Here is a 68,977-nt window from a genome sequence, read left to right as displayed (position 1 = left end):
GAAGAGCAGTCCACATGGAGGAGACAGCTAGAGCAAAGGCCCTGAGGCAGAACCAAACTTAGCCTGTTAGAGAAACAGGAAGAAGTCATCCAGATGGCTAAAGAGAGCGGAGTGCAGGTGGGGAGTGGGTGGCGTGGGAATAAAGAAGGGGTGGGCCGGGGCCACATCACACAGATTAGTCTCCCTGTGCTGTGAAGCCGCTGAGGTGCTCTGAGCTGGGTGGAGGAGGGTGGCACAAATCTGCTCATGGAAGCATTTTGAGAACACCTCATGATCAACCTGCATCAAAACTATCCAGAGTTTGTGAGGAAAACTCACTGGGTAGGGGACCCAGACATAAGCATGTTCAAGAACTGTACGAAGGATTCTCATGTGTACTGACATTGAGGACCACATAGCTGGACTTAATCTTCTGCCTTGAAAGGTCATATCTTTTCCAATTTTATTCTTCAACTTGAATTTGTAACTTTTTAGGATAGGGAGAAAGAATGATATAGAACAAAGCCTGCAGTTTTCTTGAATCTTCCCATTTGAAGTCACCGGTACTTGGGTTGAGTGAGGAACTCCTACATTATGAAGGCTTAAGAGAGAAAGAGTGTATTGCTAACATCACAGGAGTTATTTTGAATGAGAGAAGGGCATGCCTCTCAGTGGCTCCTGGCTGAACCGATCCAACCTACTACTTACACTTACAGTCTAAACAGACTTTAGGCAACCCAGGAGATCTGACAGTAAGATCCAGGGCCTGTCAAGTAGAGGAAAATAAAAATCACCCCTTTGCTTTGGGCCAAGACACTGAAGAGCTGCACCCCAGGAAGTAGGACGGCAAGAGGGAGGTATGCCTGGCAGGGGCTATAGCTCATCTGAATCTTGGAGTGCTTTGGAGCTCACCCTGGCTTCCTGGGATGCTTTGTGATCTGGCAAAAGCAAACATAATTCCTCTCTAGAACTATAACTGCATCTTAGTCCTCTAACTATTTCTATAAAAAAATTTGTAAATAGAATGTTCAACACAGGATTAAAAATAACCAGATGCACTCAAAGATGTGACCACATGAGAGAAAATTAAGAAAAACAACAGAAGGAAGAAATAAACCCACATGGGCTTCAGATGTTAAAATTACAACAGACTTTAAAGTAACCATGCTATTTACATAGAGATAAGAGATAAGCTTGAGAATTTTGGTCAGAGAACTATAAGTTATAAAAAGAACCAAATGTAAGTTTTGGAAATTAAAAATACAATAACTGAAATTAAGAACTCACGAGATGTGTTTAATAGTAGAGCAGAGATAACCCAAGAGAAATTTGGTAAGACTGGATAGAATATTATGCTTATACTATGATTTGTGGACCAGCAGCACTGACATAACTTGGGGATGTTTATTATAAGTAGATTTTTAATTTTTAAAATAATTTTAGATTTCAGAAAAATTGCAAATATAGTACAGAAAAGTTCTCATATAACTCACACCCAATTCCTGCAATCAGTAATATCTTATATTGATATGGTATATTTGTCACAATGAGTGAATCAATACTCATAAGTTATAACTAACTGAAGTTCAACTTTATTCATATCTCCTTAGTTTTGTTTTTTTTTTAAGTTCTCTTTATGTCTGGGAGCCTTTTAGAAATGCAGCATCTTCGGCATGACTACAGGCCAAGTGAGTCAGACCTATATTTTAATGAGATCCCTATGTGATTTTAAGGACATTAAAACTTGGAGAAGCATTAGTCAGAAAACGGAAAATTTTCAGAATGAAGCATAGGAAAAAAACATTGAAAAAACACAGAAGAGAATGTAAGAGGCACCGTGAAGATGATGAGACTCTGGTCTTACAAAAGTGAAGTTGCAATCTCCAAAAAAGATTACACAGAGACTGGAAAAAGCAGTGTTTTAAGAGACAGTGGCTGAGGGCTTTCTAAAACTGATACAAGATATCAAGCCACAGGTTCTAGAAGCTCTAGGAACCCTAACAGGAATAAAGGGAGAGCCACACTAGGAACACCCCAGCAATTCTGTTGAAAACCACAGACAAAAATAAGCAACTATCAAGAATTGTAAAAGCAGCCAAAATAAACAAAACCAGATTACCCTGGATGGAATAACCATTGGACAGACAGCTGACTTCTACAAAGAAATAATGGGACACACAAAACATTGAAACAGTACCTTCAGAGTGCTGCAAAATATAACTGCTAACCTAGAATGCTATATTCACCAAAAAAATTCTTCAGAGATGGTGACATGAGAGAATTCAGACAAATAAAAAATGAGAGAATTTTTCTCCAGCAGGCTTGCACTGAAGTAAATACTCAAAAGTATCTTGGGTAGAAGCAAAATGATCCTAGACAGAAGTCTGAAGAAGCAGAAAGAAACAAAGAACAATGGAAATGGAAAATATGTGGGTAAGTCTAAATGACATTCAATGGTTTAAAAAATAATGTATTATGGGTTTAAAAGATATAGCACTGCTAGGGATTTACCCAAAGGATACAGAAGTGCTGATGCATAGGAACACATGTACCCCAATGTTCATAGCAGCTCTGTCAACAATAGCCAAATCATTGAAAGAGCCTAAATGTCCATCACCTGATGAATGCATCAAGAAGATGTGTTGTATATATACAATGGAGTATTACATGGCAATGAGGAAGAATGAAATATGGCCATTTGTAGCAAGGTGGATGGACCTCAAGGGTGTCATGCTAAGTGAAATTAGTCTGGTGGAGAAGGACAGATACCATATGTTTGCACTCATAGGTCTAACAGGAGAAACCTAACAGAGGACCATAGGGAGGGGAAGGGGGAAAGAGAGTTGGGGAGAGAGAGGGACACAAATCATGAGAGACTATTGAATACTGAAAAACGAACCGAGGGCTGAAGGGGGAGGGGGAGGGAGGAAGAGGGTGATGGTCATGGAGAGGGGCACTTGTGGGGAGAAGCACTGGTATTATATGGAAACCAATTTGACAATAAACTACTATAAAAATGAATAAAAATAAATAAAAGATATAAAAAATGAAAATACAACCAAAAGCAGAGAGTTAAAGTACTAAATAAAATCATGACATTGTCCAGAAAGAAAGAGAAATGCCAATTCATACTGGATTTTGATAAGTCATAATGTGTACTAAAACCTCTAAAATAAATATTAAAAGAATGACTAATAACCTACAGATTCAATACAATCTCTATCAAAATACCAATAATAATCTTCACAGAGCTTGAACAAATGATCCTAAAATCTGTCTGGAACCATAAAAGACCACAACTGGCCAAAGCAATCTTATGAAAGACGAAACTGGAGTATCACAGTCTCAGGTTTCAAGATCTACTACAAATTTGTAGTAATCCAAACAGTATGATACTGGCAAGAAACAGATCATTAGAACAGAATAGAGACTCCAGAAATAAACCCACAATTATGTGGTCAATTAATCTTCAACAAAGGAGGCAAGAATATGTAGTTGCAAAAAGACAGTCTCTTCAACAAAGGGTGTTAGGAAAACTGGACAGCTACATGCAAAAGAATAAAGTGGACTACTCTCCTACACCATGCACAAAAATAAACTAAAAATGAATAAAGACCTAAATGTGAGACATGACACCATAAAACTCCTAAAAGAAAAATGCAGGTAATAATCCCTTGATCATTGACCTCAGGAATATTTTTCTGGATCTGTCTCCTGAGGCAAGGGAAACAAAAGCAAAAATAAACTATTGGGACTTCATCAAAATAAAAACCTTCTGCACATCAAAGGAAACCATTCACAAAATGAAAAGTCAACATACTGAATGGGAGAAGATATTTGCAAATGATCTATCCAATAAGGAGTTAATATCTGAAATATCCAATGAACTCATACAACTCAACAGCAAAAAACCTCTAATAACCTAATTAAAAATGGGCAGAGGATCTGAATAGACATTTTCCCAAAGAAGATGTAGAGATGGCCAGCAGACACATGAAAAGATGCTCAATAACACGTCATTAGGGAAATGCAAGTCAAAACCACTATGAAATTATCACCTCACACCTGTCAAAACAGCTAAAATCAAAAGCACAAGAAATAAGTACTGCTGAGGATTTGTGTCCTGCTGGGTAGAAATACAAATTGGTGCAACCACTGTGGAAGACAGTATGGAGGTTCCTCAAAAAAATTAAAAACAGAAACACCATGTAGTGCACTAATTCCACTACTGAGTATTTACCCAAAGGAAAAAAAAATACCAGTTTGAAAAATGTATGCATCCCTATGTTGACTGCAGTATTATTTACAAGAGGCAAGAGATGGATGCGACCTAGGTGCCCATTAATGGATGAAGGAATAAAGAAGATGTGGTGCACATGTGCAATGGAATACCACTCAGCCATTTTTAAAAAGGATGAAATCTTGCAATTAGTGACAATAAGGATGGACCTAGAAGATATTATGCTAGGTGAAATGGTCAGGCAAAGAAAAACACCATATGGTTTCACTTATATGGGGACACTGAAAAGCAAAACAAATGAACCAGCAGAATCAGACTCATGAATACAGAGAACAAAATGGAGACTGCCAGAGGAGAGAGGGGTGGGGGAAAGGGCAAAATATGGGAAAGGGATTAAGAGATGCACACTTGCAGTTATATAATAAATAAGCCATAGAGATGAGAAATATAGCGCAGGGAACACAGCCCACAATATCATAATAATGCTGTGTGGCGGCAGATGGCGACCCCATCAGCCGCGTAAGCCCTGCCTAATGGACAGATCTGTCGTGTCACTACGTTGTACACTTGGAACAAATAGAACATTGGAGTCAACTGTACTTCAATAAAAAAGAGGAAAACAGAATGACTAAACATACATAATGCTTGTGTTATCAGAGGGATGAATGCAAGTATAAAAATAGTCAAAAGGAAGGTGAGAGTGGGCAGAGGAGGTAATGTGGAATAGGCAAGAAAAATGGAAAGGGGCTAAGATGATGGATTTAAATGAAAGTATCAGTGTTTTACAGTAAACAAATGGGTCTAAGTAATAAAGACACTCTGCCTCCATTTTTGGAAATTTCACTGCTGACTGTGCTTAAGTCTCACCCATCCCTCTTGACCGCCCTCCCCCGCCACGCCAATCCAGGAAAACGGATAAGCTGGTGCTCCCTCCCTTGGCACCACTAGGAGATTCAAACCACATAAGCCCCCAACCCAATATCCCAACCACAGTCTTCCTTCCTTGCTCTCTCAAGCCGTTTCAGATCTGCACGGGGAGCCTGACACGTTCCCCCAGACAACTTCAATGATATAAGTAATAAACCTTTTCATGTCCTCTGGCATGAATGTACGGTGCCCTCAGCATCCACATCCAACACATTTGGGACAGGGGCCCATCATGCTTCTTCAGTGTGGCTAAGGCGGTTTACATGGTCTAATGAAAAGACCAAGATTATGACACCTGATTTAAAGATACAAACCCTAACTATCTACCATTAAGAGATGTATCTAAAACTAGGGATCCAGGCAGGTTGAAAGTGAAGGACTGAAAAAAGATTAACATGGAAATCTCTAAATATATTTGACTTTACCAGATTAATATTCAAAGATAAAGAAGACTTTAAGGTCAAGATAAACACTTTTTTAAAAAATAAAAATTCATTTCACTATTATACAATGAAATACTACTCAGTGACCAAAAAAAATGAAATCTTGCCATTTGCAACAACGTGGATGGAACTAGAATGTATTATGCTACATGAAATAAGTTAGTCAGAGAAAGACAGATCTCACATGATTTTATTCCTATGTGTCATTTAAGAACCACAACAGATGAACATAAGGGAAGGGAAAGAAAAATAAGATTAAAGACAGAGAGGGAGGCATTCCATAAGAGACACTTAAATACAGAGAACAAACAGGGTTGTTGGAGGGGTGCTGGGTGGGGGGATGGGCTAAGCAGGTGATGGGCATGGAGGAGGGCACTTGTTGGGATGAGCACTGTCATGGGTAAGGGATGAATCACTGGGTGCTACTCCTGAAGCCAATGCTACACTGTATGTTAACTGACATGAATTTAAATAAATTTTAAAAATGATTTTAAATAGTTCAATTCGGATGATGATATAGGTCTCCTAATACTGTATGCATCTAATAAAATAGCCTCAAAATACAAATGTGTGAATAAAGTATCAGGGACAATCATGGCAAGAGATTGTTGTGCACCTATTTCAATAACTAAAAGAACAAGCAGACAGCCCACAGAAATACAGTAAATGTAGACAGCATGACCTGCAAACTAACGCAATGGACACATCTTGTACACTTCCACACACAAAGATCCTTTTTTTTTCAAGTCTACATGGAATATGTATAAAAATTGACCAAGTGGTAGTTGCATGGAGTTTTCTTGTTGATAAATCATTGTGCTGTATATTTTTATTTTATTTACATTATTGTTTTTATTTTATTTTTATTTTATTCTGATTTATTAAAAGAATTTTTTTTCTCAATGTTTATTTATTTTTGAGAGACAGAGAGACAGAGCATGAGTAGAAAAGAGACAGACAAAGAGGGAGACACAGAATCGGAAACAGGCTCCAGGCTCTGAGCTGTCAGCACAGAGCCTGACACCAGGTTCGAACTCATGAACTGTGAGATCATGACCTGAGCTGAAGTCAAGTACTTAACTGACTGAGGCACCCAGGCGCCTACATTACTGTTCTTATGCTATTTTTTCCACATTAATCTGGAAATTCTCTGCCTATGATTATCAAGAGTCTCTACTGTGTTGGAGACTGAGGCTCCATTTCATGTCTTCACAACATATATATATATATATATCATTCATTTTCAAAACCAGTCCTGGTCCAAAATGACTATGGAAACTCTAGCTGTTGGAACCACATTCCAAAACAGGAAGAAGATAAGAAAAGGGATTTAACAAGCTCGTTTTATTTATTTATTTATTTATTTATTTATTTACTTACTTACTTATTTAGAGAGAATATGCAAGGTGGGGGAGAGGGGCAACAAGAGAGAGAGAGAGAGAGAGAGAGAGAGAGAGAGAGAGAGAGAGAGAGGGAGGGAGACATTATTAAGCAGGCTCCATGCCCAGCATGGAGCCCAACATGGGGCTCATGACCGTGAGATCATGACTTGAGCAAAATCAGAAGTTGGATACTTAACCAACTATGCTATCCAAACACCCCTCAGAAGCTCATTTAAAAAAACAACAACATTTTCAAGAATTTGCAAGTCCTATTTCTGCTTATATCTCCTTGGCCAGAACTTGTTACTTTCACATCTAGCTTCACAGAAATCTGGCAATGCAATCTTCATTTTGGTTGGCCATGAAGCCAGCAAAAAAAGAAGGGGGGGGGCTTATTGCTACACAGGGAAGTCTAAAATGATATCCAGAAACTGAAATGGAAAGAGAGAAACAAAAGATTCCTGTTTTGATCTTATCTTATTAAGCAAACTTTTTTTTCCCCATCCCCAGCCTATCACCTCCACCGCTATCAAACAAAGACAAACTTTGCTCCCTAGGGTCCTCTTTGGCTGTATTCTTTCAGGGTGGTAAAAGGTGGGTATTAGATGCTCCAGGGAGGAATGCATGAGCCCGTAGTTATTAGGTCAAATAGAGAGCTTTGCATCCATGCCCTAAACATAGTAGGTTTAACAAATAGCTATGGAAGTTGTGCTTTCCAACTTAAAATGAGTGAACTGCACGGAAACTGAAGTCATGAATAAATACAGTCTCTATTTCACGTAGGATGTCCAAGGCTAAATCAAATGCAACTGTTGAAAGGCCAGATGTTATTCCCATTGCTACATTTCAGTGTTTTCCTGGAAGTGATCTCACCGTGATGGCAACGCTGTTGTCCAACTGTTCATACTATTTATATCTAGAACCCCAGCTTTCAGGTTTATAATGTAACAAAATGAAAACAGCTATTGCTGTGAATGCTGAGCCTGTCAAGAGAATTGAAGCAGAATCCTCGGACTGTGGTGTATTAACTTAATTCTGATGGCTGTCCAGAAGGCAAGAACTTATGTAACTTGTAAACACGTGGGGTTACTGTTAATGGGGCTCTGATGCACGGCTCAGACAACGCTACTGCATTAACTGATGTGGGGAATCAAAGTGTCCACAGTCCTTCACTGACCTCTTCTGTGAAGAAACAAGTTAGCCACAATGATCTTCTGCACATTACAAAGTATAAAATACCAAGGCCGAAAGGGACTTTGGGTCAGACCCATAAACAGAGTTCCAATCCTTAAAAGAAAAAAAACAAAGACAGGGGTGCCTGGGTGGCTCAGTCAGTTAAGCATCCGACTCTTGATTTTGGCTCAGGTCATGATCTTGCAGTTTGTGGGATTGAGCCTTGCGTTGGGCTCCATGCCAACAGTGTGGAGCCTGCTTTGAATCCTTTTTCTCCCTCTCTCTCTGCCCCTCCCTTGCTTGTGCTCTCTCTCTCTCTCTCTCTCAAAATGAAATAAACTTAAAAAAAAAAACCCAGAGACTACCAGGAAGAAATGTGATAATGCCTTTGATATGGAGTGTTTTCTTATATTTGATTTGATCTTTTTAAATGTGAGGCTGAAGAGACGCATCATGAGAAAATAAACTGTTTTTGAAGACTAGCATAGATTTAAGGCTAATTATATCACTTCGGTTTTATTTGTTCATTGCACAAGAACATTATTTGTATGAAGGAGAAATGAGAGAGTTATTAACATATTGATAGCTAAATATACTCTTAATACTTTGTTTACATTATAAACGGGAACATAGAGAGTTCTTGTGTTGAATATCAATATGAAGGAAACTAATGCCTAAGAACGATAAAAACAGTAGCTAACATTTTTGGGGTGCTTCCCATGGGCCAGGTTCTCTGCTCAGCAACCTGTATGGAAGGAGGTTCTAGGATCATCCCCAGACCCAGTACGGGAAAATGAGGCAGGGGAGGGTGTATCGCTTGCCCCAGCCCACACAGCTCTGGAGAAGTAGAGCTGGGGCTTGAGCCCAGGTTGCTGGCTCCAAAGACCTTCCTTAGGAGGCTAGACTGCGCGGCCTGGGATTAAATGAGACAATGGATTTGGGGAGTTTAGCCCAGCACTTGGCATACAATGAGGGGCCAATAAAGGCAAACTGAAGGACATTTATTCAAAAACAGACTAATGCAAGCTACAACTCACATACCTTCCTCATCATTGAGGATGCCAGAGAGGGCAGTTAAGGTAATGAAACGTAAGAGGAACCTTGAGTTGAGGGTCACTTTCTGGCTCAACTTCTGCCTCACAATTATTCCTGAGCTCAAGTCCTGCCTTTCTGAGGGGCTAGGTGTTTTCAATCACTTAATCCTCTCCAGATTTTTCTTCTGTAAAACAGGGGGATTTGACTAGAATGACTCCCAAGCTTTCACTTGGCTCTGAACTTCTACAACTTAAGTCATCTCTAAGATTTTGCCTGTGAAAATTAGTCCAGGAGCCCAGGGAGGGCGATTCTTCATTCTTCAAAATGTAGAAAGAGATTAATTGGCTATTAAGAAAGAGAGCTGAGCAATATAAGGGTCAGCATTTTCCACAAAGGATGAACTGTTTCGATGGCAACAGGCTGTGGTGGCAAAACTGCAAGCCTCCAGTGTGGGCATGACTCAAAACCAGAGGGCCAACGAAGACCTTCAGAATAGCTGATGGAGTTGAATTATGCCAATGACTTTCATAACCCTGCACCATTCCAGACCCAAATGCATCAGTCAGGATGGGAAATGCTGGAGGGCAGAGGCAGGGTCTCTGAAGTCTGCTCAATGGCACCCACTAGTGGGAAGCCACGACATGGCCATGCAGACTAGCTAGTGGTAGTCCACACCTACATCTCATGGTGGTGGGGGGCAGTGGGGAGGAGAAGGGACTGATGGAGAAAGAGGGAGTGTTTTGTCCAAGGTCACCAGCTAATTAGAGGTAGAGTTGGCCTGTTGACAGCCATTTTGGTCCATGCCGAAAAGTCATCTTCAGTACAATCCATGAATCCTTCATAATTCAATATTTAATTGTTGCTAGATACTAGTCCCTATGTTAAAATAGAGTGCAGGGGCACCTGGGTGGCTCAGTCACTTAAGTATCCAACTTTGGCTCAGATCATGATCTCTCTGTTCGTGGGTTCGAGCCCCCCATTGGGCTCTGTGCTGACAGCTCAGAGCCTGAAGCCTGCTTCAGATTCTGTGTCACCCTCTCTCTCTGCCCTCCCCCTCTCATGCTCTGTCTCTCAAAAATTAATAAACATTAAAAAAATAAAAAAATAAAAGAGAGTGTAAAGCTCTACACTTACTTGAAGGAAATATAAAATATCTGGGAGAGTCTTAGTTCTTTTGATTCTATGATAATCTAATAACTGAAAATAAATGCTTGGGAGCCCCTCTCCCATGAATATTTTATTAGAATCAAGTGGTTCATAGACATAAATAATATTGGAAATAAGAATTATTTGACAGATATTCTGAACTCCTCATGAGTGACTAGGACAACATACTGAAAATACTCTAATATAAAAAATCTGACAAAATCCACCAGCCTCAAAATAAGCATATGGTAGTCATGCCATTTACTAGATAATCAACCAATACTTTTTATTTTATTTCATTTTTAATGTTTATTCTTTTTTTTGAGAGAGAAACAGAGCATGAGTTGGGGAGGGGCAAACAGAGAGGGAGACACAGAATGTGAAGCAGGCTCCAGGCTCTGAGATGGACCCCATGATCTGTGAGATCATGACTTGAGCTGAAGTCAGACGCTTAACTGACTGAGCCACCCAGGCACCCCTCAACCAATACTTTTTAAATTAAGCATAGTGTGTTCAAAAGCATTAACCATGTTAGAGAAAGAAAAGTACACCAGGACAGGTTGCAAATCTTCACAAGGAAATAAGATATATATACAATGGATATAATATATGACGATAATTTTGAAGTAATTTAAGGGGCTCAGAAAAAAGTTCTGAGGGAGTTTTGAGAAAGGGTGCTGACAAATCTAGAAATAGTTAGGAGTACTTTCTGGACCAGTTAGGACTTTACCTAAACTTTGAAGATAAGAAGGACATTCAAGTAGAAGGGAAGGAAGACAAAGTGTTCAAGGAAGGCAAATTCACAAGGAGGATTCACGGTGATAGCTAAAGCAGGAAGGAGCTCCACGGATAGAAAAAGAGTATTCAGACTAATCCTGTCACGGCTCATCTCATGACTTAAGCTTCTCCAACCTCTTCCAAGTTTCCAGCTGCCCTCTTTCTTGCCTGTCTGACCTAGAACTCACGGTCAGCACTTCCTCTCAAGCTTGTCAGTCCTGGGCTTTAGCTACCTCTCGACTTCCCTCTGCTCATCACATCCTCTGTTCCCACTCCTGGGCAGTCAGACACTGCTGGAGACTTGGTGCCTGGCTTCCTGGGCCCCAGCTGCTTGACAATCCTTTTCTTCATTTCTCATTTCTCAGCTGCAATGGCCAGTTTCATCTCAAGCTCATGGTCATTTGCTTATTTCACCATCTTCACATTGTCTAGTTATCCCATCTTAGAAGACTGCGAAGCTATTCTACATGGTCTTCCCAACATACCTTGTCACCACTTTAAAAGATTTCTCTATTGTCCCTTATTCTCCATCCACATTCCAGACCACTCCTCACCTCTGACGTCACTGCCTCAGGTAGCACGGTGTCATCACGTTCCCTGACTCTTATGTTTTCAGTCTCCAACAGAAGAGAGCACCATTTTTGCTTCTGGGTGTTCTGTGCGTTAGGTGAATGTGAGGCATTCATGGGAAAATCTCTTTCCTACACATTCAGACCCACAGTGCCTATGGTTCCAAGAGACCAGGAATTAACACCCATCCCAGAAAGAACATCCTTAGAGGGCCATGGGTATAGAAGAGAGCATCCCAGGAACCAAGAGCAGAGAATTATCACTTAATTCATCTAAGCTGCAGTTTTGGCAGGACCACGAACAAATGAGTTAGTAAAGGAAAACACACAAAAAAGTGCTTTGTTCTTGTAAAAAGGAACACACCAAGGAATGAAGTCCTCTGAATTGTTAAATGAAGGAATTTTGTGTAACATTTTCTTTTCCTTTTCTGTTCTTACAACAAGATTTAGGAAAGAAAGGGACAAACTGTAATTTCTGATAATGAAAAGATGTTTCAAAATATTTGACAATGATCAACAAATGCACTAAGTCACTGACCAGGTGATTTCTGTTTCAAAACCCATGGCCAGAAAGAAATCCCTCTTCCAATTGACATTGCTCTTACATGATGAGTCCGAACAGCCTGTTACTTGCTATCAAAAATGTGGGGGCCTCGGGCTAACCCGAATGCCTACTCCCTTGTGGGATTCTCCGTGTGCTCTAGCACACCACCCACTGTCTGCTCTTCTCTGATAGCCCTTCTGCGTCTGTATGGTTTGGCACTGGTAAAATACAGAGACGTGCAGAGTGTTCACAAAATGCAAAACATGCTAATGAAATGTGGGAATTAGGGACGTTTCCCTGGCGCAATTGTTTTCATTATGTCTTATTTCTCCTCTAACTCCTCATCAAAAGTTTTAAATTGGACAGACCATAAGGAAAGTTTTCAGTGACAATGTAATTAGGTACATAAAGCTTCCATAAATTAAACTAGCACCATGAAATTTCCTTTAGCCCTGTGAAGGCTCCCACAGCTGCAGGTTCCCACCGCATGTCAAGTTTTGCCTCTGTTCTAGTTCAACTCTTAAAGTCAAAGCACATAGTTAAATTCTTATTTCCAAAGCAAGGTGCTGGGATGGTTAATTTTATGGATCCACTTGGCTAGGCCATGGTACCCAGATATTTTGGATTAACATTTAAATTAGTACACTTTGAGTAAAGTAAATTACTCTCTACAATGTGGATGAGCGTCATTCAGGCAGTTGAAGTCGTAAAAGAAAAAAGATGGAGGTTCATCCAAGGAAGAGGGAATTCTGCCACCAGACTGCCTTTGGACTCCAAGCTCCAACATCAACTCTTTTCGGGGTTTTCACCTGCCTGCCTGCCCTGTAGACTTTGGACTTGCCAGCCTCTACGATTATATGAGCCGATTTCTTAAAGTAATTCTTCCCTCACTTTTTCTCTTTCTCTCTTTAGTATATATTCTACAGAGGGTTATTTTGGTATATATGGGTAATATATACAAATATATAACATAAATAGAAAGTGTTATTTTGTATGCACACACAGGCAAATACACACACACAAACACACACACACACACACACACACACATCCTATTGGTTCTGTTTCTGAGAAGAACCCTGATTAATACAAATGGGCACTTTTTTGTGAACAACAAAATGAAAACATCTCCAGCAGAAAGAAATTACAATTGATCCTGGAACCACATAGCTGTTAGGGGCACTGATCCCCTGGGCAGTCGTGTATAATTTTTGACTCCCCTAAAACCTAAATATGAATGGCCTATTTGATCAGAAGCCTGTTTATCAAAATAACCAACTGACTGCAACACATTTTGCATATTCTTTATATGTTGTATTCTTTAATAAAGTAAGCTAAAGAAAATCTTATTAAGAAAGTCAAGGAAAATACATTTACAGTACTGTACTGTATTGACAAAAAAACCCAACCCAAATTTGCATATAAGTAGACCCAAAGAGTTCAAATCCCTATTGTTCAAGAGTCAAACACACCTGAATTTGGAATTACAAAAGATACTTCCATCCCAGAGCTATTCTGTTCTCCGGGAACACTTCTGTTTACTCTGTTGTCTGGCTCAGGTTCGATTTAGGTAGGGTGATCGACTCTGAAGGTCACATTCTCTGTCTTTTATGTCCAACAGGCCCAACTACATTTCTTTTCCTGATGGTTTCTATTTAGCAACCACAAAAAAATTGTTTTATTATCTCTGGTATCACTTCTCATAAAACACTTTAAAAGTAAACTTTGAAGACAGAGAAACACAAATGCACCACATCCTTGCACAAATGTATTTACATATCCAACAATTCCTTCTCTATCCTCTTTCATAGCATCCAACGCAAATAGTCCTGGAGCAGTTCCAGATCTCCCTAGAGTCAAATAAAACCCAAAAAATCCCATCTCTACTGTTGGAAACAAGCAGACAGTAGGATTAGGCCTGATTTCTAAGGCACTCTGATATCTTTCATGGGCTCAGGCAGCTATAGGACAACCGACACTCGCTTTATCTGTGTCAAACATCCTGACCCATTGTCACCCTCATTCTCATGTCCAGGATTGACCCCTCCCAGGTTCTCAGTCTTTCCTGGCTTACTTGCCTTTCAACTCATCTCCCATTCTCAAAGTGCTACACTTGGTGCCTTGAACACACACTGCCCACCAAATGTGGGCTGGCTTGAGCCGTGGGACAGTGACGTAATACTGTAACTTTGGAAGTCGTTCATATAGGCAGCTTCTTTTTTAGGAGGTATCAGTAGCTAGAGAGACACTTTAATCCCTGAACAGAAGAGCATCATTTCTTCCATTGTTGTAATTAATTTATGATTCAGCTTAAGAAGTTCAGCTGGTCTGAGTCAATCTGAACAATGGTGCCAAGAATGCGTGTGTTGTAACCTCTGGCAATGCTCGGACCGTGTCTGTGTGTGGTGCAACTTCAGGGTTCAAAGCTCAATGGGCCCATTACATCTGTTTACCATGGTTTGAGGTAACCTAAGTCTGTTTCCCTAGGTGGCCCGGGCTGTTTGCTCTCTGTTGGTCAAAGTACTAGCAGATGGTGAAACTGGGTGAGGAAATATGCCCACTGTGGATCTGTAAGTATTTGATGGAGTGAGGGTTGTCTATTGACTGGGGCTTAGTACATTCTGGAATCTTATAATCAAATGGACAGTTAGTTGTGTGACAAAATTCTCATGCAGGATTTTAAAACCAAGAGACTCCCCATTTGGAGGAAAAAAGTAGATTTAAATGAAGAGCAGGTATAGTCTTTCCTGATTATATATTTGTACCCAATGAGATAAAGAAAGCTTTTATTGGAAAAAATTAATGTATAATTTAAATCTGGCAGGCTAGAGTGGTCTTGTTTTATTTTATATCTTGTGGCTAGAAAGGTTTGCCAGAGATGGAGAGTCAATCAGTTCACAAGAGTTCTTGAAAGCAACCTCAGGTAAAATGTTAGTGGCTGTAAGCTGTGACGGCAGCAAGTGTAAATGTGATGAGTTGTAAGGAATAATCTCCTCACTTTTGATGCCTTGTCCTTAGCACACAGTAGAAGGAAAGAGAGAGGACATTTACATTTTATACACATACAAGCACTTCCCAATCAGATAAAGCCACACCATTTTATATAAGGGGTCAGCACAGAGAGCAACCAACAGATGCTGTCATTAGGAAAGGCAGATGTTACACGTGCTAGACAAAGATTATTAAGTCAGCTACTTCAAATATGTTCAAAGAACTGAAAGAAATCATTATAAAGATGGACAGTTTGAAAACAATGTCTCACCAAATAGAGAATTTCAATAAAGTGATAGAAATTGTATATACATATATAAGATGTATGTGTATATAAAATATATACATATATAAAATGAATTCTATGGCTGGAAAATACAGCACCTGAAATTAAAAAATCTCTAGAAAGGCTCAACATCAGAGGTTCAACATCAGAAGGGAGAAGAAAGAATCAGCAAACTTGAAGACATGTCTATTAAGATTACCTAGTATCAGAAACAGGAAAAAAAAAATGAACAGAGGCTCACAGACCTGTGGGGCATTCTCAAGAACACCAATATATGCATAACAGAGTCCCAGAAAGATAGGTGAGAGAAAGAGAAAGGCAGAAAGAATATTTAAAGAAGTAACAGCTGAAAACTTCTCAAACCTGATGAGAAACATTAATGTACACAACTAAGAAACTCAACAAAATCTAGGTAAGGTAAACTCAAAAACTCAAAGACTAGACACATCATAATCAAACAATCAAAAGACAAAGGCAAAAACAGAGTCGTGAAAGCAACCATCACATACAAGGAATTCTTGATGAGGCTAACAGTTGATTTACCATCAGAAACTCTGGAGGCCAAAAGGCACTGGGAGGACATAGTACAGAAAACAAAACAAAACAAAAAACCTGAATGTACTGAAAGGAAAACACCAGCCAAATAAGAATTCTACAACCAACAAAACTATCCTTCAAAACGAAGAAGTTAAGACATTTGCAGATAACCAAAACTGGAGAGAACAGGTTGCTAAGAGATCTGCTCTATAGGAAATGCTAAGAAAGTCCTTCAGGCAGAAGTGACAGGATGCTAAATAATAAATTGAACCCCTACCAAAAAAAAAAAAAAAAAGTGCCAGTGAAGGTAATGACATAGGTGAATAAAGCAAGAATTCTAAATCTGGGTGTTGATGAGCACACAATATATACAGGTATAATTTGTATGACAAAGCACAGAAAAGGAGTGACAGAATAGAGCTATGTGGGGGAAACTTTTTGTATATTATTGCAACTAAGTTTGTATTAAACTGAATTAGATTGTTATAAATTAACTTTTAATCACCAGGGTAACCACTAAGAAGAGAACTAAAAAACATCTGGTACAAGAAATGACTTGAAAATAAAAGGCACACTAGAAAATATCTACTGAACCAAAAGAAGGTAGTAAGAGGAACAGGGGGAGAGAAAAGCCTATCTACAGATGATCTGAGCTTGTATATAAAAATTTCTAAGGAATCCATCAAAAAATGAAAACTCTTAGAACTAATAAATTAATTTGGCAAAACTATAGGATATAGGATATATATATATATATATATATATATACACACATATATATGTGTGTGTGTGAGATATAAGCTATATACATAAAGCAAGTGCATTTCTATGTACTAGGAAGGAACAATATGAAAATGCAATTAAGAAAATAATTCCACTTGGGGCACTGGGGTGGCTCAGTCAGTTGAGCATCTGACCTCAGCTCAGGTCATAATCTCATGGTTCCTGAGTTTGAGCCCCACATAGGGCTCTGTCCTAAGAGCACAGAGCCTGGAGCCTGCTTTAGATTCTGTCTCCCCCTCTTTCTGTGCCTCCTCCACTGGAGCTCTGTCTCTCAAAAATGAATAAATGTTAAAAAAAAGTTAAAAAAATTTCCATTTATAAGAGCAGCAAAAACAATAAAATACTTAGTAATACAGTTAACAAACGAAGTGCAAGATGTTACCTTGAAAACTACAAAACTTACTGAAATAAATTAAAGAGGACCTAAATAAATGAAATAAATAAGTTTGATGCTCAAAAACTTAGGAAGTTAATATCATTAAGATAATACTCCCCAGACAGACCTACAGATTCAACTCAATCTCTATCAAAATTTCAGCTACCTTTCAGTTATCTTCCAGAAACTGACGAGCTGATTCTAATATTCATATGAGAATGCATAGAATCCAGAATAACCAAAACAATTTTGGAAAATAAGAAGTTGCAAGACTCATACTTCCTGATTTCCAAATTTACTAGAAAGCAAAGTCAAGTCTGTGCAGTATTGACATGGAGCACACATAAAAATCAATGAAAACAGAATCGAGAGTACAGAATTTCAACAAAGGTACAAAAATAAAATTACATGAGGGGTGCCTTCGTGGCTCAGTTGGTTAAGTGTCTGATTTCGGCTCAGGTCATAATCTCACAGTTCGTGGGTTTGAGCCTCACGTCAGGCTCTGTGCTGACAGTCTGGAGCCCCTGAAGCCTCCTTCAGATTCCGTGTCTCCCTCTATCTCCTCCCCTCCCCTGCTTGAGTTCTGTGTCTCTCTGTCTCCCCCAAATGAATAAACGTTAAGAAATTAAAAAACAAAACAAAATAAATAAAAATAAAATAAAATTACATGAAAGATAAGTCTTTTTAAAGAATGGTGCTGGACAAACCAGATAGCTATGTACAAAATGATAAATTTGGAACCCCTGCTTCACACCAAAGATAAAAAGTAACTCAAGATGGATCAAACCTAAATGCAAAATTATAACACCCTTAGAACAAAACAAAGGTATAAATCTTCATGACCTTGGATCAGACGATGATTTTTTTTAGATATGACACCTACAACACCAGCAGCCAAAGGAAAAAAATATAGTAAACTTCATTAAAATTAAAAACTTCTGAGCTTCAAAGAGCACTATCAAGAAAGTGAAAGACAACACCGATGGTGAAACCAAATATTTGGAAACCATATATCTGGCAAACACTAGTACCTAGAAAAGAGAAACTAACTCTTACAAGTCAACAAAGAAGGTTAAATGACTCAGTTAAAAGCTTGGCAAAAGATTTAAATTAGACACTTCTCCAAAGAAGTGCTTACAGCAGTAAGTACGTATAAAGGTGTTCAACCTCACTGGTTCTGAGAGAAATTCAAATCTAAAGGACACTGAGACTCCACTTTGTATCCCTTAGGATAGCTATAATGAAAGAGAGATAATTAGGGGCATCTGGGTGGCTCAGTCAGCTGAGCGACCGACTCAAGCTCAGGTCATGATCTCATGGTTCATGAGTTCAAGCTCTGCATCCGGCTCTGTGCTGACAGCCCAGAGCCGGGAGCCTGCTTCAGACACTGTGTCTCTCGCTCCTCCCCTTCCCCCTCCCCCTCCCCCTTCTCCTCTCCCCCCCCTTCTCCTCTCCCCCCCCCTCCTCCTCCTCCTCCTTCTTCTTCTTCTCTCTCTCTCTCTCTCTCTCTCTCTCTCTCTCTCACAAAAATAAATAAACATTAAAAAAAAACAAAGAGAGAAAATAACGAGCACTGGTAAAGACATGGAGAAAATGGAACTTTCATGCATTGTTGGTGCAAATGTAAACTGATGCACCTGCTTTGGAAAACAGGTTAACAGTTCCTCAAAAAGTTACACACACAGCAATTCCACTCCTAGGGATAGACCCAAGGGAACTGAAAATACAGGGTCACACATAAGCCTGTAGCTGACTGTTTTATAACGGCATTATTCACAATAACCAAAAGTGGACACCTTCCAAATATCCATCAAGAAAATGTAGTATATTCATGCACTGGGCTATTATCTAATCATAAAAAGGAATAAAATACTGATACATATTGCAACATGGATGAACCTTGAAAACATTATGCTAAGTGAAAGAAACCAGACAGAAAAGACCACATATTGTTTGATTTCATTTCTATGAAATGTCCAGAATACATAAATTCAAAAAGAGAAAAAGTAGATTAAGAGGTGCCAGGAGCTGGGAATAGTAGGAATGGGGTGTGATGACAAATGTGTATGGTTTTTCATTTGGGGGTGATAAAAGTGTTCTGGAATTAGACAGTGGTAATATTTGCATGATTTATAAAGAGACTAAACAGGGTTTTATTTAATTTAAAATAATTTTTACAAAATTTAAAAGAATAAATTTTATAATATGTGAATTAGATATTAATTTTTAAAGGTTTAATATGCTAGATATATAAAAAAACCACACACACTATAGTAAATAAATAGTGGTTCTTCCTCTTCCTCTTGCCCCACTCCTAAATCCTAAAAAAACACTGATACCAAGTGTCACCACTTTTGTGTCACCTGGCCTGCCTCCAGGTACTCCCAGTTGAAAAACACGGGCCTAGGGTGCCATAAAGGGAATCAAAGAGACAGAGGTCCATGGGTGCATTTGGTGTCACTCGAGGGACACGTTTTGTAGTCCATTTTATCAAGAGGAAAAAATTAAAAAGAGATTCCACATAGTTGTTTGGAAAAGCCTTTAAAATTCTTTCTCTCTTATTGTTCTCACTCCAAATTGATCAAACCACTTTTCCAAGGGTTCAACATCAAGAAGGGAGCACATCCCCTCAGTAGAGGGGAATCACCTCCACTGACAATCATACCCACTTATCTATCTACCTACCTCTGTGTTCATTGACTTGTCTTCCAGTAACTTGAAGAACTGGAATCACTCTCTTTGCCTGTGTCTGAGTTTGGGACACTGAAATTAAACAAAGAAATGAATGAATAAACAAACAAACAAGAGCCAGTCTCTGGATTAAGACAAATTCATCTCAATCAAAAATTACAAGTAGATTTTATTTTTTTATTTTTAATTATTTTTTGAGTTTGTTTATTTTTGAGGGAGAGAGAGAGACACAGTGCGAGCACAGGAGAGGTAGACAGAGACAGAATCCGAAGCAGACTCCAGGTTCTGAGCTGTCAGTACAGAGCCCGATGCAGGCTTGAACTCATGAACCACCAGATCATGAACTGAGACAAAGTTGGATGCTTAACTGCCCAGGTGCCCTGACAAGTAGATTTTAATCCAGATGCTTTCCCAGTTAGGAAAGAGTCTATGAGGAGAAAGATCATGAGGACATGTCAGAGTAGAGTTTGACAGATGATCATGCTTGATAAGTAATGTCTGCCTTGGACAGAGTCAGGAAAGTAATGGTATCTGCACTGCACAGTTGCCACTCTGACTCAGATAATGTTCCCTCAGGGGCAAACCAGCCAACCTCCTGGCCACATGCCTGTAACCTTGAAATACTGCATTAGACATGACACAAAGTTGTGTTATATGTCTATATTTCATAAAGAGAGCTTTCCTTTTTCAGTAGTTTACAACTTAATTTAAAGCAAATAAAATCTAATGCTCCACTGTAAGGATCACAATCTATCCCCCATTATCCTATCAGTGAAAAAGTAAACAACATAGTAGAAAATGATTCAAGTTCATGTTTTCTAGGATAAGTCAACTGTCTCACACATTAGAAAACTTAGGAACAATTCTCCATATTAAAATTATCTTGGGGGGCACCTGGGTGGCTCAGTGGGTTAAGTGTCCAACTTTGGCTCAGGTCATGATCATACGGCTTGTGGATTCAAGCCCCATGTCAAGCTCTGTGTTGACAGCTCAGAGCCTGGAGCCTGCTTTGGAATCTGTGTCTCCCTCTCTCTCTGCCCCTTCTCCACTAGTGCTGTCTCTCTCTCTTTCTCTCTCTCTAATATAAATATTAAAAACAAAATTAAAAATAAAAATAAAAAAATAAAATAATTTTCATAATCAAACCCCTCCCCCTTGCTAACTGCACCTCTCAAAGCTATAGTGACTAATGTCTCATACTTGGAATTGTTACTGTTCTCTGTGTGCACAGAGGATTTGTCAGAGATGTGGGGGACGGTGGGAGTGGGGGGAAGGGAGTGGGAGAAGGTAGAATGGATTTAAATGTTCATTGGCATTCTTAAACCAGAAATGGAAGATGACAGACGGGGCATCACCATGAGGCTAAGGCTCCTACTAGCAAAACTTGTATTCAGTGCCTTCTTCATTCTAATCATGACTAGGGCAGATTTCAGTAGAGCAGTTTTGGACTTATTTCAGATTTCTGAATGCCTCTGTTTAATTAATCAGTAGCTTAAACGCTGTTTCTAGGTAGGTTCATTCTAGTGAAACATAGAAAGAAAGAGCCAGTGTGTTTGGTTGGGTCACCCAGGCCAACAACCTTTTGCAAAGCACGCTGGCCTCCTCTCTTTCACAAAGGCCTCCACACTACAGGTCAAATCAAAGATCAAAGCTACCGAAGAAATTATATCCTCATCCTCTTGCCCAGTATTCCCACAGTTAAGGAAAACCAAAAAGGTTTCAGGTAAATTGTCCCCAAATGGAAGCACTCAGACATACCCAAAACTTCAACTCTTCTGTGATTGAGTGTTCTGTAATACAGCTACTTCTTAAAAATCAATTAAGAAATTATCAACAAAAGGATACAATTAGTCCTAAGAAAAGAAAATCAAGTGCTTTCTTTGGCTAATCAGAGAAAAGTATATGATTCAGTGGTTTTTATCATAACCAATTTGTTCGACTCCTGGAATACAGCCAACCTTCTCTCTCTGGTATTTAACTACCTACCTCGGAGGAAGCAGGAGACAGTTACAGAGAAGCAGGGGCAAGAGGAGAAAACAATCTGAGTCTTGGAACTGCATGAGCTCTCAGGTTATTTTACCTCAAACTCTTCTAACTAGAGAGGAGAACGATGCAGTGAAAGAGGCAAGTAACTTTTAGTTAGTCTCGATGCAGGAAGTAGACTTTAGCACCACTGCCCTCAAACCTAAATTACAGCCAGTTTGAATTTCTCCTCTTCCTCCAGGCCCCCTCTAACTTTGGTGAAAGTGCTGAGAAAAATAAAATGACCAAAGCATGGGGGAGAAATGAGGTGAGCTTCTCAGTAACTGTAGCCCAACAAGTCACAGTCCGTCTACACGCATGTCCTCCTGAGGAAGTAGAGCTCAGAGAAGATAAAGGTCTTATTCAAAGCTATGAATACGTCAGAGGTTTTTTTTTTTTTTTAAGGTTTATTCATGTTTGAGAGACAAAACAGAGCACGAGCAGGAGAGGGGCAGAGAGGGAGGGAGAGAGAATCTGAAGCAGGCTCCAGGTTCTGAGCTGTCAGCACAGAGCCCCACGTGGGACTCCAACTCACTGACCGTGAGATCATGACCTGAGCCGACGTCAGACACTCAACTGACTGAGCCACCCAGACATCCCAACAGGTCAGAGTTTCTAATCAAAAGACCTCTAACACGTGGCAACCACCTCAACATCCCCTACAATCACAGATAATACACAAGAAACAATGACCGTGTCTTCCACCACTTCAAAATGGACATCAGCCTTTCAAACAACTGTTGGGTTAGCTAACTTATGTTTGCTTCAACTCCTGTAATATTTCTTTAAACATAATGGCATTTATTCTGTTCAATGATTCTGAGAGGTGATGATTTTCTACTATAGATTAAAGGGTGTGCGAGGCTGGCTTCAGTTAGGGTGGCTTGGCTAGGGTGACTCTGTTCCTTGTGACTTTCACTCTCTTCCTGGGGCCAGCATGTTACTCTGGGAATGCTCTCTGCAGAGCCATGGCCGAACACGGGAAGGTGAAAGACACAATGCCCCGTAGGACTCAGGCTCTACTCATGAATTGTCACTTATGTCATTTGAGTGGTCAAAGCATGTCATATAGCTGAAACATATACCAAAGGTTTGAAAGCTCCTCTGCCTCCTAGAGTCCTGGGAAGGGTGTGGATGTAGGGAAGGATGAAAAGAACTGGAGCCCCAGTCTCAGACTCCCACAGCTACTGAAAAATTACTTAAATGGGGATGTTTCTATAGAAAATCTCAGGGCCTCATATAATATTAAGCATAACAAGAAAGAGATGTTAATATTCAGAAATCTTGTATATTGGTTGAAATATACAGAAAAGCACAGAGATTAATGTAACAAATAGCCATGGATCTACCTCCAATAACTAACAAATTTATTTTACACATTTCCTTCTCACATTTTTAACTAAGTATTTTAGAGTTTAGCACCCTGTATTCCCCTCCACAATTCTATTTCCCTCCTTGAGAAGTACCTATTATCTTAAAATAAATCTGTGCATATTTTTGTATTCTTCCTATGTACGAGCCATTCATGAAGTCACAGCCCAGGAGACAGTCACCTACCTTATCATTTTCGTTAATATTTAGTCAGCATGTCCAATAAAATTAACTCCTTCTTCAGATCAAACACTTTCACATATGCCCTACATGTGAGCCAAATAGCTACCCAGGGAATATTTGACTTTGAATTGCTTCATTCTTGTATTTTGTGTGTGAGTCTTACAGTAAACTCAAGAAGTGAATGATGCAGAATTCCAAGGCTACATAATTCAACCTTGGCTATTCTTCAAAGAGTGTGGGGGCAATTCAAATACTCAGAGAAAGAACCATCACAAGGAAAGCAAAAACCAAATGTTTTCCACAGGAGTCCTCCTTTCTGCTGTTTTCATTTCGACTGGTAAGTCAGAAAACAATTTTAGAATCTTGTCTGATTTTAAAAAACAAATTTCAAAAATAGATTTGAAAGTCAGGAATATCACAATCACAAGATAAACTTGTGTGTTTGATGACTGAAAATGGACTAGGAAGAATGCATGGGAGGGGAGTTCTCCAAGCTTTCCACCTGAACGTTGTCATTCTTGAACAAGGGAATCATCAAAGTGGAATGGAGGATTTTAAGAAAAGTCTGTCAATCGTGGTCTAGGATTTAATTGGAAAATAATTAGAAAATAAAAAGACTGTATAAGAATTTGATTTGGACAATTCCCGATAAGTGACTGCTGTGGATTAGGGCAAAGGGAACGCTCCCTTAACCATCACAGCAGGAGAGGAAGAATGAATACACTAATAAATTGTCTAATATCTGCCTCAATTCCCCAGGATAAATTCTAGTTGCCAAAGTGATGGTATTATATCTCGATCAAGATGTCGACTTGAGCTTGGCTCAAAGGTATAAGACATGTGAAGCCCATCTTCTAAAAAAATATATTAAAGAATATGCTTAAACGGCCATATAAACTTAAATGGCCATATTCTGTAGCTCATCTCAAACCACATATATTAATGAATAGTAAAATATCTTTAAAGAAAATCAACAAATTAGCTGGTTCTTGCTTTTGCTTCTGTTTTGTTACTTTATTTCGAGACAAAAGGATGAGTTTGCTAACTGCACCTCTCTGTGGATGTTAACGTTGGAAATCCAGGAAATTTAATTCAGTTGTGCATTTATCTCAATTTAGCATATACTAGAGAGAAGATGCACCTAAAACAAATGTGCACAAAATACAAGAAGAGAGTCAGCCCTTCCTCCGTGTTTTACTACTTCACAATTTTTCATATAATTATTTCCACTCCCGTCCTTCCCTTGTCTTCTCCCTCCGCTCTAGGCTAAATTGGTTTGACATGTTTTCATTTCTAAGAACCTCTCTCTTCCATGTTTGCACACAGGAAAGAGATCTTTTAGTGCAGAGTCTGCTTTGCTGGTTCAGAATTTGCTTCTCCTTTAATTCAAACATTTCCTTAGATTTGATTTTTTGGACTAACAATAGAAGAACATTTCCAAGTTACTTTACAATTTCTTGAATTATTTCTTTGCACCATGCTGTTTGATTATTTCTGCTTAACCTAAACACAGTGGTCCCAAGTAATAAGCAAAGAAAGTCTGAGAAGCATGACTTAATGCCATTTGTTAGTTGATAATCTGAAACAAACTGTAATGATGGAGATTAATGCTTATAAATAAACACTTTTACAAATACTTTGCATGTTATAAAACAGAATTTTACAATACGGGAAAAAGCTACCTTTACACCTGAATCAGGAAGAGCTGACCATAAAGTATAGAAAGTTAGAGAAAAACTACCGTGAAAACAAAAGTGTTGAATCTACTGTGAGACTTACAAGGTAAATAGAGACTGGAAAAATGTGAGGTCAGGAAATCTGCTTCTTATGTTTCTCCTTTTTAGCTCTGGCTGGACCATGGGCTAGTATCTGTGCTGGCAAGCCTTCCAACGAGATCAGGACATGTGACAGCCATGGCTGTGGCCAGTATACTGGTCAAAGGTATGGGGTTTCACAAATAACCATAAATCCTTTTGGCTCTTAACCTCTTTGCTTAGTGTCCTTGCCTCAAATGCTCACAGCCACCTCCCTGACAGCGGGGCACAGCAATGAAATCAGCTGTGCTACTGTCCCCAGAGCAGCTTCCGGGACCTCGGCTTCAAGTATGGCCTCTGGATTGGGGATAAAGCACATAATAAAGAGAGAGGGGAGCAAATAAAAACCAGGGGGCACAATGTTACCCACCTTGGCTTTACCAAGGTGAAAATCAACATTACTATCCCATTTTATTTATGAGGGACTTGAACCTCAGTACACAGGGTTAAGGGACCTGCCAACCACAGTTGGAGGGGGCAAAGTTTGCACAAGGATTCAGGCTTTTGGTTCCTCTTCCCATCAAACCATGGTGTTACTGACCCAGGATGGGGAAGGTCACCATCAGCCAGGCTGGCCCTCAACAGGCCATTTCTTCTAAACAATAAGGGACACATTAGTGAACTTTCAATAAAGCACAGCACTGCCCTAGGGGTGCCACTCTGATGAAACAGCCCTGTGTCTGATTGCATCCAGTGATCCCCATCCTAATCATAGTGGAGCTCTCACTTAAACAAATACTACGTGCAAAGCAACCTCAAATACCTGGAGTGGCAGGGTTCAGATGGGAAATATGGAAAAACGGCCTCTGAATTGCCAGAATTAAGACTTAATCTGTTCATACCCCAAAGTGTATGAACTTGACTTCTACAATAACGTACTGGTTCTCCACCTAAAATCTTCTCAGTGTTGCTTTAAACATAATTCTAACAATCCTCACGGATCGGATTTTTCAGGTACTAGCCTAGTAGAAGGGAGAGGAAGCTGCAAAGAGTGAGCACAGAGACAACAGTGAGGATTTTCAGAGACAACTTCAAGAAATCTCACAATCTGGGATCATTTTGTGTTTGTGCTTGATCCACTTTAATAAACTCAGGGGGTATCACTCACTGTATTAAAATGCCATATACAATAAATGTTGCTTATGACAACTTCTGGGTCACTGGGACAAAAATAAGATGCGGGTAACATATGATTCGTTCATGATAGGCTCCCATAAAAAGACAACTCTTACAAGTAGTCTTGAAGCGGTCAAGATTCATGTGTCTATAGAATTTACTTACATAGGGTCCCTGGGTGGCTCAGTCAGGTACGTGTCTGACTCTTGATTTCGGCTGAGGTCATATCTCCAGTTTGTGGGATCGGGTCCCACATCAGGCTCTGTACTGACAGCATGGACCCTGCCTGGGATTCTCTCTCTCCCTCTCTCTCTGGCCCTCTCCTGCTCGCTCTCTCTCTCAAAAAAAAAAAACAAACAAACAAAAAAAAAAACAACACCTTACTTCAAAAAAATAAGTAAATTTAAAAAATTTACTTATAAAGATTCTTATTTCCCCAAAATGCCATAACAAAAGTCAATAAATTCTTAAAGGCTCTCCACATACCAAATACTATCTTAAAGATTTTAATGTTTACAATATGGTTATTACTACCTACAGGGAGGTAAGGAGAGTGAGGAAAACTGGGCCCTCCTAACATTGTTGTAGCAGTTTCAGGGTTTGATATCCTGGTCTGGGAATGTTGTACCCAAGTTTATAAAATCACCCCAAAACAAGCACCAGAGACTGCTAGGGAGACCGAGTCACACCTGCAAAAGCAAAGGGCTTTATTACGGGCTTAAGCTCAGGCTCACAGACTCCACCGACCAGCTGGGTACATGGAGAGAGAGCCCCGAACAGGGCCTTTTATGCGTTTGGGAAGGGGAGCTTCAGGAAATGATGACAGGAGTACAGTGATCCAATCCCTACCCCTCTCATCAATACTGGCAGTTGTGGGAGCCAATCACAATATTTGGAGTATTGACCAATCAGAGTGGGCCCAGGACCCCCATGTGGGGCGTGACTAGGCCCGCCTCTAGAAAAGTCAAAGGTATCGGCAGGCCTCTCCCGATTGGGCACCGCAGGAGTTGTCCCTCCTTAAGGTGCGCCCTTTCAGGAGGAGCCGGCGCCTTCCCCTTTAAGTACAGGGGAAGGCTGGATCCGACCTGCGGCAGGTGGGGGACCGCTCCCCCCCACCCAGGTGAGGGGCTGTCGCCAGGGGCATTTCCACCAGTGGCGGTGCGCTGCGACTGGCTCCAGGATGGCTGGGGGGGAAGGCCGGATGGGACCTGCGCCCTTACTGGAACAGTAGGCTAACACCACTTTTCTGGGCAATAAAGTTCCTAGGGCGGTTTCCTCAGTCTGTTCATTCTTATTTACATCTTAGAAATCACAGGCCTCACCAGGGTGTGGACGTCTTATGCTCCGATGGATCTACTGTGTATGCGCCTTTCACCGGAACGATTGTGGGTCAGGAGAAGCCTTATAAGAACAAAAATGCCATTAATAACGGTGTTCGGATATCTGGAAGAGGTGAGAGGCGACTATACAGCTGGGGTGCGTGCTGGAAATGTTTGACGCTTATTTATTTCATGCATATGCCATACGCTGACGTGTGATACGTCCTTCAAAATGGTAACGTCTGGAATAGAAAGGTACCAAACACAGGGTACCAAACTAAAACAGCTAAATGCATTTTCAAAGATGTTCTGCCTCTTTCTCTGAAATCATTTTCTTTATGCACACACTCTACCTAACCCCACAGTCGACTGAAGGGCTTTCTTCTTGTGGCCCACGTGGTTTCCCCTAATAGTCTACAAACAAGATCGCTTTCAACAGTATCTACTATAATAAATAAAGCCTTTCATTTATCAGAATCCCACGAATCAAAATGTTGGCATTTCTGCAAAACATGACTAGGAAATACTTTCAAAGGCTTCTATGTCCTAGGTAACGCTGGGTCACCCAGTACTCCAGGTACTGGGGTTACTGTTTATTTGTGTGTGTGTGTTTTAATCCATGAGGTATAACATTCACACAGAGAAGTGTACAAAGCATACATGTATAGCTCCTAAACTTTCACAAAGTGAACACCCCTGTGTAACCAGCACCCTAATGAAGAGGAAAAAAGTTGGGGTGTCTGGATGGCTCAGTCAGTTAAGTGTCCAACTTTGCCTCAGGTCATCATCTCGCGGTTTGTGGGTTTGGGCCCCACATCAGGTGCTGTGCTGACAGCTCAGAGCCAGGAGTCTGCTTTGGATTCTGTCTCTCTGTCCCTCTTCTGTTTTGTGCTCTCTCTCATAAATAAATTATTAAACATTTTTAAAATGTCAAAAAAAATTAAAACAATAAAGAGAAAAAAACAGCCACAGCGTCCCAGAGACCCGCCTGTGCTACCTGCACTCATTATTTTCGGCAGGCATAACCATTACCCCACCATACGCTAGTTTTGCCTGTTGTGGAAAAGGATATAAAAAGAATTAAACAGTATGCAGTCTTTTTTGGTGGGGCCTCTTTCATTCCACATCGTGTTTGTAAGATTTATTCTGCATGTCGTTCTAGTTCCTTTACTCTCGTTGATGTACACTGCTCCATTCTATGCATAGATTTCATCTATGTAATCATTCTTTCCTAGATGGACATTTGGGTAGTATCGAGTTTCAGACAGTTTTGAAAACACTATGAACTTTCCTGCATGTGCCTTTTAATGAACACAAATGTGCATTCCTGTTGGGAGCAGGCCCTGAGGACACTCTCCTCACCATGGCCACAGGAAACACTTTGTGAGAAAGCTCACATCCTCAAGGACTCTATGGTGGTTATTCTCTATATGCCCCAAATGACAAAAGAAACTGCTGCCACTGGATGGGGTCCAGTTAGTAGGCAAGGCCAAGGTTGGCATAGTTACCTAACAGGCTGCAGAACAGAAGAGGCAATCTGATTCACCTGAAGGAAAGAGATCTGTGGCACTGTCTAGTTAATCATGGTGACCAAGAACTGAACAAACGGGCAGCCTACTAAGGCATTATTTGATTTGTATAAATGGACACACTCTAGGTCTGATGAACAAAATCATGACTTAAGTCATCACCATACTGGGTCACAAAACCGCCTCCCACCCCCAGACTTGAGCCAGGTCACAAGCCCAGGGCCCCTTGAAAGAAACCAAGGCCGAGTCCCATTAAGGAAGGATTCTGTTACACAGCCAAAAATTTCTTACTTTTAGCTCTCCTCAGAGGGAACTGCCACCATTAAGCAGGATGGCTGTATACTGGGGACGAAGAAAGAATAGGATTTCTCAGAGACTACTGGACACTCACTCCAAAACTGAGGCTAAAACCTGGACACCTAAAAGGCCACTGTGGTCAGAATAGAGGCTTCTAGGGTCAGGTGATCTACACAGATTCTCATTAGGGTTCATGTGACAGTGGTCCCAGTGTGTCCGCAAATCCACTCTCAGGCAACTCCTCCAGTTTCAGAATACTGAACTGGAACCAACACACTCAGTGATGGCAGGATGCTGTGTGAGTGGAAGGGCTGGATGCTTGGGACATGTGCACCTTCAGCTCTAGCAGTTTCCCAGAGCAGTAGTTACAATTTACACTCCTGTGAGGAGTGTGTAACAGCTCCAATTGCTCCTTACACAATACTTGGTGCTATCTATCTACTTTTCTACTTCAATTCTTTTTTTCTTTTTAAGTTTACTTATTTTGCAAATGGGGAATGGGCAGAGAGAGGGAGAGAGAGAATCCTAAGCAGGCTCCTCAATGTCAGCACAGAGCCCAATGCGGTGCTCAGATTCCATGAGTTGGAGATCATGATCTGAGCCTAGATCAAGAGTTGGACACTTAACCAACTGAGCCACCCAAGTGCCCCTCAAGTTCAACCATTCCAATGAGTATGCAGTGCCATCTCATTGGTTTTATTTTTATTTAGATCCAAGTTAACTAGCATATAGTGTAGTACTGGTTTCGGGAGTAGAATTCAGTGACTCAACACTTATATAAAACACTTAGTGCTCATCACAAGGGTGCTCTTTAATACTCACCTCCTTCTGTCAACCCTGTTTGTTCTCTATGGTTAAGAACATCTTATGGTTTGCCTTCCTCTATGTTTTTATCCTATTTTACTTTTCCTGCCCTTCCCCTATATTCACCTGTTTTGTTTCTTAAATTCCACATATAAGTGAAACATATGGTATTTGTCTTTCTCTGATGGACTTATTTCACTTAGCATAATACACTCTAGTTCCATCCACATCATTGCAAATGTCAAGATTTCACTTTTTCTGATGGCTGAATAATATTCCATTGTGTGTATGTACCACATCTTCTTTATCAATTCATTAGTCAATAGACATTTGGGCTCTTTCCATAATTTTGGCTATTGTTAATAGCACTGTTATGATCATTGGGGTGGATGTGCCCCTTTGAATCTGCATTTTTGTATCCTTTGGATAGATGTCTAATAGTGCAATTGCCAGGTCATAGGCTGGTTCTGTTTTTAATTTTTTGAGGAACCTCCATTCTGTTTTCCAGAATTGACTACACCTGTTTGCATTACCCTCAACAGTGCAAAAGGGTTCCCCTTTCTGTACATCTTCTCCAACATCTGTTGTTTCCTGAGTTGTTAATTTTAACCATTCTGACAAGTGTGAGGAGGTATCTCATTGTGGTGTTGATTTGTATTTCCTTGATGATGAGTGATGTTGGACATCTTCTCACAAGTCTGTTAGCCATCTAATATCTTCTTTGGAAAAGTGTCTCTGCCCATTTCTTCACTGGATTGTTTTTTGGATGTTGAATTTGATAGGTTCTTTATAGATTTTGGATACTAATCCTTTACCTGACATGTCATTATTGGCTTTAATTCTTATTTTCCTGATGGCTAATTCAACTGAGCTTCTTTCCATATTTATTGATAACATGGATATTATCTTTTGTGAGTTGCCTATTCAAATATTTTGTCCTGTGTTTTCTTTTTCTTATTGGCATGTAGGAGCTTTTTGTATACTGTAGATAGGAGTCCTTTGTCAAATCTATGTATTCTAAGTACCTTCTCCCACCTCATCGGTTACTTTTCCACTTTCTTTATGCTGTCTTTTAATAAACATAAATTCTTATTTTATTGTAGTCCAATTTGGTAGTATTTTCCTTTATCGACAACATGTTTTTACCTGCTTAAGATGCATTTGCTTATCCTAAAGTCATAAAAATAGTTTTCATCTATAAGTTTTATTGTTTTATCTTTCATCTTTTGATTTATAATCCACTTGGAATTGGGTTCTGCAGTATACAGTCTTTTGTCATTAAGTCATGGTCTGAATAAACATGGTCTCTTTCCGGTCTATTATATTTCATTGGTCATGGGTTGATCTTGCAGGAGTATCACACCGTCTTAATTACTGTAACTTTAAAATACATCTTGGGGGCGCCTGGGTGGCCCAGTCAGCTAAGTGTTCTACTCTCAATTTCAGCTCACGTCATGACCTCACAGTTCGTGAGACTGAACCCCACGTGGGGCTCTGCACTGACGGTGCAGAGCCTTCTTGGGATTTTCTCTTTCTCTCTCTCTGCTCCTACCATGCTTGCACTCCTCTCAAAATATATATCAAAAGCCAAAAATACATCTTGATATATAGCATAAATCTTTCAAATTTGTTCTTTCAGATTGTCTTGACAATTCTTCGTGATTTGCATTTCCACATACATTATAAAATCAGTTTACCAGGGGCACCCAGGTGGCTTAGTCAGTTAGGCATCCAACTCTTGATCTCAACTCAGGTCATAATCTCATGGTTCATGACTTTGAGCTCTGCCATTGGGCTCTGTGCTGACAGAGTAGGGCCTGCTTAGGATTCTCTCTCTCTCTCTCTCTCTCTCTCTCTCTCTCTGCCCCTCCTCCACTTGCACACATGCTCTCTCTCAAAATAAATAATTTTTTTAAAACATGTATTTTAAAAAAATCAGTTTATCATTTTCCACCCAAAATTCTGCTGGGACTCCGACTGGGTTTACACTGACTATATAGATGAAATCAAGAATCTTAATGAGTCTTCTAATTAATTAACACGTTATATTCTCCATTTATCTAGGTCTTCCTCTTCTGTTATATTAGTAGTTGTCATATTGGCTTGCAGGGTTGAAATTGTGCACGTTGTTTAACATGCATATAAGACATACTGGATTGATTTTGTTTCGTTCTAAACCAGTACTGTACAAGAGAAATACAGGCCACATATATAATTTAAGATTCTCTAGTAGTTTCATTAAGAAAGTTAAAAAATAGGTAACAATTTTAATAGATTTTATTTAATTCATTTCTATATTTTTTCAAAATGCAACACACAAATTACTAATATTTTACTTTTTTGGTACTGTCTTCAAAATCTAGCATGCATCTTAAAGTGCATCTAATTCAGATTAGCTACATTTCAAGTACAAACTGGACACTTGTGGCTAGTGCCTACCATGTTGGACAGCACAATTCTAAGGCATTTATGTTTTCTATCCACTTGGCTGTTTTCACTGATACGTGGATTAAGATATTCCAGTGGGTTTCTATTTCTCCCTGTGTCTCTGGCAGTGTCTGCCTTATGTAGATGGTTTGTGTTATTTAGTGCCCAGATAGTTGTAACTGCTGTATCTTCATTGGATTTAGCATTATAAATTGTCCTTTGTTTTGCTTCAATGCTTTTTGGGCTGAACTATACTCTCTGATTACAGAATCGTAACTCTTGCTTTCCTTTTTGTTTCCATTTGCTTGACAATCTTGATCCTGCCCTTAATTGTTTGCCTTTTTCAACTGTTGTGTTTTACTGTATATAGAACTCATTTTTGCTTTTTAACAACATTATCATATTACATTATAATGATAGTATCACTTTAACTCTACTTATCTGTTTGGTGGGTCTTGGTCTTTAAAAATACTTTCTTTGGGTCTTTACTAAAGATTTGCATTCTTGTGCCAATTATGTCTTTTTCTTTCCCTTTAAAGTCTAATCATTTTATTAGAATATCTTGGAGCTAAAATTGTTCTGGGTGAGAACAAGAAAGTATGTTAATAGCCTCAATTCTCTCAGCTAGTGTTTTTCTGTTATTCCTCAACGTCTTTATTAAATTTTCACACGAATCTATTTTCCCATGAGCATCTTGTAATTTTAGTCATTTCCGGTATGATTTTCTCATCTTCCTCAATTCCCTCACGGAGTTCAATCAACTCTCATTTTTTGGTCTTTTCTTCCATTTCTGTAATTTTTTGAATTTCTGATGTAAGGTTACTAAAACCCAGATAATAACTAATTTAACTTCTTTTCTTTTAGGTTTCTGTATAAAAATGTTCCACATTAAGGCAATTAAATATAAAGGTTCCATCAAGAAGGGAGAGAAACTGGGAACCGTGCTGCCCTTGCAGAAGGTGCATCCCGGCATACAATCCCACATCCACATTGAAAACTGTGACTTGAGCGATCCTACTGTGTTCCTCTGAGCAGATGACAAATGACCACGTCTTCTAAGCAGAAAACCATCTTCTTAAAAACGTGCATGCATACCCTACTTTTCAAGAAACTTGTGTCCAAATAAAAACATAATGAGTGCAAGAAAGAAAATAGCGTTTTTATTTCAACTCACTGCCAATTTGATATTTGATTGTGAACTAATTTCTGAGAGTTCTCTGATTTTTCTGTCACATATGGGATCTGAGGGGTTTTGCTTTTGTTTTTTTAAAATTCCTCAGTCCTGAATACATAGGCTGAACAAACAATATGACTTCCAGCTGTACTTCTAAAACTACCTATCTTTCTGCTTGAAAATAAGAAAAAGCCTGCAGTTATTTTCCTGATACAAGAAAAAGAATGTTGCGTGCGCACGCACACACACACACACACCCCTAAATATTAAGTGAATACACTAGAGTTAAACTTTGAGTTAAGGTATTGAAGAGTCTCAGCAATGCCTTCAGGTGTGTCAGCTCGTGGGGCAGGACAGACTTTGCTGGTCTGCACAGCCACACCTCCCCACACTACGAACAGAAGATTTTCTAAATCATAACAGGTGGCATTCCAAGAAAATACACTTGGAGTCTCAATTTCAGCTAAGAGTGCATTAGAGGAAGCACTAGAATGAGAAAGAGGTCTGTCTTAACCTGAAGTATCTCCTGGGATCAAGTCAGTCAGCCTCATCTAGCAATATGGATACCACAGCCACTTATTTCTACACATCTTTTTTTTTTTAAGTAGGCTTCAGGCCCAGCACAGTGCCCAACGCAACACTTGAACTCACAACCCTGGGAACACAACCTGAGCTGAGATCCAGGGTCGCATGTTTAACCCACTGAGGCACCCAGGTTCCCCTCTACACCTCACTTTAAATCTAGATTGTTCTTAGATTATTAATTATTATTACTAACCTTAGATCATTCTAGTTATGTTGACAACAGGTAGTAAGGGGAAATAAATAAGACCACACAAGTATTCAAAGGACCAGCAATATCTGGCTCCGTAGATTTTAGTAAGTGAGACAGGAGTAGGTTGAATTTATCATTCTGGAAACTTTTCATGAATTTTTGCTTAAATCCTTTTGGAATGTACAAAATTCCAGTGGGAAGATTCCATTCCTAGTACAGATGTACCAAAGGAAAATGTGATTAACTGAACTTTACCAATGGAGAAGTAGCTGCATTTGTATGCTTGAACATATACAAATGTTCATAATGTCACTATTTGTCATGGGAAAACCTGAACAAATCACATCCCCATGGACAGCTGATACAAACAAATGAACTGTGTGCGATTTAGTCACAGAATGTGATAGTGTAAAGAGTCATTAACAAATGAGCCTCAGCTAACCATGACAAAATGGATGATGAATCAGAACAACATAATTTTGAGCAAAAAAAAAGTACTCAGATGGTATATAATATGGTACTCTTCTTAGAAAGTAAAAATAATTAACACCAAGATATAACTTTTAGGAACACATACAAGTGTGATAAGAATATATGAAAAGGAAATCAAGCAAATAATGAACACTATCTCAGGACCGAATAAGGGAAACCACACAGAAAAGTTTACGCTACTGTTCTGTCATCGCTGCCATTTTAGAGCTGGGAGGTGATCTCACGAGTAGTTACTACAATCCGTTACAGTGGTAACAAGACTTGCAGGTGGACGGTGGATGGACGGTGGAGAGGAACAAGTTAACGAGGACTCTCAGTTCAGAGACTCTACCAGCCGCTGGTTTAGCCTCACATGCAGGGAGGTATTATTTTCCACTGTATACTAACATTTCACACAAGGCTAGCAAATTAATAAGAGTTTGATTTTTAGAGAAAAAAACGATAACCAATACTGTCTGGTTTGACCATCTACCTTATTAATCTCCTTACTGTCAAAGAATTTTAGGTTGTTTCCAAAAATTAAATTTGCTTTCGAAGGACAAAGGCTGTGTTCCACTGAGAACACAAAGTAGGAAAGAGCACAGAGACTTCAAAGACAGCTTTTAAAGGAGACCTAAAATGTTTGAACAATAAATAATCAGCCTTCTAAGGGGCTGTTTCACAGTCCAGACTCACTACCTGGAGCGGAGAGCCTCCCCAGGTAGAGCCAGAAGGCTGCCTTCTGCCTAGCACTCGATATGCACTCCCATATCTGCTGAATGGAAACGCAGACTTTAGATTCAAAGATTGCTCTCTAAGGAAGAGCCGGAATACAGCGCCCTCTGGTGCACTTTATCAGAGGGTTTTGTTTTTTAATTTCCTTTTCTTTTTAGATCTTCAAAGTACTGTTAAGGTTCCAATGATAGGAAAGTGATAGTACTAAGTAACTTATTTTTCCTTTGTGAAATGGATTGTAAAATATACTTTAAAAATTGTGTCAGGTATTACGTTTGATGACTAAATTAATAATGCAAACAAAACTAATTTTCACTTACAAAATGTTTTGAGTTTCCTGCAGAAAAGTAATTTAATGGAAGGACAAGATAAGTGACCATTTTAATCTAGAATCCTCTAATCTTAAGTAAACACTACTATTCATAGGCTTCCTAAATGGAGACATTTTCATTAGATAAAGCATCAAAAATACTCTATTGTCTTGCTTTGATTTTGGTTATCCTAAAAACGTCTGCTATTCAATTCATAAACCCAATAAAAGTCAGACCAACCAGGGTCATGTAAGTGAGCTGATCAATTTTACTGAGTTTTCCCTGTAACAGTTATTCTATTGCCTAGTTCACTAGGTCCAACTAGTAGGCCCCTAAAGGCCACCATATGGAGCAACAACTTCTCGTTCGATGTGGAAGAGGCCACTAGCACCCATTAGCGCTCTGCACTAGTAGACAACAGGGAGAAACTCCATCTTGATCTCCCTTCTTTAGTCCCTCTCTGTTATGCTCTTTGGTGAAACCACCACTGGCATTCCACCACCTTACCATTCAGGCGTATGTACTCCTACCTGACTCTGCCACCACTTCATGTTAGAGGAAGAGCTGGTGAGACGGGAAGTTTACCTCCTCACCATTTCCACCATTACTCTGATCTCCAACCAGCCTGACCCTCCATCTTGTTTATCCCATTTCCTTAATGTTTGTCCCGTTATCCTAACCAGACCCTGAGTGCCCTACTCTATGCCGTTCTGTACTCTCCTGGAAACTAAGGTATAAATGACATGTTCTGCAATGGCAGCAACGGCCTTTAAGAAACTGGTTTTATTTTTTAACCAGTATATTGGCTCCACTCATGTGTACTGAGGGTATCCTAACGTACCACGCCCGGGTCTGAGAGTCTCAAACACAAAAGTGAACGAGGTAAGATGCCCGCTCTCACAGAGCTCACTGTGAGAAAGAATGTGAGGCACGGCTGAGAATGCTTGCACAGATACACTCTAAAAAACGGGCATCTAAAATATGCTCTTTTTAAAAAATTTTTTAATCACCACTTACAAACCACAATGTATCCTATTCTAATTAAACAGGTGACAATTTAAAAGGTTTTCCAAATAATAACATGTTCAAAATTGGAAAGTAATAAAAATTTCTTTTTTCTTTTACTTTTAGTTGAAGCAACTTTTTAAGTTGCTTTCTTAGAAAGAAACTTAAGACATTAGGGGGAAGGCATAAGGGCACAAGTCTGGAAATGAAAGTACCTAAGTAAAATTTACTGAGAGTCTACTATTTGCTAAGTATTATGCTAGATGCTAGGATGCAACAGTGAGCAAAACTCAACAGCAATCTCGCACTGATAAAGCCACAGTGCAGTGGAATTAGCAGATAATAATCACACAAGCAAATGGCAAATTAACAACAGTGCTGAGTGCCACAAAGAGAAGTCACAGAGTGTGCAGTCAGAGGCTACCCTGAAGAAACGACACCTGAAGGAAAGATCTGAGGGAGCAAAGACAGTAATCTAAGCAGAAAGAAGAGCGCATCCTCAAGCCCTCTGACAAGAAGGTGCATGCCAGTCTCTAGAAAGAGAAAGAGCAGGGAGCAGAAGGGCCAAGGTTAAGCTTGGTGAGAAATGAGGGCCAAGAAGCAGGGAGACGCCAGACCGTGCAGGGTCTTGTAGGTCATTTTAAGGATATATCCTCACCCTCAAGGCAGTGGACAAGGACATAACTGCTGCAGAGTTTTAGCTGCGTCACTAATTACATTAGAAGATCACTTCTGCAAAGATCTCTAGCACAGTTTCAGATACAGAGGATTAGGAGAGTAAATGCTGATTCCCTCCCAAAAACACTTTGCAAAATTTACTGTTTAAAAATTTCAGGAGCATATTTAGTCAATGAACATTTACAGTATTTTTATTAAATTGATAAGCATTAATTTTAATCTAATGACCATTTTCTCTCAAGTTAATATAATGAAGTAGAATTCAAAGTGTATTAGAAATTAGAGATTGTTTATTGAATTATAATATGATCTTATATAGTGCTAAAGATTAAGTACACTTAAGTCAGCCTCTGTACCTATTCTTTTATTTTACTCTTAGTTTTTAATACTACGTATCTTGTAAAAAAAAAAAACCAAGATGAAAGAGAAGCAATTAAAGCAATATAAACTTATAAACATCATAACTTAGGGATCCAAAGCTCAATATTATAAAGTTATTTAGCAAGCTAAAATGTCCCCTCAAGGAAGGCGGAGGGTGTAGTGTTTAGCCTATCTACTGCACAATACAGGATCTAAGTCCTGTTTATGGATCTTTCTGGCTCTTAAAATTTCTCCTACCTTTTTTTCCCCAAATGTTTCTGCTGCCATCCATTAAGACAGTTTGCAAATGATAATATACTTTACCTAAAATATTTCAGCAATGCATCTTAAAATTTACATTTGCATAGACAGAAATAAGCTCATCTTACTGACTAAAAAAAAATGTAAGAATCTTCGTTAGCCAATTACCAGATGGGCAGGACATCAGGGAACCATACTCTTCCCAGGTACTTGGAGACTTCAGTGTGGATTTCATCTAGGCTATAATTACCATCAGGGATCAAAACATCTTCCATAACGGAGAGGTGGGTTAGCCTTTTCCCACACAGTCTTACAAAATCAACGAATGCACTGCAGCTCACTTCACACTCACTGAGGCCCAAGGCTGTTAAGTTTCTACAGCGTTCGGCAATACAAATAAGTTCATCATCAAGAGTCTGAAGACCATTAGCACACACCACTAACTCAATCAGTCGTGGACAGTTAAGACCGATCCGTCCTAGAACTGCTCTGCTTACCGAACGACCAAAATAAAGGTGAGTAACAGGGGTTTCTTCTCTGAAGAATGCCTCAAATTCTTCTTCATATAAAAAGAAATACATAACAACATTAACTCCAGGGGAGTGTTTAATGAGCGCGTCCCAACTTTGTTTTTTAATAGTGTGAAATTCAACTTCTCCAGGATTTTCACTCACAACATCAATTCGAAGATGCTCAAGGTGAACATGAGTTTCACTTGAAAGGGCTACGAGAAGTTCGTCACTTAGAATGTAGTAATTCAATGCCAATTCTCTAAGGCCTTGACAGTGGTCAGCTACACAAAGGATTCCTGCAGGAAATGGGAAAAACTCTTAAGAACCAAAAATCATACTGATACTAATACACTTTGAAAGTCTAAATTTGACATTAGTTATTATTTGCTAAAATAGACATCAAATGATTTCTGAGATGGATGGCAAGATACAGGCATATAATTATATATAATAATAAAAAATATGTGTATAATAAAATATACCTATGACTAAAATACTCTTAGAAGCAATTTAAACTAGGCTTAGCTTACAGATTAAGACTTCTTTTGAAAAACGGTTACTTTTTTAATTATGTCTCATAAGCATGTAGTTTTCAGTATGAAATTACATGATTACTATTAGCATAATAAAGAAACATCAAGCAAGCTTAAAAAGATATAGTGTACCATCAGATGAAACATGAGGACAGCTACTCATTTTTAGGAGTCTCAGAGTGTCACTATTATTGGCCACGAGAATCTTCAGTGAAGGGTCATCCACTGGAGTGTCTTCAATTTTGATCGACGATAATGATTTGGAGTTGACAAAAACAACTGTAAGCGCTGACACAAAATGAGACTTGCGCAGCAAGAAGGAAAGAATTACGGAAACATTATTTAAAATTCTAGAGCTTCAATCAAATAGTCGACTAAAACTACTTATAGCGACATATACTAAAACACAGTAAAAGCAATCAACATATGAGTGTGTTTTTCATGACACCAGTAATCAGTAGAAGACAAGGTTCACTTTTATACTTTTACAACCAATACATGGAATGGCGAGAAAGGAGGACTTTTCTAACATTTCATACACATATATTCCAATTATTTTTAATCTTAAGGATGTGATTTCCAACATTAAAAGGATATACTTATATTTCTTTCCTAGAAGAGGGCTGGCAAATTATGATCTGCTGGCCAAATCCAACCTGGTCTGTTACTGTATGGCTCCTGAGTTCAGAATGGTTTTTATATTTTTAGGTGGTTGAAGAAAGCTTACTGTAAGAAATGACATTTTGGGACATGTGGAAAATATATGAAACTTCCAGTGTTCACAGCTGACGTGTGGCTGGCACACAGCCGTGCGGCTTCTGCGGACACACTGCCCGCATCTGCTCTGCTTCCACGCTCCAGTGCTGGCAGGAGCAGCTGCAGAGCCACAGCCTGCGGAGCCTAAACGATTCATTGTCTGACTCTTTTCCACCCCTGCCAAGAATAAACAGACTTTTCATCTGTTGTATTCACTCCTGTATTCCTAGTACCTAAAATAATATGTGGCATATAGTAGGAGATCAATAAATATTTGCTGATGAATAAATAAGAATCTTATTCTTTAGTGATATGCTTTTTGCTAGAACATTAAAGACTCCAAAATGCATACAGTTTCACAAATTTTCAGAGCCGGTATTTTTTCACACAGATAGAAAGTCTGAAAAGCAAATGCATGCATGATCATCTTTCCTTTGTCAAAGTCCATCTGGATTCTACCAAAGGTTCTATTATCCCTATTAGAATGACCAAATTGGGGGCGCCTGGGTGGCTCAGTCAGTTAAGCATCTGGCTTCGGCTCAGGTCATGATCTCATGTTCATGGGTTCAAGCTCCCTGTCAGGCTCTGGGCTGACAGCTCAGAGCCTGGAGCCTGCTTCAGATTCTGTGTCTCCCTCTCTCTCTGCCCCTCCCTTCTCATGCTGTCTCTCTCTGTCTCTCAAAACTAAATAGAAAACATACAAAGAAAAAAATGACCAAGTTGGAGGGGCGCCGGGGTGGCTCAGTGGGTTAAGCACTGGGCTTTGGCTCAGGTCATGATCTCATGGCTGGAGAGTTCGAGCCCTGCGTCGGGCTCTATCTGTGCTGACAGCTCAGAGCCTGGAACCTGCTTCGGATTCTTTGTCTCTCTCTCTCCCTCTGCCTCTTCCCGCTTGTGGTCTCTGTCTTTCTCTCTCTCAAAAATTAATAAATATTAAAAAATATTTTTAAAAAGAATGACCAAATTGGTTATAAATCTCAATTAATTTATAATAAAACAGACTGGGTTATACTAATTGTAAATTGATGTATATAAATTTTTAAATGGTAGATGGTTAGATGCCTTTACCTAATTTTGTTGTGCCAAAAATTACTAGAGAAATAGTGTTTCCTTAAGAAATATAAGTTTTACATTCCTTTTAATCCACTCTCAATGGACTCGTATAGTCCTGAAAGATGTATTTAAGCATTAGAGTACACACTTCATTATCATATCCACATATTCCTTTAGCACTCTTTATGCCTATGCCTAACAAAATACTGTTCTTGTATTTTGTATTTCCTCAATTAACAAGTGAAAACATTGACATTCAAGAGAGATGCATGACTTTGCCGGAAGCCACTCCACTCATTCTGCTGTAGAGGCAGAGCCTGAAAGAAGTCTGCTCATCACTGGCGCCTCACCCTGGTGACTGCATCTGCTAACCCAGAAATGAAGCTGATGTGCCGCACTGGAGACAGCTTAGAATCTAAGAATTTCAGGCTACTCTGATCCCATCATTCATATACAAGGAAATAACTATTTCAAAGTAATAAGTTTCCATCTGATGGCTTATATTACTCTAATCCCCAAGTGACCCATTTTCCCTATCTCTTAAAAGATAAACAGGCTACTGGAAATGCTCGAGAGCCATGACCCAGCTTATGTGAGAGACAATGCTACCATCCTGTTCTCTTTAAGAGAAAGGTTTCCATTAGCCAGTTTTCCTGGCACCCATAACTTAGTGTTTATTATATACCAGGCACTACTCTAACTCGAGGTTTACAATGGTAAACATACAAAATAGAATCCCCGCCTTCAAAGAATTTGTTTTGTGCTAGGGGAGGGAACAAACATGCTAAATAAATAAGGTAATTTCAGGTACTGATGAATGCTATAAAGAAACTATTGCAATATAGTAGAATGTAACTGGGGGAGGGGGAGTGCTGTTTTAGCAAAATTGGTCAAGGAACGCCTGTCTGACGAGCTGGCCTCCAAGCTGAAGCCTGAATGAAGACAGTTACTAGTTTATGCAGCAGAGACCACTGACTGCTTCCTAACAGCCATTCATCCCTTCTTCTTTGGTAATCTAGTCTCAATTTTCAGCTGGGCACATTGCCAGTGAGCTCAAAGATATTCCTGGTGTGGCCACACTATTAAATGCTGGCCAGTGAGATATCAACAGAAGAATTACGTGGTGCTCATGGCTCATGTCCTTGAAAAACAGGGGGCATATCCTTCTTTCTCCATGTCTCCCACGAGGCTGCCTAGAACAGGACATGACGGCTGGGGCTCAGAAAGCCATCTTGGACCATGAAGATGCCTTGAAGAAAATGGAATGCCCGGAGGAGCTCGAGATCCCAACAGCTTCCTACCAGCTATGCTCAGGCACGGATTTCTTTAATGTAAGAGAAATGAACTTCAGCCATGTGGTGTCAGCTACTACTGCTTTAGGGTTTCTATTATACAGAAACCAATGATCATCCTAATTGATTTACCTCGTTTAGTATTATGCTGTTCCACCTCCAATGAAGAAGCTATAGAACTACAAGAAAAACATCCACCTTTGGCCATATACACTCTATAGTCAAAGAAACTAAGTAAACCGACACTTGAAAATCCTAAGTATAACACCTAAATTTTACATCAATCACAGCTACTATAGAAGCAATTATTAAAATTACAAAATATAAGAATGAAATCATGCATAGGCTATTTCAGCAAAAAGAAATCTAGTCAAGAGAAAACTGCTTGAAGTAACTCTCTGAATATAAGAATGACACGATCTATTTTTAGAAAAAGAATCTTTTTTGCCTAGATTGAAATATCTGAGAACTTCTGTTTATCTCACAAAAAGGCCTGGCATCTTTACCTTTGACACATTCATAAAACTTGGTTTGGCTGTGGAAATCAAGCCCAAGGTCTGGATAGAACAGTTTACCAGCTGAGAAAGGATATCACAGGCAGCTTCTGCTGACTCAGTGCTGCTATCAACCTATAAAGACAATTGCAAATCTTAATTTCCAGAAGGTAAGTTATCAGAATAGTTATTGGCAATATACCTATTTAACAGAATTCAACTGAAAACCGTATTTACCCTGTCAAGCTATGAAACAAATTAGTATTTTTTCTTTATACAAAGGTCTCAGACAAAAAGTGAGAAACAGATCTGAAGACAAAGTAACTTTCTAAGTGCTCCATACTTTCATGTCCTTTACAATGACTTGAATTTTCGCAGTCCCACCCAGAGGAAGGAAAGTGAAGTTTAAGTTACAGCTCTAGTTCTACACCTCAATCTATGCAAATAACTACAGAAAAATAGGAAACGGTTCAGAATAAAACTTCTGCAAAATTCACAGACTGCTTCAGTCTATGGATCTAGATCTACAAAAGAATGACATTACCAAAATGCAAGTCATTTCTATTTAGCACTTTTCTTACCTTAAAGCTGACATATTGGAGATGGGTAGCATGCTTTTTAATGATCTGCTGAATGAGGTCAGGATGGGTAGACTTAAAATATGAAGTGGCAGATTGGTTGAGTTCAAATTCAAACTTTCTCCAAAGGTCAGGAATATGAAAAACTTCATTCCATTTCCTACAAACCGAAGATGCCCGGGCCCGATCTATTAAAGGAAGATACTGGAAAATGCGTAATACTACGTGGTGAGGCAAACTCCCCCAGTCTAGAAGAATGGTGTGCATGTGGGTGTGGTTGAAAGGAGAGTAGAGCTCAACTTTTGGTTGTTTCACTGCTGGTGAAGACTGGACAATTTTATTCCCAACAGATATATTGTTCCTCTTCATTCTGTAAACATTAAAAGATGTTAAGTGATAACACTTTCCACATTTCCTAGACCTGTGTCCTCTAATTGTACAGATTAACATCAGAAAATGAAAAACATTTTAACTAATTTTAATAGTAATCGTCCACTTTCACTCATTGAGATAGGTCCTGCCATGTGCTAGGGATACAGAGAGAAGAGGGAACTTGCTCTCAAAGAGCTATGGTCAAATGGTGAAGTATCATGAGAAATGTCACCCCTGAAATTGGGACAAACTGCACTGGAAGAATAAAGCAATGGCATGTGACTGAGTGTGTGAATGGGAGGGAGTGGCCGGGCGAGGCTTCTCAAAGGAAGTATCTATGGAAGCAGTGTGTCCCAGGGTCGTTGCTGCTCAATTACTGTCTTCTTACTAACTCCTACAGAGAAGAAAGCATCACACGCAATTGCGCTAACAACTCCTGGGGGTTCCGAAAGACAGTATAACATAATCAAAAGCATAAGCCTGGCAAAGTCCGAGCAGGACCGTTTACTAACGGTATAATCTTGTCTGATCAAACTGAAGCCTCAGTTTCCTCATCTGAAGAGCAGAGAGAAGAGGAGTAGCTAATCTCATAAGGCTGCTGTGAGGATTAGAGTGCCCTAAATACCAAAACACAGTAAAGGCTTAATAAATGTGGCAATCATTGTTGTTATGTTAAATTGTCCAGTGCATTCTTCTGAACTGCTTTCATTTCTTATATTGAAGCACAATTTTCAGGTGACACCCAGGACACAGGAGCTCTACTGAAGCTGGACACACCAGGGACAGATCCTGTGTAAGCAATGCACTTGACATCCACTAGCAAATGTAAAATAGCAAAGGAATGAGCATTCTTCTCCAACAAAAAGACATGATGAATCTCCAGGTATTAGCCAGCTTAAGACACAATTAAGTTCCAACCAATTTCACGTACAGATATACCCAAGTATATAGCGTTATAATGTACGTATGTTCTGCCTAAGAATCTGAAATGTTTAAGCACACAATTATTTGAGAGGCAAAATAATGCTTAGAGTGGTTGTGAACTTTCTTTAACTTTGGTTGACTATTTAGCCCTCTTTTCATTCATGAATATTAGAAATATATATCTCTCTCTGATGGGAAACATTTGTTAATTACAAGAGAGAGTTGGATCCCCAAAACAGGATAGACCTATAAAGTCGCTGAAAAAACGTATGTCATCTTTAGGGCTTGGAAACCTAAAATGAAAAACAAAAATAGTTGTAAAGCTGTATCTCAAAGCTTTAGGCAAAAGAGCTACCACACACATTTCAGTGTGATTCAACCAATGATGTGCAAGACTGAGAACCAGTCCAGTAATTTAACATAAAATACATGAACTGCTGACATCAATCATTCAAAGCATATCCAAAATATGCTTATTTTTATTTTCTTTTTCCAAAATATGCTTATTTTGAAAGGGCTGACCTACTCTTTATTTTTAATTCCTTAAAATGAAATCCGGTGGCCCAAGTAAGTTAAAAGAATGGATAGTGGATCCTAAATGCTGAGAGCAAACTTACAAACATTTTGCTTGTACGTGTTTTATTTGGTAAGCTTACAGAACATCCTGTTAAAATTTCACTAAGTTATCACCAAAAAGGTTGCCACTAATATTACCCTTCACTGAAAAAGCAGTGACACCACAAGTAAAATAACAATTTCATCCAAATACCAGGTTAGAAAACTGCCCTGCAGTTGTAAACAAAGGGACTGTGTTACACATTAAAAGTGATTCTATGTAACATGGACTGTTTTGTTTATTCAGTAAAATATTAAATTGCCGATTCCCTGATAAAATCACCAGAAATAACAGACATTAAATTAATACAAGTAACTCTATTAAAAATAACATTTTAGTTTTCTGTACATTTTCTGAGTATGAAACTCATCCACAAAGCATTTTTTTTAAGTAGGCTTCACACCCAGCATGGAGCCCAACACGTGATCTCATGACCCTGAGGTCAAGACCTAAGCTGAGATCAAGAGTGAGCCACCAAGTGCCCCCAGAAATCATAAATTTTATACAATTTTGCTCCAATGAGCACCAATATATTTTAGAATGCAAGACAAATGGATCTTTTTACCTTGAAAATCAGGATATACAAATTCCAACCTAAACATACAGGATTGTTAAAAAAAATAATTTTTAAAAAACGATTTTTCTTTCAAACTACCAACTTTCTTACCTAAAGAAGGCTTCCAAGTTACAGTTCACTCTGAATGAACGACAGGAAGTAACAGCTGCCATGGGGTACTCACCGACATCCATGTGATTTCACTTCCTAGCTTGGCAAAATACCACAAAAACACATTCGTCAGAACATATAAGGAAAAATCCAATAATTGTTATGCGTAGGGTATTTATATGCATTACACTGAAGGATTTTGTTAGGAAACTAACAAACAAATGCTCGATCCCAAACAACTGTTTTCTATTTGAAAGGAAACCAATCCATCAAGACAACTCGCCTGGTTAGCGGGGCTTCACCACTCAAAGTTAGACTGAAGCTTTACTCAGAAGGCTGTGGATCAGAGTGAGTTCTGAAAATTCGTTACTTTAATGAACATGTATGTAGAGATGTTACAAAAGGTTTAAGTAGTCCAAGATTTTATGTAGTTGTTCATAGGCTGTGTAAATCTTTCAGTTCCAGTTTCTAGGAGCACATAATGCCACTAGAATAATAATAATTAAGAAGACATAAATTTTATTGGATATCATTTGACTAGTCTCCTGTTAACATAGGCGTTTGTGGTTTTTTAAGTTTTTCACTGATGTGAATAGAATTGATTCATTCACAATCGATGCATTCCTACTCTCTTTGAGGTCTGACCACTTTTAGGCACAGTGACGTGCCAGTGAGGAGCACTCTATGCACTGTAGACAGTAACAGGTCTACACTGGGATACAATTCACTGCCTTGGCATCATGAGTAAATGTTGTAAAGTAAAAAGTAGATAAATAAATGCATTCTTGCTACTTTCATGAGCCAAATTCAACCATATAGAGAAAGTGGGGGAGGCAATCCATTAATCCACTAAAAAGTCCTCTTAGCTGCTCTCTGCTACCTGCCAGCTCTCCACTTCTCTCTGAATCCAACTCCTAACAGAGTTTTGGAGAACAGAGAAGAAGGTATTTGGGTCCAACATCCCCAATTTAATTTCCCCACCACTGCCTGTTGTTCTACTGTTACCTGAACCACTACTGACTAGGTAATGGCAAGGCTGGTTCTCCCGCTTGGTTTTCCACTCCGGAAGGAGGCAGAAAGGAGCTTCTGGCACATTTTTAAAGGACTATCACAAATATGGGAAAGGGAGTGACTTGTCCCCTCATTAGATGTCACACAATTCTATTCACTGCAGAAAACAATCTACTGAGTTATCAAGTTAGCCAATTCTGTGTTTGCAGGCCTTTCTGCATGCTGGCGAATACAGCAGTGATCTGGTAAGGCGACCTCACTACTGAACCACCATCTAAAACCCCTCAGTAGATGGTGAGCCAGTACCTCTCTCAGATCAATTCACTGGAGTCCTCAGAATCAGATGAACTACTCCCTGGGTACTGAGGAAACCTGCCTGCTGTTTCAGGCGCTGTCTGTAATTCTAAGTGACAGGAGCATATAAAACCAGAATACGAGACCCCAGCAAGGGGGAAGGCAAACTTCCACAAAAGGAGAGCTTGACACTGGTCTTCAGTGCACATCTGGAGTTTGAAAAGGTTTATTAGCATTCAGGAAGGAAGGTAACAATGACTCAAAATCCACTTAGTGGCCTCATTCATCACCCTAACGCAGTTTTTTTTTAATGTTATGTTTACTAATTTGATGGGACAGGTGAGCATGTGAATTGGATCCTCGAAGAATATTTAAGAAATCTCCAAAAGTGGGGCGCCTGGGTGGCTCAGTCGGTTGGGCATCCGACTTCGGGTCAGGTCATGATCTCACGGTTTGTGGGTTTGAGCCCCACGTCTGGGTCTGTGCTGACAGCTCAGAGCCTGGAGCCTGTTTCAGATTCTGTGTCTCCCTCTCTCTCTCTCTCTGCCCCTCCCTGTTTGCACTGTCTCTCTCTGTCTCAAAAATAAATAAACATTAAAAAAAATTTTTTTTAAAGAAATCTCCAAAAGTATTCTTGAGAAGAACGTTTTCAAAGACAGGTTAAATCAGACTGACCATCCAAAGCCAATCTGGTGGCAACAATGTAAATAACTATCTTTTGTACTATCATAAGATTCTTTCAGAATAGCTTAAATATATAAGATTCTTCCAGAATAGCTTAAATAAGTACACATGAAAATTTTTGAAAAGTTTCAAGTTTTCAGTCATCACAATGCTAGAAATATTGTGTAAATATTACAGGTAACAGAAGATTCAAAACTACCTAAACGCCTAGACAAAGTTACTGGAAGCAGCAAGATAAAAATGAACAGAAATAATTATCAAATGTCCTTTATTTAAGCTGCTTTCTAAAACAGCACATTAGAAATCTGATCGCTGCTACCACAGATCATAAGGCATCTGCTAAGGGTCTGAAATCCTAATCATCAGTGCAATGACAAGGAAGGGGGGCCTGGACTGAAGATCTGCTTCAAAATATAGCTTTAAAACACACTGCTTTCTTCTTCTTTTTTTTTTAACTTTTTAATGTTTATTTATTTTTGAGAGAGAGAGGGAGAGACAGAGTATGAAGGAGGGAAGGGCAAAGAGAGAGGGAGACCCAGATTCAGAAGCAGTTTCCAGACACTGAGCTATTAGCATAGGTTCTGATGGTGTGGCTCAGACCCGTATCATGAGATCATGACCTGGGCAGAAGTCTGTGCTTAACCGACTGAGCCACCCAGGCGCCCCCAAAAACATATAGCTTTCTAATGGAAAGTCATTTATGCTAAGGACCAACATTTCCTCCTCATAAATATCATCCAGACAAAAAACAAAACATGTATTTTTTAGAAATGTTGTAAAAATATTTACATTCTTTGCAATCCACATGACATCAGCTGCCTTCCAAATCTAAAAACTGCAATTAAAAAAAAAATACAAAAATCAAATTACAGTAGCATTAAGGGTTCAATAAGATAAAAAGAAGTATTAGGTCAAATAAAATCTTCCCTAAAGCAGTCATTTCCAGCATTTTGGTGTTCTCACATTTTACCGCTTATTTAGCAATTTTCTATCCTCTCTCAAAAGTCTCTCTGTGGTCTTAAGATACGCTTATTTAAAAAAAAAAAAAACCTTAAATTTTAAAACGGGCATGTTTCCTTTTAATGACTAAGGAAAACTGAAAAATTCAAAATATACGGGGATTCAAAACACCTTTTGCGATGCAAGGAGAGTTCTACAGGCCTGAACTGGGTAAGGTTCGAATCCCTGAACGGAGGCTGTTCGGCAGCTTTTCCCTCTCCGGTACCCCCCCCCCCCCCCCCCCCCCAGCCCGGATCCGAAAGACAAAAGGCAGGCCAGGCCCCCGACGGGGTTGTGGGTAACTTTCGGAACTGGGGAGGGTCCCATCTGAGGGTTGGGCACCTGACAAGACCTAACAGTTAATGACAAAGGATTCAAGAAAGCATTTTGCAACATTTTTTACTAAGAGAATACTCCTAATTCATTCAACTTCATATTTTGGGAAAACTTTCGGGGCACACGGGCCAAGACAAAACCAGTCCGACCCCTTAGCGTGCAGACTGTCTGTCCCAAGTCAGGGGGAGGTCTGCGTCTACCTCCATCTCGGACATCTCTGTGACCAACTCCGCCACTACCTTCCCGTAAACCGAACCCCCTCCCGGCGGTGGCACAACAGCGACCACGCGTATCCGCGAACGCTGCGCATTTCCCCAACTACGGGAAAGCAAACCCCCGCGCGTGCGCGCCCGACGGCCGCGTGAGGGCCGTCTCAAAGCTTACCCTCCAGAGAGGAAAAAAGGACTTGAATTCGGGCACGCGGGTCCTGCACAGGCCTGCGGAGAAACGCACACGTGAGAAGCGAACCGCCCGAGGCTGGAAAACCCGCCAGACGACCGCACCTCGGGGCAAATCAAACGGCGGGGTCTGCGAGGCGGCCGGGGGCCGGGATCTGGGGTGGCGGCCGCTCCTCAGGGCTCCCGCCACCCCCGGCCTCCGGCGACCCCCGCGGAGATGCCAGGTCACGCCTCCTTTCTGCCCGGAGAAAGCGCAGGGACCGCCGGCGCCTCCCGGTCTACACGTCTCCACCCGCCGGAGACAGGACCCGGCTCCCTTTAAGCCGGCGGGGGCGCAGTCCTCCGAGACCACCGCGCCCCCCCACAAGGAAACGCTACCTTCACACACGTAACCGCGGGGGCTTCTGCGCGCGCGTTTCGGCGGCGTCCCACGCCTAGCGGCTCGGCAGGACCCGCCCACCCCGACGGCGCCCGGGGGCCGGCGGAGAGCTGGCGGCGCCCGCAAGCGGACGGAGACCCCTGAGCCGGCGGCGTCCTGCACCTCAGCCCCGCCCCGCGGCCCGCCCCTCCTCGCGCGCGCCTGGCTCGGCCTTTCGCGAAAGGAGTGCGCACCTGCTCGGTGATCCCGGGGGCGCCTGCGTAGGCGGTGAGTGGGAGGTCATCTTCCTGCTGCTGTGACCACCTACGCAGTAAAACTGATGCCCAACCAAATAGTTCCAGTTTCTAGAATAATCCTCGTGGGAAAGAGCACCCCTTTATTAATACACAAATACTTAAAAGTTAAAATAGCAAAAGTGGTAACCCCTCGGTGTTAAATACCTATATGTTACCTCCCTGTCCTGTGCCACATCTCATTGCTGGAGGCTAACCGCTGCAGTAGTTCATTGTGTAAACTGAGCTTCAATGCCTGCACCAAAGAAGTACACAGAGGTGAGGATTTTATTTTTTCTTAATCATTAGTATTTTTAAAGTCTGAGGGCAAGCTAAACATAATATTCTAGAACTTATGTTTTTGCTTATAATGGACATAGTTCCATGTCGACACAAATTGTTGACCCAGATTTTTTTTTCCCAAACAGCTTTAGTGACGTGTGATGAACTGGACATACTTAAAGCATGGACTTTGATAGGTTTTGACACCCTTGGAACAATCACTACAATCAAGATAATGAATATATGCATATCTTCCAAAAGTTTCTTTATGTTTTCTATAATCCCTCCTTCATCTCCTTACCCATCAGCTTTCTAACTATACATTAATTTGCATTTGCTCAAATTTTGTGTAAACTGAATCATAGAATATGTACTTATTTTTATCTGGCTGTTTTCACTCAGCAAAATTGTATTAAGACTTATCCCTATTACTGGATCTATCATAGGTCATTTCTTTTTATTGCTGAGTAGTACTCCATTGTATGGATATACCACAATTTGGGTATCCATTCACCTGAAGATGGACATTTGGATTATTTCTAGTTTGCGACTATTACAAAACAAAGCTGCTATGAGCATATGTCCATATTTTTGTATACGGTTATGCTCTCATTTCTCTTGGGTAAATACTAGGAGTAGAATAGTTGCACTGTATATAAGGCATGTGTTTATCTTCTGAAGACTGTCAATATGTTTTCCAAGGAGGCTATTTTACATTCCTGCCCTCAACTTATTGGAGATGCATTTCTTCCACATCCAAACCCACACTTTTTAATCAGTAGGTATCTAGGGGTATCAGTGCAGTTTTCATTTGCATTTCCCCAATGAATAATGATGTTGATTTTTCTTTTTTAAAATGAAGTTTTAATTAAATTAAAGTTTTAATTTTTTTAATGTTTATTTTTGAGAGAGAGAGAGAGAGAGAGAGAGAGAGTGTGAGTGTGGGTGTGTGTTTGTATGTGTGTGCGTGCATGAGTGGAGGAGGGGCGGGGGGTGGTGGTACAGAGGATCTGAAGCAGGCTCTGAACCGTCAGCACAAAGCCCAATGTGGAGCTCGAACTCAGGAACTGTATGTAAGATCATGATCTGAGCTGAAGTCAGATGCTCAACTAAGCTACCAAGGCGCCTCAATTGATTTTTTTCATGTATTTGCTGTCTGTATATCTTCTTTGGTGAAGAGTCTATTAAAATCTTTTGCCTAATTTTAATAGGTTGGTTTTTCTCATTATTAAGTTTGGAAAATTCTTTATATATTCTAAATACAACTCCTCTATCGGGTATATGACTGTTAGAAGCTGGGGTGGTGGTGGGGGACTAGAAAGTATCACCCAAACCAAGAAGGCATTTTGAGACGGAAAAATGAAGAAGGCTGCTCCATATAATTAACAGAGTTTTTTTCAGGGTAACTTACTGACAAGGAACAATCCAGCTGTGCAATTATTCTCCGCCAAGTCTGGACCTTCGTCTACAGATTCTGTAGTGCAAATGGACTGGCAGAAGAGTACTGGAGTGAGATAGAAGGGTTCACATACATTCAAGAGGTTCACATACACTTAATGGACTTGAAACATTCAATGAGATCTTGTGGCACCACCTGTGAGACAGGGAAGGGAGAAACTATCTTCAGATTCAACAGAGAAAGTGTGTTACCTGTAACAAATTTAAGGAGGGCCAAAGCAAGCTTCCCCCCCATCCTGGCCTGGTGGACATTTCTAAGGTATGGATATTAATCTCCCAGGCGTCCCAGGACATGAAGCCCAGCAGTTGGGGGCAGGGGGAGGTCAGCGATGGGACATGAACAAATAAAGGACTAAAGACGGAGTCAATTTTGTTGGCTTTTTTATGTAAGACTTATAGCTACTTTTCTTCCCAGTCTGTGGCTTGATTTTTTTCCTCCTCTTTTGAAGAGCATAGGTTTTCATTTTGTTAAAGTTCAGTTTATCAGTTTGTTCTGTTATGGATCATGATACCAAAACTAAGAAATCTTTTCCTATGACAAATTCACAAAGATTTTCTAAACAGTTTATGATTTTAGATTTTACATTTAGGCATATAATTCATTTGAGTTAATATTTGTGTGTGGTACCACATGTGAATCAAAATTCACTTTTTTTGGTATATGTATATCCAATTTATTGTCTATAAATGTCTATAGTTTTCATCCAGGTCTTGCAAATTTTATAGAGCTATCTCCAGATATTGCATCGTTTTTTTTAAATGAAAATCGTGTTACTTTTTAAATTTTAATTTCTGATTGTTGCCAGTATACAGAAATACAGTTGATTTTACTATATGGATCTTGTATGTTGCAACCTTGCTAAAACCACTTATTAGTTCTTGGAGCTTCCACTGGACTCTAGTACATTCCACTGGATTTCTACATAGACAATCATGTTGTTTGTGAATAAAGTTTTACTGCCTCCTTTCCAGTATAACAGCTTTTTATTTCTTTTCCTTGCCTGATTATACTGTACCTGCAGTACGACGCTGAGTAATAATGGTGAGAGCAGACACCCTTGGCTTGTTCCTGATCTTAGGAACAAGCCAAGTATGCACTCTAGTCAGTAAGAATGTGGTTACCTGTAGGCTTTTCATAGATACCCTTCATCAGGGTGGGGAGGTTCCCTTCTTCTATTTCTACTTGGCTACGAGCCTTTTTTTGTTAATGAAGAGTGGGTGTTAGTTTTTTTTGTCAAATGTGTTTTCTGTCTTTTGAGATGGTTTTATGATTTTATTTTTTTGTTTGCTAAAATGGTGAATTAGATTGATTGCTTTTCAAAAGTTACACCAACCTTGCATTCCTGGGATAAACCTCAGTTGGTCTTGATTCATTATCTTTTAACCAACTGTTAAGTTCAGTTTGTTACAGTTTTGTTTAGAATTTCTGCATCTATGTTCATGGTGGGGATACTAGTTTGTAATTTTCTTGTGCTATCCTTGGCAGAGTTTGATAGCAAGCAATGCTGACATCATAGAACAATTTGGGAAGTACTTCCTCCTCTTCAGTATTCTAGAAGAGTGTATAAAAATGGTACTATTTATTCACTAAATGCTTGGTGGAATTATCTAATGAAGTTATCTTTTGCAGGAAGGTTTTTATTGACAAGTTCCATGATCTACTTTAGAAAATATCCTCAGGTTATCTTTTCCTTCTTGAATGAGCTTTCCGTTTTTGTCTTTTAAGAAATTCCTCCATTTCATCTAAAGGGTTAGATTAATTGATATAATATTGTTCCTAATATTATTACCCTTTTACTGTCTGTAATATGTATAAGAACACCACCTCTCTCATTCCTGACATTGGTAGTATGTGTCTACACTCTTTTGTGCTGATTGATCTGGCTAAAGGGTTATCAATTTTATTGATCTACTCCAGGAATCAGCTTTGGTTTCATTGATTTCCTGGGTTTTTTCTGTTTTATATTTCACTGATTTCAGTTCTGATCTTTATTTCCTCTCTTTTGTTTTCTTTGGATTTGATACTCTTTTTCTAGTTTATCAAGGGAGAAACAGAGTACGTTGATTTGAGATATTTTCTTCTATTCTCATATTCTAAGTACTCCCTTAGTGGCCTATCACTGGTACATAAATTCAAGGAGTCCATTAAACTGAGTCTGGGTTCCTTCCCTCTTCCTAGATAGCAATTTAGAACTCTTTCAAGTCAGTAACACGAGGCATTCATAGACTTTAGATACCTTGTGACTTGAAAGCTGCTGTTTCATATATTGTGTACTTTTGTGGGGGGTGGAGTACTTTCACAGAGTAAATACAGTCCGGGTTTCTCTGTCTTGGTTGGAATGAGAGGTCTCCTCAGACTCTGTAATAGCTGGATGAGAAATTCCCTTTAAATGGAAACATCACTAGTCTTTACTGCTGGACATTTCAGTTTTACTGTGATAAAGTATGCTATGATGATCATATATCTTGCATTCCTGTGAATATTACTGAAGAACATTTGTAGAAAGGGAATTGCTGGATAACATACTTTAGATTTTGATAGATATGGCAATATCTAAAAACAGTGTTGGTCCAATAATTGTGATATACAGTAAAACCTTGGATTGCGAGTAATTGGTCTGCGAGTATTCCTCAAGATGAGCAAAATTTCTAATAAAATTTTACTTGGGAAATGAGAGATGTCTTGCAATACGAGTCGTACGGGATGCCAAATGTCACATGATCACAGCTGGCCCGATGGTTCTTGAGATTTGCTTTGGTATACAGGTGCTTTGGTCGACAAGCGTGTTTGGGGCAGGAATTATGTTCACAAACCAAGCTTTTACTGTAGTTCATTTCAAACTAAGGAGCACAGAATTGTGCCAGTAGTTTTTCTTTTTTTAACCAGCATCTTTGTGTAGTAATGTTGTCATGCTTTGAGAACTAGTGATCCTGGTGGTTGGAATCAGGATAGTCTAGGTTATTCTGCAGGAACGAACAACTGCAAATCCCAGGGATTTAATACCACAGAAGTTTACTTCTCAGTCATGTGACATTTCTTTCACAATTCAGCTTAAAGCTCTAGTCCCTCTTGTCTTCTTTCTGGGACCAGAGATGATGGCGTGGTTACTACCTAGCAAGTTGTCAATGTCTCACAGAGAGAAAGAGAGAGTAGGACAAATACACTGCAATTTCTGCTTCTAACCATATGTCAAGTCCACGCTCATTGGCAAAATGGCCACGGCTACCTTTAAGTGGGTGAGAAAATGTAACTTTACCACATGCCTGGGAAGGAGAAACCTGGAGTGTTTGGAAACGGCCAGAATGACTGTCACATTAGTAAAAGTGTGCAACCCAAATCTCACTAAAAATATTGCCATGTATAAAAAGATCATCTCATTTGGGGTTGTTATATAAAATTTGGGGAGGGGTAGCTCCTAAGATGGCAGTTACTCCTGACTCCAACAGCAGATGTCAGGGCTCTCGGGCTCTCCAAGACCACCCTGCTTCTGACACCAGGGGTGCCAAACTCAGTGGTACCCAAGAGGATCCTCAGATTGATAATTCACTGTAAGGACTAACACAAATCATTGAGAGCCATTACACTCACTGTTATGACTTATTACAACGAAAGGCTACAGATTAAAGTCAATGAAGAAAAGAGATGCCTGGGGCAGAGTCCAGGAGAGTTCCAGATGTGAGCTACCAGCTGTCAGCTCCCGGGGGAGTCCTGACAGCACTAACTTCCCCTGACAATGTATGACAGTATGCATGGAGGACGGCCAAGCAGGGAGGCTCCCCTGAGCCTTGGTGTCCAGAGTGTTTGCTGGGGCGTGGTCACATGCATATGGTTGACTGCCTGTGTGGCTGATCTTTAGTCCTTAGCTCCTCCAGACATTGAGATGAGATCTCCTGGCCCAAAACCCTCACTATATATCACATTGTGAGACTATTTGGTGTGCCCAAAGCTCCAGATATACAAAAATATTCTTATCAGGCCAAACATCCCAAGGACTTAGGTCATACCATAAAAGCTGAGGATAAATGCCAGGCCCTTCTTTGGGTAAGGATAATTCCTGAATATACAGAGTTAAATCATATTAGATTCAACATGATTTCGGAACTCTACAGTGAAATTGTTGATGTACCTACTGGGAAGAAAAATGCATTTGAATTGTACCAGTAATAGTTGCTACCTAATAAAAAGGCTTTCTTTTTGACAATGTTGACAGGGAAAAATGCCTAATTTGCCTTAATAGATAAATTGTCCACTTTGCAGAGAAAAATTCAGATACATGTCCCACTTTTTTCCTCTCACACATTGCCAAACACAGTATCAAATAGAAGGATACTCTAAGATTTGCTTTGTTACGCCCGAGTGGCTCAGTCAGTCAAGCGTGTGACTTCAGCTCAGGTCATGATCTCACGGTTCGGCAGTTCAAGCCCTGTGTCGGGCTCTCTGCTGATAGCATAGAGCCTGCTTCAGATCCTCTCTCTGCCCCTCTGCTGCTTGCTCTTTCTCTCTCTCAGAAATAAATAAACATTAAAAAAAAAAAAAGAAGATTCGCTTTGTTACAGTTTGTCTCCGTTGACTACTACATTTAAAAATACTCCAAAGACCCATCCTGCCTTTCTTTTAAGAATTTGGTTTTTTAATATTTAAAAAGATAATCTATTTTCTAAATATTCTAAGAATTTTCTAAAGATTCAGCTTTCCACTTCATATTCTTTTAGATTAAGTTTCCCCAAAGGAAATAAAGAAAACATTTAACTTTACAGAAAACTTAAGGCTATTCATTTTAAATCACAAATGCCAGTGAGTGTGTCTCTAAATGTGGCACAACTTGCAGCTGTTTGCACGGCATTCAGACGCGGCATGAAGCCCCTGTAAATAGGGAGAATTATGAAATGATCATTTCTAAATGGGTCAGGGTTAGTCATCACTGACAACATTCATTCAAAGCCTCAACCTGTTCCAAAGAGTGAATAAAATGAAGAGGATTAAGTGGATCTCAGATTTCATGAATACCACATTTTATCAGGTGCAAAGTAGTTCTCTCTCATACTGTCTCATGGGTCTGAAGTTTTCATTTCTTAATGAAGAAAAATTATTTTTAACCTGTTGCTTTTCACTAATGCTTTTCTAGTCAGGCCTTTACAATGCAAAGTCTTTAAAATGAAATGTACTGAAATAGGTTTTCCAACTTTGTAGATTACCTAGTTTTAAAAGCTGTAACTCAGGTAAAAATGTCTGCAAATACATTTTGCTTTAAAAGGCAATGAATGCAACTATTGTCTTGTTTTGTTTAACATTTCATGTAAATACTTTGTCAATCTAGAGATAATTTTTTGCAGACATTTTATTTATGAAAGGCAAGACCTGTGTTGTTAATTTGATCGTCAGCACAAATCTGGGATCACTGAGAGAAACAGGGATAGTCATTCCTAATAATTTAATAAAAGTAGGTTAGTAGGTCATGTTTTCTAGCTGTCCTGGCGGTCAGCCATTTGTGAGGGCTTTTCAAAAAGCAGTCATCAATAAAAATGAAAATTTCTTAGCATTTTTTAACAAAAGGAGCATTTTAACACAGCCATTTTTCTTATTTCTTATAAAAAACAGTAAACTCTTTCAAGATACTAAATTTAAAATTCTTCATTTACAGCAAGCTTTCCTGTGCTAATTCAAAATCTTTGAAAAACAACATATCTTAAAATTGAAAATTAAGTACATAGCAGTTTAACTTGACTTTGTTTTCTTTAATGATTATTGTTCATTAACATAAGGAATATACTATATTGCCAGTCAATTACAATGCAATCATTAAGTAGAAATGTCAGAGGAAAGAGAAAAATACGTTGATATTGAATAGAAGTAATATTTAAAATGCTGTGGAATAACAGTAAACTGCTGGCAAACAAATTAATCAAGTTCTCAAACAGAAATAGGGCAGCTCTTTGCTACCAAGTTATTAAGGAGACACTGAAAAACAGGTTCACAAACATGAACAGTTTCCCCAATCAGTAATGATGGTAGCCAGTCCAGGAGAGAACAGTACAAAACAACAAACTGTAAGCCACAGTCACATGTGCAGCACAGGTAGGTGCTCACAATCATAAAGGAAACTCACATCACTGCTGAACACACACACACACACACACCCCTACCACACCACACAGCTGCTTGACAGTGGTGGTAATTACACGAATTACAGTAGAAATTTTTTAAATGTTTTTTATTTATTTTTGAGAGACAGAGAGAGACAGCATGAGCACGGGGAGGGTCAGAGAGAGAGGAAGATACAGAATCTGAAGCAGGCTCCAGGCTCTGAGTTAGCTGTCCACACAGAGCCCGACACGGGGCTCGAACCCAGGAACCGTGAGATCATGACCTGAGACGCTTAACTGACCGAGCCACCCAGGCGCCCCATCAACAGTAGAAATTAAAACAGAGCACAACAAGCCTCACTTTTCCATTTCTCTGTAAGGACTCCCTGTATGGAGGAAAAGTATAAAGCTCAACATTTTACAGGGAGAGTTACATCTTCAAATTTTTCATAGGAGTATTCCTATTTGAGGACGAGGTATGCAAAACAGGCACGATAAAAAATCTAAGTGAAACCACTTTCTTGACCACATGTGGATCCTGTACTTAGCATGGCGTGGGATCTAAGATGGGCTTTGGGGAAAAACCCAGGCTTTTGAGAATACACACACCTCTGGGTTCAGGGGGAAGGGCTTTCCTCTCCAAGGAGGGAGCAGATGTCCTGTGTGAGAGTCGAGGCTATTTTCTTCCCACAGTGATGATTCCCAGCATATGTACCTATTTGGGCTGAATCATAGTAAAAAAGTGCATTTAGACCCTCAAACTCTTGTTAAGCACCTTTGCCCTGATGTTTCAGAAAAAGGGTTTTCTCTTCAGAGAAAAATTTCTTGCCCATTTTCCTTTCTCAACATGAGTCACACCTTACCTTAAGGGAACTTTTCAGATCTCCGAGAGGAAATCACGACACCGTCCACTAGTGAATGAAGTGTGTTTCATTAAGAGCAAATTGCTGTTGAGTCATATCCTGAAAGTGAGTCGTTACTTTCAGCAGGGTAATTATTGCAGGTGCTTCAGAAGAGAGCCCAGTCAAACTCTTATTATGTTGATGTATTTCCCTTTGGAACGGAGTTTTCACTTTCAATCCAGAAAAATTCACAAGTATTAAACATGTAGAATGACACATGTAGGCTGCCTTTAACAAGTAGTGTTGATGATGCATCTACTTCATGGACTCCTTAATATAGTTGCACTTCCTTAAATTAATTACAGGCATACCCTAGAGATAGTGCAGGTTCAGTTCCAGACCACAGCGATAAAGCAAATATCACAATAAATAGAGTCAAATGAATTTCTAGGTTTCCCAGTGCAAGTTACTGAGGGGACCCTGAAAAAATGGGCTCACAAACCTGACCATGAAGGTTTGCCGATCAATGATGATGGTAACCAATCCAGGACAGGGGACAGTACAAAGGAACAAACTGTGAGTCACCAAGTCATCTGTTGTGCAACAGAGTGAGTTGCTCACAACAATAATATTCACTACAGCTCACGTTGTTTAAAAGTTATGTTTATATTGTGGTCTATTAAGCATCCAACAGCATTGTGCCTAAAAAATATCCACATCTTAATTTAAAATACTTTGTTGTTGGGGCCCCTGGCGGTTTAGTTGGTTAAGCATCCAACTTGACTTCAGCTCAGGTCATGAGTTCGAGCCCCGTATCAGGTTCTGTGCTGACAGCATGAAGCCTGCTTGGGATTCTCCGTCTCCTCTCTCTCTTTGCATGCCCCCCGACTCCTGCATGCTCCCTCTCTCTAAAAAATAAATAAGCTTTAAATATAAGCAAATAAATAAAAGCACTTCATTGCTAAAAATGCAAACCATCATTGAGCTTTCAGTGAGTGGGCATGTCTTGCTGGTGGAGGGTCCAGCTTCCGTGCTGACGGCTGCTGACTGCTCAGGGCAGTGGCTGCTGAAGGCTGGGGGGTGGGTGAGTTGTGGCAATTTCTTAGAGTACGCCAACAATGAGGTCTGCCACGCTGATGGACTCTTCCTTCCCCGTAGCACGTGATGCTGTCTGAGAGCATTATACCCGCGGCAGAGCTTCTTTTCAAATTGGAGCAGATCCTCTCAAACCCTTCTGTTGCTTTAAGGGACTGGAATATTCTAAATCCTATGTCATTTCAACCACCTTCACAGCATCTTCTCCGCAGCAGATCCCACCTCAGGAAACCACTGTCTTCGTGCAGCCGTGAGAAGCCACTCCTCATTCATTCGCGTTCTCTCGTGAGAGGCAGCAACTCCGTCACACCTTCAGGCTCCACTGCGGACCCTGTTCTCTCGCTGTTTCCACCGCATCCGCAGTGACTTTCTCCACTGAAGTCTGAAACTCCTCCTCGTCATCCATGTGGGCTGGAATCAACTTCTTCCAAACTCCTGTGACTGTTGATCATTGAACCTCATCACATGAATCACCAGTATTCCTAATGGTATTCAGAATAGGGAGTCCCTTCCAGAGGGTTTTCAATTTGCTTTGTGCAGATCCGTCAGGAGAATCACTACCTACGGCAGCTGGAGCCTTACAACATGTATTTCTCTCTCTTTTTTTAAATTTTTTTGCATTTATTTATTTTTTGAGAGATAGAGTGAGACAGAGCACAAGCAGGGAGGGTCAGGGACAGAAGGAGGCACAGAATACGAAGCAGGCTCCAGGCTCTGAGCTGTCAGCACAGAGCCTGATGCAGGGCTCAAACCCACCAACCGTGAGATCATGACCTGAGTGGAAGTTGGATGCTTAACCGACTGAGCCACTCAGACACCCCTTACAACATGTATTTCTTAAAGAATAAGACTTTAGGGGCACCTGAAAGCTCAGAGCCTGGAGCCTGCTTCTGATTCTGTGTCTCCCTCTCTCTCTGATCCTCCCCCACTCACACTCTGTGTCTCTCTCAAAAATAAATAAACATTAAAAAAATTTTTTTTTAAAGAGTAAGACTTGAAAGTCAAAATGGCTCCTTGATCCATGGGCTACAGAACGGATGTCGTGTTTGCAGGCAGGGAAACAACATGAATCTTTCTTCCACCTCTCCATCGGAGCTCTTGATTCCCCAGACGTACTGTCAATGAACACTAACATTTTGCAAGGAGTCCTTCTTTTCTGAGCAGTAGATCTCAACAGGGGGCTGAAAACATTCAGTGAACCATGGGGTGAACAGGCGTGCTGTCACCCAGGCTCTGCTGTCCCATTTGGAGAGCACAGGCAGGGTAGGTTTAGTGCTGCTCGAGGGCCCCACGATGTGTGGAATGGTGAACGAGCGTTGGCTGCAACTTGAAGTCACCAGCTGCATTCGCTCCGAACAAGAGCGTCAGCCAGTCCTTTGAAGCCAGGCATGGACTTCTCCTCTCTAGCTATGAAAATCCTAGATGGCATCTTTTTCCAGCGGAAGGCTACCTGATCTACACTGCAAACCTGTTGTGTGGTGTGACCGCCTTGGCGAATTGCCTCAGTGAGGTTGGCTAACCTGCCGCAGCCTCGGTATCAGCGTCTGCTGCCCCACCTGCGCTCGCTCTGGAGACGACTTCTCTCCTTAGACCTAAGAGCATCAAACTTTTCTTCTGCAGCTTCCTTACCCCCTCAGCCTTCATTGAATTGGATAGAGTTAGGGCCTTACTCTGGATTAGGGTTTGGCTTAACAGAATGCTGCGGCTGGCTTGACCTTCTATCCAAACGACTCGAACTTTCTCCATAGCAGCAATAAGACTGTTTTGCTTTCATTTCAATTGTTTGTTCAGTGGAGTAGCACATCCTAGGGGCACCTGGATGGCCCAGTCGGTTAAGTGACAGGCTTCAGCTCAGGGCATGATCGTGGTTCATGAGTTCAAGCCTCACGTCAGGCTCTGTGCTGACAGCTCGGAGCCTGGAGCCTCTTTCAGATTCTGTGTCTCCTTCTCTCTCTGCCCTTCTCTTCTTCACATCCTGTCTCTCTCCGTTCTCTCTCTCTCTCTCTCAAAAATAAATAGATAATAAAAAGAAATTTAAATTTCCTTCAGCAACTTTTCCTTTGCACTCACAATTTGGCTGAGTATGGTGCAAGAGGCCCAGTGTCTGGCCTGTCTGGGCATTTGGTCTGCCTTCCTCACTAAGTGTAAGCATTGCTGCTTTTGATTTAAAGTGACAGACATGTGACTCTTTGCTTCACTTGAGCACTTCGAGGCCATTACAGGATTATTAACTGGCCTAAACTGCAACATTGTTGTGCCTTAGGGCTTAGGGAAGCCCGAGGAGAGGGAGACAGATAGGAAAATGGTCCGCTGGCGGAGCAGTTGGAACACACGCATTTATTAATTAGGTCTGCCATCTTACATGGGCACTGTTCATGGCACCCCAAAAAACAATTACGATAGTAACATCAAAGATCACTGCTCATAGACTACAACGAATATCATGACAATGAGAAAGTTTGAAATATTGCAAGAATTACCAACAAGTGAGAGACATGAAGTGAGCGAACGCTGTCGGGAAAATGTCGCCAAGAGACTTGCTCTACGCAGGGTTGCCCTGAACCAATTTTGTAAAAAAACAAAAACTCCACCAGATCTGCAAAGTGTAACAAAGCAAAGCACAATAAAACAAGGTATGTCTGTACCTAGAAAACTGTGCTAAAAACATTAATCAATAACTCACAGGATTTCTTATCCAACATTGATAGCATCTCTAGCATTTTTCCTGATTGTTCTCAGCATGGAACTAGCTAGAACATGATCCAACCATAAAAGATAATGAATCCGTGAGGTCAGTGCATTTGACTGAAGGTCATTTTCACAAACTCAGATTCCCCTATATTCTGGAAGTGATAATAAAACCTATTTTCAAATAGCCTAAATTTAATTTACTTCTTTTGCTATTGCTTTGTAAAAATATGTCAAGGATGGTAATGACGTCTCCTAAATTATGGAGAAAAATATACCCAAATAATTGTTAAATCAAATTCTTCAACTTTCAAAATTTCAGGGTGCAGTCTCTTATAAAATAGGAAGAGCAATAAGAAGGCATCCCCAGGGAGATTTCTCTGATCAGATGACATCATATTATCCTATTCTTTTAACTTTAGTTTGTCTGACTCCCAGCCCAAATCCCAGATAGTTTTTCTAGAAGGAGGACAATCACATGCAATGAACTTTGGAGTATGCTGCTCAGTTACGTCTTCTTCCATGGTGAAAGGCCAAGAACACAATCTCTAGTCTTCCCCAGTTGCTCGGCCACTCCTCTCTTTGGCCGGTTCCCCATCATCTCCTCACCCTCTCAGCATTAGTGCCCCCAGCTCAGTCCTAGGAGCACTTCTCCTCTCTGTCCTTGCTGATCCTTGGGGGTGATGCCATCCCATCTTCTGAAGCTCAATCTCTGTTACTGACTCCTAAATCTGTGTCTTTAGACCTGACCTCTCGGTCTTGAACTCCAGGCTTTTATATTCAATTCTCTATTGAACTTCCCTTGGACTTGCAAACGCCACCTCAAACTTATATCCAAAGTGACTTCCAGCTCTTCTTCAAAACTTGCTTCTTTTGCTGTTGTTCTGTCTTGGTAAACAGCAGTATCATGTTTTTAGTTGCTCAGGTGCACATTGGAAACATCTTTGCCTCCTGAATTTTCTTTACTATTCTATGCACACTCTGTCAGCAAATCCTCTCTGTTCTAGCTTCAAAATATGTCCAGAATCTGAATACTTTAGTTTAGTTTATTTATTTATTTATTTGAGAGAGAGAGGGAGAGACAGACAGACAGACAGCACAAGGGGGGAAGTGGGGCAGGGGCAGAGAGGCAGAAGACAGAGGATTCCAAGCAGGCTCCGCTCTGTCAGCACAGAGCCCTATGTGGGGCTGGAACTCACAAGCCATGAGATCATGACCTGAGTTTAAATCAAGAGTCAGCTGCTTAACTGACCGAGCCACCTACCTGGGCACCCCCAGAACCTGAATGTCTCTGACCACCTCTACCTGCTCCAAGCCGCTATCATCTCTCCCCTGCCATGTGCAGCGGCCTCCCAGCCTCCGCTCTTACCCCTGCAACATAATCTTAAAACAGATGCATCCTGTTAGACTGTCAGCTCATGACTCCCCTTTGCTCAAAAACAGCCAGGGCCATCCTTGCCCTCAAAGTAAAAACCAGTCCTTACAGCACATGTGAAATCTCCCCCCAATCCGTTCTGCACACCCCGTCTCCTCAACTTCATCTTCAACTACCTCCTCTTCCCTCCCGCCCTCTGCTCTACTCACAGGGGCCTCCTCCTCCCTGCTCCCCAAACCCTTCAGGTCCTCTCCTGTCTTGGGCCCTTTCCCCTCTTCCCTCTATCTGCAATGCTCTTTCCATAACTATTCACAAGACTCACTCCGTCTTGTCCTTCAGGGCCTTACTCATGCTACCTGTTTTATTTAGTCACTAGCCACTGTCTAATACGCTCTATGTCTTGCTTATCTGTCCCTCCCACTAAAATGTAAGCTCCAGACAGGCAGAGACCTTTGCCTGTCTTGTTTTCTGGTCTGTCAGTATTACCTAGAGCAGTGCCCGGCACATGGTGGGTGCTTGATGCGTAGCTGAGGAGGGGATGAGTAACTGACTGTCTTGTTATCTTACATTATATTGTTCCGGGAGACAGGAGATGGATGGACGTGGATGGATAGACAGATAAAACGAGTCTGTGGATAGGCTGCTCTGAGCTACCAGGACCGTGCCTCAGCCTCCTCCTACAAAAGCAGCACATGTACCAAGGCAGAATTACAGATAGAAATCTCCCATTTTAGGCTACAGACAGCATATAATCACTATACATTTTCCAGTTCTCAGAAGTTGAGTATTAAATAACACCCTTCACTGGAACGCCTTAAAACGTGTTACCAAAAATCCCTCCTAATTACATGCACTTACACATCACTATGATACACCAGGTAGCAGTGGAAGCCCTGACGGGTCTCTCAGTGTTTGACACCCCTGTAATGGAAAAGAAAATGTAAGGTGAGCCCAAGAAGTAGTTTGACATTTCTAAAATGTCATGTCATTTAAGCTTTAGCAAGTCTATTATTGCCTGGCTTATTAGCATAAGAAAAAAGTGAAATGACTGGTAGACTATGAACTGAGCGCCACGGTGACCCTGGGCCGGGCCAGCTACCTCAGCTAACCTCAGCCAGCTCTCTCCAGTCTCCGAGGGCCTGTCACGGTTGGACACATTAGTCAGGGAGGGCTCTGAGAAGGAAGTAGGACTCACTCTCGGCGGTTAACCAAGAGTGTTTTTCTGAGGTCAAAGTGTGATTGCCACAGGTACTCTGTGCTGGCCATGCTTACAGTGAAAAGACAAGCGTCCCTTATGAGACTGTGCCCCTACAAGTGTGCCCAGTGTTTATAACGTGGCTTTGGGACCCTGGCCTCCTAATGGCACGCCCCTAGCACCATGAATCGCCTCTTCAAAAACCCAGAACCTTGACTCTTCTTCCTTTCAAAACTATCACATAGGAAAGCCGCTGATCACAGCTCAGACAAGCTGCGTCTGCCGTGTGGCTCTATGTCCGTTAGGAGAGAAGCAACATGAAGTGTCAGGGCTGAAGCATCGGGAATCAACAGGCCACATCCAGCCTCTGCTTTAAGGAGGCAGGATCTCACCAGCGTCTTAGAGATAACACCAAGTAGTACAGACACTACAGTCCCCCCCCCCCCCCGCCCCGCTGAGCATGCACCTGCTCTGCTTACTAAAGTTAGGAATTAACTTTAAAATTAATTAAAATTATTATCTCTGCTCATGGGTCTAAACTCTGAAAGAAGTCCATCAGGTATTAAAGCATGTACTCACAGGCTTTAGGAGGACCTTAGAAATCACTTTCTCATTTTATTTTATTTATTTATTTAAAAAATTTTTTAACGTTTATTTATTTTTCAGAGATAGAGAGACAGAACATGAGTGGGGGAGGGGCAGAGAGAGAGGAGACACAGAATCCACAGCCGGCTCCAGGCTCTGAGCTAGCTGCCAGCACAGAGCCTGACGTGGGGCTTGAACTCACAAACCGTGAGATCATGACCTGAGCCGAAGTCGGATGCTTAACCGACTTAGACACCCAGACGCCCCTAACTTTCTCATTTTATAGGTAAGGAAATTGAGGTTCTGAAAAGTTAACTGCTGGCCTGTGACCTCCTCCACACACATTCCATATCTTGCTTTTATGTATGCTTGGAAATGACTGAACTGCATTTCTTGCAAAAGGCTCCGTAATTCTGCATAGTCATTCTGCACATCATCTGAGTCTGAAACAGTAATATTTGACTGAGCTTGTCAACTAGGATGCTCTAAAAACTCCCATGTTCTAGGAATATAAATTGTATAAGAAGTTTTCAGGGGCACCTGGGTGGCCCAGTCGGCTAAGCATTCGACTCCTGGTTTCAGCTTGGGTCATGATCTCACCATTCGTGGGTTCAGAGTCCCCACATTGAGTTCTGCACTGGCGGCATGAAGCCTGCTTGGGATTCTCTCTCTCTCTCTCTCTCTGCCCCTTCCCTGCTCTCTCTATCTCAAAATAAATAAACAAACATTAACAAAAAGGGAAGTATTCAAGTGGAATTCTGGAGGAACTAACTTGTCATCTGACTCTAAACTAGATTAGCCCCATGGTGGTAAGTCACTATTATATGAATGACCAAAGGAAAAGCCTGGTGGTGTGGAGACGGCAGATGTGAGTTTTAGCCCAGATTTCACATTAGGCAAGCACTTCATCTCCTTTGGATTAGAAACCCTCCGAATAAGTACCCAAACTTACCATCATCTGCTAGGATAGGACAGATGGATGGGCAAAGGAAAAGGGCAATAGTTTTCCTTTAAAGGTGAAATGCCGTTCTAGTTCGGTATCTCCTTATCTAGACGAGACTTGGAGAAACAGATTATCTGGAAAGGGTGAGGGCACACTTGTGCTACCCCAAGACTTTGTAGCTCCTTTCTTTGGCCAGAAAATGGACACCAGGGCGGGAAACAAGAAGACCTTTCCCCAACCCAGTTTCAGTGATAGACATGTGATCTGTATTTGGCCAATGACGGTACCGACTCCCCCAGCAATGGAGATTGGTCCAAAACACAGATGTAGGATCCAAGCAGACCCAATCTAAGTTCTTCCTGCAGATTGACTTACAGATATTGGGAAATAAAATTCCTTCTCTCTTGTGTTAACAAGCTGGAATGATGCAGGCTTAAAGCTACAGTGACTCCTTCCCTCGGGCCCAGAGCAAAGCCCTTCTATATAGAAGGGGAGACGAGGCCAACACAGAGAGAAAGAGCCGAGAGAAAGACGGTGTTCTAGTGATGCTGGCTGATACCTGGATCCAGCCATACCTGAAGATGACTGAGTCAAAAAATTCTCTTTTTTGCCTGAACTAGTTTGGGCTGGGTTTCTGTCACTTTTGAGTAAAAAAAAAACCCTCTGATTTTTCAAATGAGGAAAGTGAGGTTCATACCAAGGGAGTGATTGACTCAAGGTTACATAGCACACAGGGGACAAAACTGGGATTTGAAATCCAGTCTAATGGTTTCTAGTCTAATGCATTTTCTACTACACTGTGCTTTATATATTCTAGCTTGTGAAATTTTCACCATTTTCTCAGCGATGGTATGGATCTCTTTTCATACCATATTATATCATGGCAAAATCCATTCATTTAAACAAAAGATAGAGAATTATTTATTAAGGATTCTGTGATACAGAGTGCCTGGTTGGCTTCATTGACTGAGTGTCCAACTTGTTTTTTTATTTTTATTTTTTAATGCTTTATTTATTTTTGAGAGAGAGAGAAAGAGAGAGTGAGCAGGGGAGGGTGAGAGAGAGAGGGAGACACAGAATCTGAAGCAAGCTCCAGGCTCTGAGCTGTCAGCAGAGAGCCTGAAGCAGGGCTCAATCCCATGAACCGTGGGATCATGACCTGAGCTGAAGCCAGACACTCAACCGGCTGAGCCACCCAGGCGACCCGAGCATCCAACTCTTGATTTCAGCTCAGGTCGTGATCTCACGGTTCATGAGTTCAAGCCCCACATGGGACTCTGAGCTAACAGTGCACTGCCAGCGCACAGCCTGCTTGGGATTCTCTCTCTCCCTCTCTTTTCTGCCTCTCCCCTGCTCTCTCTCGCTCTCTATCAAAAAAAAAAACCAAAACAAACAAAACAAAACAAAACTTAACCAAATAAAAAAAGGATTCTATGATACAAGAAGAAAGCTCAGACTAACTGACTTACATCTAGGTAAGTCCAAATAAAAGATTCAGTTATGTCAGGATCAAAGGCAGATATCATGCACCTGATTTTATTCCTCACTCCTCCTCCTCCACTGAAGGAACAAACGATCTACTTTGTTCTACGCACGGCAATAGGGTGTTTGATAAATACGTTCACGCATAGTTACCTCACAGCGGGCTTCACGCATAACTGAAAATCAGAAGGTATTGGAAAGAAGAAGGAGAGAAGGTAGGAAAGGGGGATAAAAGGAAGAGAAATAG

General features: G+C 40.4%; 2 protein-coding genes across 2 annotated transcripts; one reads left to right on the top strand and one right to left on the bottom strand.

The window, feature by feature from the left end:
• The first annotated feature begins 23,625 nt into the window (after positions 1 to 23,625).
• LECT2 (leukocyte cell derived chemotaxin 2) lies at positions 23,626 to 33,913 on the top strand. The gene is made up of 4 exons (XM_029942225.1): positions 23,626 to 23,792; positions 25,300 to 25,396; positions 27,692 to 27,837; positions 33,626 to 33,913. Exons 1-4 carry the CDS (start codon positions 23,747 to 23,749, stop codon positions 33,790 to 33,792), a joined length of 456 nt encoding a protein of 151 aa, XP_029798085.1. The 5' UTR covers positions 23,626 to 23,746; the 3' UTR covers positions 33,793 to 33,913.
• A 4,265-nt stretch (positions 33,914 to 38,178) lies between these two features.
• Positions 38,179 to 44,118, bottom strand: LOC115293962 (F-box/LRR-repeat protein 21). Its single transcript, XM_029941667.1, has 4 exons — positions 43,753 to 44,118; positions 43,184 to 43,306; positions 39,709 to 39,880; positions 38,179 to 39,339 (listed from the first exon to the last, which is right to left on the bottom strand). Exons 1-4 carry the CDS (start codon positions 44,116 to 44,118, stop codon positions 38,696 to 38,698), a joined length of 1,305 nt encoding a protein of 434 aa, XP_029797527.1. The 3' UTR covers positions 38,179 to 38,695.
• Positions 44,119 to 68,977: the final 24,859 nt, after the last annotated feature.

Source organism: Suricata suricatta, chromosome 6 (assembly GCF_006229205.1).
Source record: "Suricata suricatta isolate VVHF042 chromosome 6, meerkat_22Aug2017_6uvM2_HiC, whole genome shotgun sequence".
NCBI lineage: Eukaryota > Metazoa > Chordata > Mammalia > Carnivora > Herpestidae > Suricata > Suricata suricatta.
Note: the sequence above shows the minus strand (reverse complement) of the source record. Positions and strands in the feature narration are given on the sequence as shown.

Coding starts and splice junctions, on each gene's coding strand:
- LECT2 (XM_029942225.1), top strand. CDS start 23,747: ATGTTTTCCACAGGAGTCCTCCTTTCTGCTGTTTTCATTTCGACTG. Junction 23,793..25,299: donor TGCTGTTTTCATTTCGACTG/GTAAGTCAGAAA, acceptor TCTCCTTTTTAG/CTCTGGCTGGACCATGGGCT. Junction 25,397..27,691: donor GGCCAGTATACTGGTCAAAG/GTATGGGGTTTC, acceptor TTTACATCTTAG/AAATCACAGGCCTCACCAGG.
- LOC115293962 (XM_029941667.1), bottom strand. CDS start 44,118: ATGAAGAGGAACAATATATCTGTTGGGAATAAAATTGTCCAGTCTTCA. Junction 39,881..43,183: donor GTTTTATGAATGTGTCAAAG/GTAAAGATGCCA, acceptor TTGCTGCGCAAG/TCTCATTTTGTGTCAGCGCT. Junction 39,340..39,708: donor TCCTCATGTTTCATCTGATG/GTACACTATATC, acceptor CATTTCCTGCAG/GAATCCTTTGTGTAGCTGAC.